Source organism: Pteropus vampyrus, unplaced genomic scaffold (assembly GCF_000151845.1).
Source record: "Pteropus vampyrus isolate Shadow unplaced genomic scaffold, Pvam_2.0 Scaffold71, whole genome shotgun sequence".
In the NCBI taxonomy this organism is placed as follows: domain Eukaryota; kingdom Metazoa; phylum Chordata; class Mammalia; order Chiroptera; family Pteropodidae; genus Pteropus; species Pteropus vampyrus.
Window position 1 is genome coordinate 5,764,395 of NW_011888852.1, and position 72,089 is coordinate 5,836,483.

Sequence of the window (72,089 nt, forward strand, 5' to 3'; positions counted from 1 at the left end):
AGTGTTTATGTGTGAGTCAGTAACAAATTTTCAGATCATGCATGTACAAATAAAGAACATCCAAATACGAAAAGAACTAAGGCTTTATTGCTTTTTCATAATTAATGTGTATCTTCATAAGCTTTTATATTTTGAGGAGCGATTTGTGTTCTAAGAGATCAAATTTTGCTTTACAATGTATAAGAATAAAAAAATGGAATGAAAGGTGTTATGGCTCACATTTTCTTAACTGGATCAAAGACATTTGTTTAAAAAAAGCAGTGAAGGCAGGTATAAGGAATATTGTGTAAAGAGGCTATTGCTGCTTAGGATGGTAGCAACATCAGTAGCAACATATGAGGAGGCAACTATAGAAACTTCCAGCACATTTCATTTTCTGTTTTGACTTATAGATATAGGTGAAACATTATTGCTGATCATCTTAGTCCAGAAACCTCAAAAGGAAAAAAAATAGATTTTATATTTCAATGTCTAGAAAGGAGACCAATTGATCTTCCATGAGTTATGTGTTCACTCTTAGGAAAAGTCACTGTGGGTAGAAGAATGTGGTAATAAGAATGCACATAACTTTATGAAGACCCATAACTTTCCCAATAAAAAAGCTACTACAATGTACAATACTGTGTAACATTTTGGGGGTTTCTGTGCTAGTCAGCAGAGAAAGTACAAGATAACATATAAGAGTAATCAGGAGAGTCCATGCTTCATAAAGAGTAGGTTTGAGTAAGTAGCATGGAAACTTAACAGCGTGGTACTATTTTAACATGTATGGTTAGGTTAAAATTGGTTCCTGGGTACCAACTGGGATCATCAGTAACCATTTTCAATGCCATGGGAACACCCAGAAACAAAACCAAAAACAAAATCCCAGGAAGCACCAGAACTTATCTGCATTGAGTTTCCAATTCTAGTTCCTAAGGTTATGATCTGCAGCATTTTTTTTTTAATTTAGGAGCTTTTTGAATATATTTACTAGTATTTAAACTAATAGTTGTACTGTTTTGTTCAACATTATGAGGTGGCTTTCTGTTGTTTACAAGTTAATGAATCCTGAAAAATAAACACGTGAATAAAAAACAAATTTGATTTAAAAAGTAATGTGTAATCAATTAGATAATGTGAGAGCTAACATTTAAATTAATTTTTCTATTATCTCTTTGTCATGATTCATAATATTGAGAGAAATAGCATACTGCATTAAATTTAGTATCTTTCTGAAGTCTGTGTCCAAATCTGTGCATAGACCTGACAATTATCATTATGCTTATGAATAAATAACAATTGTAGCATTTCTAAATTATAATTCTATAAGTTTATAAATTTTCAGGAGCTTATATTTGTGATAGGGTACATGTTAGTGAGATTGGCTTCGTAATGGGGCCATTATTTTTGCCAAATGCAATTGTTCACTAATAACACAATATTAAGAGCCATATAATTCCTCAAAACCCTGAAATAGTAAAAGTATATAGTGATTTCAAAGCTGTACTACTGTTAAAATATTCTTCTTTTGAAGGAAAGAAAAAGGGCATCTGGAGTTCCCAGACTGTGTGTTCAACCTAGCATTCATTATGAGCTTTTTACTTTACCAGTACAAGAATGAGCAGGAAGACTCAGGCCAAGTAGCTGAATTCTTGTACATAGAAAGGACTAGTATACTCAGGATTTATTGATAGTTGGCAAATATTAACAGACTTTGAAGGAGAACTTAAATAAAACTTGTAAACTCCTAGACGTTTTCCTGGGACTAATAACAATCAACATATATGTACAGATGAATAACAGCTTGAGAAAATTCGAAGACCACTTTTTTTTCTCTAATGTCTTTTTTATAGAGCTAGTATCTAGAATTGACTATTAAAGATGAAGAAAATTAGACTAATTCACAACTGGAAACACTACAACTTTGATTTAGGAGATATGGTACAGATATACAATGCGATATTACTCAGTCACAAGAAAAGATGAAAAACTGTCATTTGCAACAACATGGATGGATCTTGAGGTTATCATGCTAAGCAAAATGATTTAGATAGAAAAAGTTGAGAACCATATGATTTCACTCATATATGGGTGAAAGCAATAAACGAACTAGATGAACAAAAGCTCATTGACATGGACAACGGCTTAGTGATTACCGGAGGGAAAGGGGTAGCAGGAGGTAGATATGGGTAGAGGGAGTAAAATATATGGTGACAGAAGGAAATTTAACTTTGGATGGTGAACACTCAATGCAATTTACAGATGATATATTATTGAATTGTTTTTCCTGTTGAAAACACTTGAAACCTATATAATTTTATTAACCAAAGTCACCCCAATAAATTTAATTTAAAAACAAAATAATAAAGATAAAATAAAAAAAGTATTCAATAAAATTTTGAATAAATAAATGTATTTATTTCAATCATCATTCATTAAATATAATTTATAGAAAACACACCTGACTTAGAGCCAAAGGAATACTAAAAATTTTTTAAAGTAGTGCTTTCTTTAAAATCTAAAATTTTGTAGGAAAGATGGTAGGAATACATAACTTTATGTTTGTTGAATTATATATGCAAGAGAGATACAGGTTGGTTATAATGTGTGACAAAAGAGCAGTTTCACCAAAGCAGTATGTGAGATCAGAAGAGGATGGGATGTTTAGCGGGGCAAATCAAGATGAGTGCCATGAATGATGTGGAATTTGAGCTGAGCCTTCAACGTGAGGAGGAAAGCATTGTGGTAAATATTGCACTAGGTATGTCGAGGAAGTCAGTAGTAATACAATTAGGTTGGTATAGCCAATATTCATCAAGGTATAGTGCTAGGTTATGTTAATATTGAAGGACATTTTAGACTTTCTTCTATATTTAAAGGAAAGGGTTCAAAGTTGCTGAGCAATGAAGTGATGCTGTCAGAGTTGGGTTTTAGAAATAAAAATGAGTTGATTTTTTCATACATAAAATAAGACACTGCAAGCAGGAAACCCAGTTAGGAAACTTATTATAGTCCAGAAAATAAGTAATAAGGATCCAAAGGATAGTAATGGATCTAAGGCCAGATTCAGGGAAAACTAAAAAAAGAGGTTTAGCAAACTGGAGGACAGAGCTAGAAATTAGTCTCACCACAAAGACAGCCTAAAAGCCTTTATGTGTACCCATGTGTTAATGACACTACCAGAATTTTCAGGCACATTTCTTTGAAGAAATTGTTTCTAAGAAGAGGTAATATTAGGAAGAGAATAGTTGTCAACAGGAAAAATAATTTAAAAAACAAAAACTAGACAAATTAAAAATACATTTTTGTCTTTTAATGTCAGCTATTTTCTAGTTGGATGTCTAAGTGTGTCATGAGGGACCTGAAAATAAAACTTGAATTTTTCATGAAAAAGGCATCATGAAATCATCAATAAAGATATTCATTTTTAATGAATTATTTAGGTAATTAAAAGACAGCTATGTATCTCCTCACATATTTGATGTGTTGAAACTATTGAAGATTACAAAGTAGGTTGATGCTTCAACATAGAAGTTGAACAATTTTAACATGTTAGAGTTGATATTACTAGATAAAAAAATTTAATTAACATTTATAAAGGTTTTGCCTTTTCCCAGCTGCCTTGAGATTGTTTCTTATTAGAAGCCATGCATTAGTACATAATATTGATAGTTATGTTTTACATGAATCCATGCTGCTATACAGAGACCATCAATATTATAGTGAGGTCCCTGGCCTCTAAACATTCATGTGTTAAATAAAAATAAAATTAATATACTTCTGAAAATAAGGTAAGTAAATATGCAAATGTTTGTATTTACATTGTACTATAATTTTCAAAATAGTTTCTTTGAATATAAAGTAGATGAAGTTCAGTAAAACGTCTTTCCCTTCTCTGATCTGCATGTAGTGACATCTGGGGAGGAAAACATCACTGATGCCTGCGAACATCCTTCCACCCACTAGTTAACTTCTGTTGTCAGAATTTAGTTCCTTTTGCCCAAAATATTAATTTTTTACAAGAAGCCTATCATATGATTAAGAAGCTCAGACTTTAAAGACATATTGTATTGATTCATATTCTACTTCTATTCTTGCTAATCTGGGCAAATTGTTTAAACTGGGATCCAGTGTCCTCTTCTCTAAAATAGAGATAAAAATCACACCTACCTTATAGAATTTTCAGGAGGTTGTATGCAAAGTGCTTAACAGGTTTAGTCATATCATAGGTGCCAAATAGATGATCTATTTTTTTTTTAATATTTTTATTACTGTTTAACTTCTGAGTCCCACTGGAACTGTCAGATGGTCTGAGTAGTGATTGCATATAAGTGTGAAAAGGAAAGTCATAGGAAACTGTTTCCCAGTGTGAGTTCACTGAGAAAAACTATATGTTAAATATGACTAAGAGATGAGCAAACAAATGGAGATATTTATTAGAAAAAGGCACAGGATGAGGACATAACAATGAAGGAGGCAATGAGTAGATGATCAGGGAAGCTAGAAGAATGAAACAGAGGATATTTCCAGGGCACTTGATGTTGGGCATTTTGGGAAACTAAGTCCAAGAATTAGAGATAGCTGTTGAATTTCTTTGTTTTCAAATTCATCTCTTGTGAAAGGGCATGTCTATCTTTTTTAAAGAGGTCTGTCAGGATCCTAGTTGAAAGTACAGGACCACTTAGGGAGGTTAAACTTTAAGTTACTACCCCTAATTTATGCTTTTTTGTTATTGTGTTGTCTATGACAGCTCTCGTGAAAGGCAATGGGTGCACATATGTGACTAAGACATAGATATCTTTCTTGATAAGGGGATGTCAGTGTTTTAGATAATGCAAGCTATGGAATATGAAAGAAAAGTAAGAGTATAAAAGTATGATGTCTGGTGTGTGTGGTGTGGGAAGAGAAGGCCAAATATGAAAAAGAAAGCCTTTTGTTAAAAAGAAGACATTGTCTATTAGAGGGCTATGTGAAGAGAACATATTTTAGGTCTAATGGGAGGGAAAAAAGTGGAGAACAAAAAGCAGGAGTAACTGAAATTATTGTAGACTGGAATCAAAGATGAACAAGTAAGGCAGTGAGGAGGTCTATGCAAGTCTGAAAATAATGTTGAGTCTCTGTTATGTGTGAGATTTATATGTTCCTTGCCATTAAAATATAAACTCCATTAGCAATATATTTTCAATAATACATACATGAATATCCATTTAAAATGTTTTCTAATAATTATCGTTGTTAGAAAATTTAGACAATACAGAAAATTATGAAGGGATTACAAAAACACTTGTAAGACTACCCTGTCAATAATTTCAATAATAGTCTTCCAAAATTTTTACACTCATTATAAATAGATTCTATATAAACTCATTCACTAATTCAATATCAAGACTTCATGTGTGAAAAGCTCATTTCTAGACATTAGGGATATAGCTATGAAAGAAAACAGACAAAATTCCACCCTCACAAAGTTTATATTTCAGTGAGGGGAGAGGAACAAACAATAAACATTAAATGTCACTAACAAATAAATTTTTTAGCATACTTGAGGGCAATAATTGCTATGGGAAAAGAAAATGTATGATGTAAAAAAGATTTTAAGTGCCAGGTTAGGGTCAGTTTGCAATTTTAGATAAAGTAGGTAAGGTAGGTCTTATTGAGATTATGTTTCAGTTAGTTCTTGAAGATGAGTAATATTTTATACATTATAAACTTTTGTACTTTGTATTGTGTATATTATGCTATACTGTATAAATAGATTTACACAATACGATCTTAAAATTTTATACAGTACAGATTTTTATGTCTTTAAACAAATTTTTAAAAGTGTCATAATTAAATCTGAACATTCCAGTTATTTAAAAAATAGTTTGTGTGTGTGTGTGTGTGTGTGTGTGTGTGTGGTTGTACAGGATGTTAATGTTAGAGAGAACTGCTGGGTGAAAGGTAAAAAGAAACTCCTTGCATTATTTTTTTTTATATTTATTTCTGTAAATATAAAATTATTTTAAAAATAAGCTTATTAGAAATGTTTTCATTACTGTAAGCAATATGAAAACACTTATTTATACACCTAAATCTTTGTACTTACATACCAGTATGGTCTTAGGAGTTATTAGGTCGGTGTATGTAAAGTTTAAGCTGTTGATATAATTTCCAAAAAGAATATTACAGCAATATTCCATGTACTTCTATTTCCACTAAAATTTAGGTTATTTTTTTCAGTTATGCCCAAATTTAGTATTTTATTTTAAATATCTGCCCTTTTGAGATGGCTGTGTACTGATTTTTTGGCATAATGGGACTGAGAAAATTCTGAGTTTCTTGTTACCACAGAGAATCATGAGCAGGAATATACAACCTTGTTCCCAAGTAGGGGAAATGGAATAGCGTGGCAGCAGTGGCATGAGCCAAATGCCAGAGACAAGGTGAGTATGTCCACAATTTAGGGCATGCTGATACAGACAGCTGATGAGAACTGAACAGACACTAGATCCAACTCCATCTAGATAGCAACTGTCTCCAATTTCCAAGCAGTTCCAAGCAGTTCAATCCTTTCCTTCTATACCCTGAAATTACTGAATATGCCAATTGGAACTAGAGAGACTATGCTGGGTATCTAAGAAGTAAGTGGAAGAAAAACTGCATTTAAATCTAAATGTCTTGGGAGAATTTACTATTGGCCAAGATTAAGTTTTTTTGACATCATATGAAATGTAAGTGGAAATGACTAAGTTGTCATCAATAAGAAAAAAAAATTCTATTTCTAAAGGCTTTAAAATCTCAAACAAACAATACCTCCTTTAGAAATGATGTTCCAAATTTGGACACAGTTCTAAAGGTGCAGATAACTGAGGAAGACTGCTTCCTCAGCCCCCATCACTGGCATATCTAATGTTTGATAATAGTTTCCAAAAAGAAATGAATTATCGTTTCCTATGTCTTTACTGATTACATGCAAATTTTATAGATTTAATCTTACTTTAATTCAAACATTGGAATTCCATTTCTAGTGCTGAAAGCATACGAAAATTCTGAATTATCAGAAATGAATATAAAGCCATTACCTAATACACAAATCTCTTCAAAGCAGGGCTTATGTCTGTGTAAAAGGGACTGATTTTGTATAATATGGGGTCCAACCAAGTAGAAAATTACGAATTCAGCACGTGAGTTGTGTTAAGTACAAAATTGCTGAAAGATTTCCTAATGTGAATTATATCCTAAAGGCTGGCACTTTTCTTATTGTAAAGGCCCAGGTTGATGGGCCATCCTGTTTCTGTCTTAATTCTTCAACTCAGTTCTTGCAGCATGAAACAAACGTAATGCCTGTGTTCAAATAAAACTGTACTTATATAAACAGGTAATATGATGGATTTGACAATAGTTCACCTATCTTTTAGTTTACACTCAAACTAAATTGAACAATTTTTTGCTTTGGTAGAACTCTTATAATTACATTCATTATATTATTTTAGTGTTTAAAGGAATAGATTTGTATTTAAGGGACAATGGATTAGCTGTCCTATTTCTGTGACCTATGTAAAGGCACAATCATAAATACAAAAATAACAATGGACTAATGAAATTACCTAGTAATTCAGGTATAAAAAAGTATTTTTCACTCAAAGAATACTGTAACAAAAGATGTTAATTTTTACTTCAGTCTTTCAGTGCTCTGCAGTAATTTTTTCAATGCAGTTCTCATGTTTGGTAATAAAAACTCGTTAGAGAAAATTGTAATAACGAAACAAAATCCATGGATTTTATTTTCTCTTCATGTTCATATTTCTGAAGATCTAATTACATTGCAGCTAAGGAGGTGAATATAAGAGAGCAGCTTTGAGTCCAAGGAGATGACAACGCAGTTATGTAAGGTTCTGACAGGTTGCTTGATGTCATTGTCTGATGACTTTGTACATTTCTCAGATTTTTCTGTGTTTCCACAGCTTTTTGTGAGACTTCAGGTAAGTTTAGAATATGCATTAGTTCCTTGATTTATTACTAAAAATGAAAATTATATAACAATCTTACATATGGTCTAGTTTTCCAACTTTGTTTTGGAACCCGGGTTGGCTAGAAAATTACCAGTTTTATCTCATCATATTGTATAGAAATATCATCAATAAGTATTTATCATATGTTATATAAGGCTTTACAAAGACTCAGAGAAGTGAAGACAAAGAACTTGCTTATTTATTTATTTATTTATTATTTATTTTTTAATTACAGTTGACATTAAATATTATTTTATATTAGTTTCAGGTGTACTGTGTAGTGGTTAGACATTTATGTATTTTATGAAGTAATTCTTGCTATTGGTCTATTAACCACCTGGCGCCATAGTTATTACAATATTATTAACTATATTCCCTATGCTATACTTTACATTGTCATGACTAAATTGTAACTACCAATTTTTACTTCTAAAGCCTTTCACCATTTTCACCCAACACCCTAACTCCCTCTCATCTGGTAACCATTGGGTTGCTCCCTGTATATATGAATCTATTTATTTGTTTTATTATTTATGTTGTTCTCTAGATTCCACATATGAGATCATATGATATTTTTCTTTCTCTGAGTGACTTACTTCATTTAGCATAATACACTCTAGATCCATCCATGTTCTTGCTAATGATAAGATTTCATTTTTTAATGGCCAAGTAATATTCTGTTGTATCTATGTACCACCTCTTTACCAATTGTATATTAATAGGCATGTAGGTTGCTTTCATATGTTGGCTATTATAAACAGAGCTGCAGTGAACATAGGGGTGTATATATCTTTCCTAATTAGTGTTTTGAATTTTTATAGATAAAAACCCCAAAGTGGGATTGCTGAGTCGTAAGTAGTTCTACTTTTAATTTTTTTGAGGAACTTTCATGCTGTTTTTCATAGTGGCTGCACCAATTTTCCATCCCACCAATAGTGCACAAGTTTCCTTTTTTCCATATTCTCACCAACACTTGTTATTTGTTGATTTATTGATCATAGAATTCTGACAGGTATGAGGTGATATCTCATTACAGTTTTAAATAAAAATTCTCTGATGATTAGTGACCTTGAGCATCTTTTCATATGTCTATTGGTCATTTGTATTTCCTCTTTGAAAACATATCTATTAAGGGCTTTTGATCATTTTTAAATTGAAATGTTTGGGTTTTTTTTGGCATTGAGTTGTATGAGTTCTTATATATTTTAAATATTAATCTCTTAACAGATGCATCATCAGTGAATACCTTCTCTCAGTCAGTTGGTCAGCTTTTCATTTCGTTGATGGTTTCCTTTGCTCTACAAAAACTTTTTAGTTTGATGAGGTCCCATCTGTTTATTTTTTCTTTTGTTTCCTTTGCCTGAGGAAATATATCGGAAAAGAAATTACTGTTAGCAATAGCAGAGAGTTTACTGACTGTGTTTTATTGTAGAAGTTTTATGGTTTGGGGTCTTACATTTAAATATTTAATCTATTTTGAGTCCATTCTTGTATATGGTGTAAGAAGGTGATTCAGTTTTTTTTTGTTTGTTTTGTTTTGCATGTATCTGTCCAATTTTCCCAGCACCATTTATTGAAGAGACTGTCTTTACCCCATTGTATATTCTTGCATCCTTCATCATATATTAAGTGAGTATATAGGTTTGGATTTATTACTGGGCTCTGTATTCTGTTCCATTAATCAATGTGTCAGTTTTTATGCCAGTACCATGCTATTTTGATTACTGTAGCCCCGTAGTATAGTTCGAAATCAGGTGGTGTGATACCTCCAAACTTGTTCTTCTTTCTCGAAATTGCCATGGCTATATGGGTCTTTTTCGGTTCCATATAAATTATAGGATTATTTGTTTTAGCTCTCTGAAAAATGCCATTGACATTTTGATAGAGATTGCATTGAAACTATAGATTGCTTTGGGAAGTATGGCCATTTTAATGATGTTGATTCTTCCTACCCATGAACACAGTATATGCTTCTATTTATTTGTATTTTTTTCAATTTCTTTTTTCAATGTCTCATAATTTCTGAGAACAGGTCTTCTACCTCCTTGGTTAATTTGATTCTCAGGTATTTTATTGTTCTCAAAGCAATTATAAATGGGATTGTTTTCTTAATTCCCATTTCTGAAAGTTCATCATTGTTGTATAAAAATGCCATTGTCTTCTGAATATTAATTTTATATCCTGCTACTTTACTGAATTCATTGATCAGTTCTAACAGTTTTTAGGTGGAATCTTTAGGGTTCTCTATATGTAGTATCATGTTATTGGCAAATAATGAGAGTTTTACATCTTTCTTTCCAATTTGGATAAATTTTATTTCTTTTTCTTGTCTTATTGTTGTAGCTAAGACTTCCAATATAATGTCGAAGAGGAATGGTGATGGTTGACATCCTTTACTGTTCCTGATTTTAAGGAAAATGCTTTAGCCTTTCTCCATTGAGTACGATGTTAGCTGTAGGTTTGTCATATATGCCCTTTATTATATTGAGGTATATTTCCTCTATTCCCACTTTGCTGAGAGTTTTCATCATAAATGAATGCTGGATTTTGTTAAATGCTTTTTCTGCATCTAGTGATATGATCATATGTTTTTTTATTTTTTGATTTGTTAATGTGCTGTATCACATTAATTGATTTGTAGATATTGTACCAACCTTGCAACTCAGGAATAAATTCAGCTTGATCATGGTGTATGATATTTTTAATGTATTGCTGAATTCAGTTTGCTAATATTTTGTTGACTATTTTTGCATCAATGTTCATAAGCAATATCGGCCAATAGTTTTCTTTTTTTGTAATGTTTCTGTCTGGTTTTGGAATTAAGGTAATGTGGCCTCATAAAAGGAGTTAGGGAACCTTCCCTCTTCTTGAATTTTTTAGAATAGTTTGAAAAGAATAGGTATTAATTCTTGGAATGTTCGGTAAGATTCACCTATGAAGCCATCTGGCCCAGGACTTTTGTTTTTGGGGAGGTTATTGATTACTGATTCGATTTCCTTTGTAGTAATCGGTCGGTTCAGATTTTCTGTTTCTTCTTGACTCAGGCTCAGGAAATTGTGTGTTTTGAGAAATGTATCCTTTTCTTCCAGATTGTCCAATTTGTTAGCGTATAACTGTTCTTAGCATTTTCTTATGATCCTTTGTATTTCTGTGAAGTCCGTAGTTATTTCTCTTCTTTTGTTTCTGATTTTATTTATTTGAGTTCTATCTTTTTTCTTTGATGAGTCTGGTTAAGGGTCTGTCAGTTTGGTTTATTCTGTCAAAGAACAAGCTCCTGGTTTAGTTAATCTTTGGTATTGTTTTTCTAGACTCTGTTTCATTTATTTCCACTCTGATCTTTATTATTTCCTTCTATTCTCTTTGGGCTTTGTTTGCTGTTCTTTTTCTAGTTCTTCTAAGTGGAAGGTTAGATTATTTATTTAAGCTTTTTCTTGTTTCTTGAGGTAGCCCTGTATTGCTACGAATTTTCCTCTCAGAACTGCTTTTGTTGTGTCCCATAGATTTTGAGTCATTGTGTTTTCATTTTCATTTGTTTCTAGGTATCTTTTGATTTCTTCCTTGATCTCTTTGATAACCCATTCATTGTTTAGTAGCATATTATTTAGCCTGCATGTGTTTATGTATTTTCTAGTTTTTTTTCTTGTAGTTCATATCTAGTTTCATACCATTGTGGTTGGAGAAAATGCTTGATATGATTTCAATCTTCTTAGATTTATTGAAACTTGTTTTTTGCCTAACACGTGGTCTATTTTGAAAAAAAAAATTCCATATGCACTTGAAAAGAATGTATATTCTGCTGCTCTAGGGTGAAATATTTTTAAAAAGTCAAATAAATCCATCTGGTCTAGTGTGTCTTTTAAGGCCACTGGTTTTATTTTTTTTTCTTTTTTTGATTTTCTGTCTAGAAGATCTGTTCATTGGCATCAATAGGGTTTTAAACTCCCTTAATATGAGTATATTACTGTCCATCTTTCCCTTTATGTTGTTCAATATTTGTTTTATATATTTAGGTGTTTTTATTTTGGGTGCATAGATGATTACTATGGTTATATCCTCTTGATGGATTAATCTCTTTATCATTATGTAATGTCCTTTCTCATTTATTGCTGTCTTTGTTTTAAAGACTATTTTAGTTGATATAAGTATTACTGTCTTAGCTTTTGTTTGTTTGTTTGTTTGTTTCCATTGCATGAAATATTTCTCCATCCCTTTACTTTCAGTCTGTGTGTGTCTTTCAATCTGAAGTGGATCTCTTGTAGATAGCTTATGTTTGGATCTTGTTTTCTTATCCATTCAGCTACTCTATATCTTTTGATTGAAACATTTAATCCATTTACATTTAAAGTAATTATTGACAGGTACATAGCTATTGCCATTTTATTATTTATATTTATGTTCTCCACTCCCCTCTTCCCATCCTTCCTAAAGTATTCTATTTAAAATTTCCTGTAATACTGGTTTGGTGGTTATGAACTCCTTTAGCTTCTTCTCATTTGAGAACCTCTTTTTTCTCACTTTTGATTCTAAATGATAGCCTTGTGAGGTGGAGTGATCTTTGTTATATTTTCTTTCTTTTCATCAGTTGTATGCCAATGCCATCTGGCTGGCAATGTTTCTGTCGAGAAATCAACTGACAGTCTTATGAGAATTCCTTTGTAACTAAATAGTTATCTTTCTTTTTTGCTGTTTCGGAATTTTCTCTTTGTTTTTAACATTTGTCATTTCAATTATGATGTGTATTAGTGGGTGCCTGTTTGGGTTCATCTTATTTAGAACTCTCTGCACTTTCTGGAAATGTATGTCTATTTTTCACTAGGCTAAAGGTTTTCAGTCATTATTTCTTCAAATAGGTTCTTGATCCCTTGCTTTCTCTCTTCTTTTTCTGGTACTCCTGTGATAGAAATGTTGTTACACTTAATATTGTTTCAGAGGTCTCTTAAGCTATCCTTATTTTTAAAAATTCTTTTCCTTTTTGTTTTTCTAATTTGGTGTTTTCTGCTACTTTATATTTCAAATCACTGGTTTAATACTCTGCTTCATTTAATCTGTTTGGATTCCTTCTAGTGTATCTTCATTTAAGTTATAATATTCTTTATTCCTGACTGGTTCTTTTGTATGTTTTTTATATCATTTTTTATGCTTAGTATCTTTTTATTGAAGTTCTAAGATCCTAGATTATCTTTTTAACCAGTGTTTCAAACTTGTCTTTGGTAAGTTGCTTGCTTCTATTTAATTTAGTTCATTTCCTGGAGTGTTCCTCTGTTCTTTCATTTGGGACATATTTCTTTGTTTTCTTTAGCTTTTTGACTGTCTCTATATTCATTTCTATGTATTAGGTAGGACTCCTATGTCTCTTAGTCTTCACTGGTTGACCTTATGTAATATAGTTCTTGTTTTGGAATTATTTTTCCATCACTTATGATGGAATTATTTTTCCACCACTTATGATTTATCTGTGTGCATCCCATCAACATTCTACATCTGTGAGTAGAATTGCCTCTAGGGTGAGAATTGTCTCCACCCACGACATATAGTCTGCTGTGTGTGGGTTGACCTCACAGAGCACAATTTACCCCATCAAGTTCCTGTGCCTTTCGAGAACACCCTTTGGGGGTTTTGCTTGTGGGGCTAATTGGTTAGTTCGTTTTTGGTGGTCTGAAGCTGGCCTTTAAGTTTTTTAGTTCTCAGGATTCCTGGTAGAGGCTCCAACGCAGGCCAAGGTCAGTTGCTGCCTGTGACTGGCCAGGAAGTTGCCTGGTAGGAATTACAAAGCTATGGTAGGTCACTGCCTGTGCTGTACCTGAAAGCGTATGAGAGAAGTCATGCTGAGGACCGAGGCTGGCTATGGCCACCACCAATTTCAGGCCTGGGGCAGCTCAGCAAAAGACTCAGGGCATCCTGAGACCTGATGCCACCTGCCAGCCTTCCACAGGACTCAGCCACTAAAAGAGCCTTGGACAGTAGGTGAGTTAGGTAAGGCAGGCTTCCAGGTAGTCACCAGGGTGAAGTGAGTGGTGTTCACCAAGTTAATGCTGATTCAGATTTGGTACCAGTGTTGAGGCTTGGGCCCCTCCCAAAGTCTCAGAGAACTCCTAAGCCAGCTACCACCCACCTTAGGTTCTCAGACTCTCTAGTATTGCCCAAGAAGTTGATTGCTCACCATTGAAAGTACCCCCAGTGGTGGGCTGGGGCCCCTTGCCCTCAGGGGAAATCTCCACTGCCAAGATATTCCTCTAGATGTTCACCCACCACTCGTGGGTGTGGAGCTAGCTCTTTCACATTTCTGCCACTCCTACCAGTCTCAGTGTGGCCTCTTCTTTATATCTTGAGTTATAGAACTTCTTTTTAGTTAGTCTTAAGATGGTTCTCCAGGTTGATTTTTCTATAACTTAGTTGTAATTTTGATGAGGTCATAGGAGAAGACAAACACAGTATTTATCTACTCTTGTCATCTTGCCAACAACTTTCAATAAGCTTATTTTTAATAAAAATGAATAAGTACTTAAATTTAAAAAATATATTTTCAGTGTTTATAGGTTAAAAGAAATATCTGCTCAGATTAATATAAAAAGAATTTCAATAAATAAAATTTACTACCATTTACCTTTGGACAGTTTCTTACTGGTATATGTATGAGTATGTGTGCATATTGTAAAGCAGTTATACTAGCTCTAAGATATTTTATCTTGAATTATTTTTCCATCATTTATGATATATCTGTGTGCATCCCATCAACATTCCTTTAACATCTGGCTCTTTTTATATTAGCATTTCCCATTGGCTTTTTCTTCTTAAAGCTGCAATTCATGAGTATGAAATTAAGTAATATCCTGAATTAACTGAGGGAGAATCTTGCACTTGCTAGAAAAAGAAAATTGTAGGAACTAGATTTACTCTCCTGACTGAATCAACCAAACAAACACAATATCTAAAGAATGGTTTACAAGACACCGAGCATCAGGCAACAAATAACAGTATGTCTGAAAGACAGTAAACACGTGAGATAAGCTCTATTGTTGTCTCAGTATTCTGTCCTCAGAGATTGTTCAGGCTGCAGTACAAGGAGAGAGAATCCAGGTGGATCCTGGCCAACTTATGGAGGTTGTGAGATTGAGATGAGTGTCAAGAGAGACTAAAAAGGTTGGCGTTCACAGGACAGGATACAGAAAGGAGAGAGCTGCACAGAGAGAGAAAACTCAAGATATCTACAAAGGGCCTCCTGATTTATTCAGCAGAGTACTTGTTAGCACATGCATTTGAGAAAACTAATAGAGACCAGAGAAAGAACCTGAAAAGATTAGAGGAAATGGTACCTCACATTCACACAGGACCTGAAATAGTGCCTGTTCCCACCAGTCAGATTGGAAAACTCATAATTCATTGGACATTGGGAATAGTACTCAGAAGAAACATGCCTAAATAGTAGGGAGTTACTAGTCTTCGACTCAGATTTGACCTGTCCCTGCCTAGGAAATCTTAACTGCAGAACCCCAAAGGATCAAACCATTTCTAATAACTTAACTACATCCTACATCTAGGTTTAAGACTATTCATAGGAATAAAAAATATCCAGAGCACCAAAGAAGGCAAAATTTACAATGTCTGTAAACTAGTGAAAGATTATCAGACATGAAAATAAACAGGAATATATAATGAGTAAAGAGGAGAAAATTCAGTCATTCAACTGATGAAGAACTTGCACAACTCTTAGAATAGCAGAGGATATTGAAATAGCTACCATAAATATATTCCATATGTTCAAAAAGTTATGGAGTGATAAGCAAGATTAAAAAAAGCCAAATAAAGTTTCTAGAGATGAAAATTACAATAACAAAAAATATATAAGGTCAAATTATATATCACAGAAGAAATGGATAGTGAACATGAAGACATGAAAATAGAAACTCTTTAAAATAAAACACAGAGGAGAAAAAGAATAAAACAATGAAAAAAGCAACAATGAGTTGTATGACAACATAATATATGTGTAAATAGAACCTCAGAAAGGAGGAGAAGGAACAAATAGATAATTGATGTCTGAAAAAATTTAAATTTTATTAAACTTCTAAACCCAAAGATCTAAGAAACTATGCATACACATTCCAGGAACAAGAGACACAAGGAAAACCACCCCAACTTACATCATAATCAAATTTTTCAAAATCAGTGATAAAAAAAATCTAAAACCAGTAATAAGGAAGAAAAAAGAACATATTACATACAAAGCAAAGAGGAAACAAGTAAGAAAAAAGTGAAATACACTTTTAGAGTACCTTAAATAAAACCCTGTTAACTTAGAATTACTGCAAAGACATTTTTCAAAAAAAAGGTAAAATATTAATATTTTACAGACAGAAATATTCAGTTTATCATTAGCTGATAGGCACCAAAAGAAATGTTAGGAAAGTAAACAATATACTAGATAGAAATATGGATCTACACAAAGGAACAAAGAGCACCAGAAGCAGTCACTATATGTGTAAATAGATAATATTTTTCTTATTTTAATTTAAAAAGAAAACTGACTTTTTAAACATATTTAAAAATAAAATTCTAAAGTAATTTGAACTGAATGAAAATTAAAATGTATAAAAATTTTCAGATGCCACCGAATGATACTTATTGGGTAAATTTATATATCTAAATATAAAAAACAGTTTTTATATCAATGACTTCACCTTCTACCTCAAGTAACTAGAAGTATATAAAAGATCTGTACTCTGAAAACTATAAGCCATTGATAAAATAAATTTAAGATGACACAAATGAATGCCCATGTATTAGAAAAATTAATATTGTTAAAATGTCTATACTACTCAAATCAATCTACATAATCAATGCATTCTTCATTAAAACACCGACGACATTTTTTTCATAGAACTATAGCAAATAATCCTAATATTTGTATGAAGGCACTACAGATCCTGAATAGACAAAGCAACCTTGAGAAAGAACAAAATTGGAGGTATTTCTCCCTGATTTCAAATTACACTACAAACAAAATAATCAAAATGGTATGGTGCTGGCACAAAAACAGACACATAGACAAATGGAATAGAGAGCCTAGAAACAAACCCACAAATATGTGGTCAAATAATCTAAGTGGTGTTAGGAGAACTGAGCACCTACATACAAAAAAAATAAAAAATAAAATTGAACCACTATCTTACAACATACACAAAAATACATTCAAACTGAATTAAAGGTGTCGATATAAGGTTTGAAACCATAAAACTCCTAGAAGAAAGACAGGCCGTAGTTCTTTGACCTTGGTCTTAGCTATATCTAATATCTGTCTGTCTGTCTGTCTATCACCTATCTATCTATCATCTAAATTTTAACCAGTCTCCTCAGGCAAGGGCAACTAAAGCAAAAACCAATAAATGCAATTACATCAAACTAAACTTTTGCATAGGGAGGGAAACCATTAATAAAACAACTTACTGAACAGGAGAAAATATTTGTGAATCATACATCTTATAAGGGACTAAAATATAAAATACATTAAAAACATATAATTTAATATTAAAAGAGAAACAACTTGATTAAAAAAATGGGCAGAAGACTTGAATAGACTTTTCCTAAAGATGAAAAACAGATGGCCACTAGACATATGAAAAGATGTTCATCATTAATCATCAAGGAATTGCACATCAAAACCACAACCTGACACCTGTCAAAATGGCTATTATCAAAAGACAAAAAAATAACAAGTGTTAGTGAAGATAGGGAGTAAAGAGAATCCTTATACATTGCTGTTGGAAATGAAAAGTGCTGTAGCCACTATGGAAAATAGTATAAAGTTTCTTCAAAAAATTAAAAATAGAACTGCCAGGATTTCATTTCAGGAAATGTATTTGAGGAAAAGAAAAATGCTAATTTGAAAAGATATTTTCATTGCAACATTATTTATAATAGCCAAGATATGGAAGTAACTTAAGTGTCCATCAATAGATGACTGGATAAAGAAGTTGTGGTATATATGTATACAATAGAATGTTATTCGGCCATAAAACAGTGGAATCTTGCTCTTTGCAATAACATAGGTGAACCTACAGAGCATTACACTAAGTGAAATAAGACTAACAAAGACAAATACTATGATTTCACTTCTATGTGCAATCTGAGAAACAAAACAAAACAAATGAACAAACAAAACAAAACAGAAACAGACTCATAAATGCAGAAAACAAACTTGTTTTTACTAGAGTAGGGAAGGGTTGGAAGGGCAGATAAAATGGGGTAAGGGGATTCAGAGGTACAAATTTTAGTTATAAAATAAATAAGTCATGGGGATGTAATGACAGGATAGGGAATACAGTCGATAATGTTATAATGACTTTGTATTGTGACAGATGGCAACTAGACTGATTGTGGGGATCATGTCATAATGTATGTAAATATTGAGTCATGATGTACAACTGAGACTAATAGGGTATTGTATTTTATACAACAGTTTTAAAATGTAAAATTAAATAAGGCAGAAGAGAGACAATAAGAAAGATGAATGGAAATCAATAAAAGAAAAAAGGAACACAATACAGAAAATCGATGAAGCCAAAAGCTTCATTTAAAAAAAAAATCAATAAAATTGATTGATGGCTAGCTAGAATGGTTAGGAGAAAAAGAGGGAAGATACAAATTACCAAAATCAGGCATGAGACAGGTGACATCATTAAAGATGTTTAAGAATAATAATACAATATTTTTACAACATTGTGTCAATAAATTTGAAAATTGTATGAAATGGACAAGTTGCTTATAAGACACAACCAAATTTCACTTAAAAATAATCTGAATAGTCATATATGTATTAAATAAATTGAATTTGTAGTTAAAAGCCTTATTTTAAAGAAAACTCTGTGAATAACTTCACTTGTGAATTGTACAAAATATTTAAGGTGGAAAAATATTAATTCTATACAAAATTTTTCTAAAAACCGAACTCTCCACTCATCCCGTGAGGCCTGCATTACCATAATACTAAACTCAAAAAGATTACAGTAAAAGAAATCTATAGATCAATATCCCTCATAAATATACAGAGAACAATTCTTAATAAAACTTTTGCAAATTGAATATAATATGAATAAGTGGAATTCAACCCAGAAAATAAATGAGGTGAATGTGATGAAAAATTTAACATTCAAAATTAAATCCATGTCATTTACCATATTAAAAAACTAATAAATAAAACCCATAAGATCATTTCAATAGATGCAGTAAAAAACATTTGGTAAAATTCAGCATTTATTCTTGATTTAAAAATTCTCAGCAAATTTGGAAGAGAAGAGAATTCTTTCAACCTGAAAATGGGTTATGAAAAAAGCACTAATGTTAACATCGAGTTAAGCATCATACTGAAGGGTAAAAGACAGAATGAATGTTTTCCTTCTAAGATCATGAAAAAAAATAATGGCCACTCTTGCCACTCTGTTCAACATTATACAGCCATTCAACATCAACCAATAAAACAAGGTGGTAAGAAATTATAATAAGCATTGATAGCAAAGGAAGAAGTAACATGGTCTTTATTTGCAGACAACATGACTGTCAATGTAGAAAGTACGATGTAATTTTCAAAAAACGTTACTAGTAGAACTAGTAAAACACTAATAAGTGAATTTAACAAGGCTGCAGAATACAAGAGCAATACACACACAAAAAAGAATGATCAGCAACTGAAATAAAAACAATGCCATTTATAAAACTATTAAATTATTAAGTATTTATGGAAAATCTACAAATGATGTGTGGGACCTGTAAACTTAAAATGATAAAACATTGGTAAGGTCATTGAGGAAGACATATATAAACTGATAGGTGTACTATGTTCATAGTTTGGGGTTTCAATATTGCAAAGATTTTTAATAACACCAAATTGATCTATAGATTCAACACAATCTTAATTAAAAGTCTAATATATATCTTGGGGCTTCCAGACAAGATGACAGAGTAGTTGGATGCTGTGCTCGCCTCCTCTCGAAACCATATCAAAATAACAATGAAACTACAGAACAACCATCATTGGGAGTTGCCTTAGGTCTAGCTGAACAGAAGGGACATACATACGAGGCCACCTCGAGTTTGGTAGGAGGAGTGGAAATGTGAAATGGGGTGGTCCAACACCCGTGTGTGGTGGTTGAGATTAGGAGGGATGTTTTGGCTACATTGGTCCCCCTGGAGAAGCAAGGGGTCCCAGCTCCACACTGCGTTCCCCAGCATAAGGTTCCAGTGCCAGGAAGAGAAGTCTCCAGAACCTCTGTCTGAAACCAGCAGAGATTGTGGCTGAGACAGAGAGCTGCAGGATGTTCTCAGATGTTCCCCTTAAAGGGCCCGTGTGTGAACTTACTCGGTGACAGACTCACTTGTTTGAGCCCCAGTTCTGGGGCAGCTTCCCAAGGAATGCCAGAGACATATGGGAAGGACCTGAATTATCTGACTTCAGGTGAGGGCTGGAGGGGAGGCTTTCTCTCAGACAGGTGGGTTGGCAGATTCCATTGTTGTTTTTTTTTTTTGAGCCCACCCCACTTGGCATGAAGAAACAGGTGGCTACCATATCTGAGTCTCCTTCAACCTGACTGACTCTGTCATCGTGCCCAGGTGACTTCCTGAGATGCTACCCCACCAATGTGCAGGCTCACCAAGCTACTTCCAGTGGCTTTTCCATACAAATAGCCTATCTTGGCTAAAGCTGTGAATTTTCCAAAAGCTCTCACAGGTTCACAAATCCCAACTAAGCAGCATCTGGCCTTAGTATGCCCCATACCTCTTGCTGAGCAGCCTCAAGCCCAGCAGTAGTGGCAGCCATCTGTGGATCCTGGTTTGGCCTTTGAAGGCATCTATAAGCCCAGAACAAGTGGGAGCCATCTGTAGATTTATTGGTCACTCTTGCCAGGTGGCTCTGGACAGCGCACAGGCTGAGGCTAAACTTGGCCTGCTGCTGGGCCCCTCCCAGGGGACCCTTGGGCAGGCATATCCAGTGGCTGGATTCAGTGGGAGCCAGGGCACCATCCAAGGCTACATCTGAGGAGGACACACCTGAAGGGCAGACTGGGAAGGCACCAGAGCCCAGCTAAAGTGAATCCTGCTTTGTATGGTCAGCTCCTCACCAGCCAATTATCACAATCAATCAACCCAAGGGTCATTCCTTCCCATCGATGTGCAAACAGAAACCAAAGCTCAACTACAACAGGAGGCATATATAACCCGTACAAAGGATACACCTTGAGCACCTGGTTCAGGTGACCAGAAAAGACTGTGCCACTGGACCCCACAGGACACCCACTACATAAAGCCTCTTTACTAACACTGAGTGACTTAGGAACCCTACTTAAGCCATCTATGTTGGTGATAATGTAGTATTTTCTACCATTACCACATTATTTCCACCCCCTCTGAATCATTTTGGGAAGATCACAGCCACACCCCATCCAGTTGAAATTGAAGTCCCAGAATTCTCTACATGACTACTTAGTTGGTAAGACATTTTGTTTCCTGTCAGAGGCTCTAAACGTTAAACATTACACTTACCACTGTCTTACCACTGTCTCAGACTAGAAAGCATTTTGGAAAACGAAGGTTATCAAACACTTCTTTAGTAAGTGCCACTGTCAGAATTTTATATCTCACTTCCTCACCGCAATCACTGCTCAAACAAAGAACTAATACTTTCAGCTAATGATGCTTTAGAAGTGAGCCTGTGACCTGAGGTGGACATCTATGGTCAAGATTAGTATCTTCAGTTTGGCCTTCCTCAGTTTTATAGTCTCCCATGACTAATTTACAATGCAGGACATAATTTTATTACACGATCACCACTCAATTTTTCATCAGTTTGAATTCTATTCCTTAAATACTCATGTTAATTTGTTCACATAAGGATGACACTTGTTGGGATCTGAGTAGATCAAACTGATACCTTTATAATTCTTAGCAAACAATTATTTTTCTTCTCCTTTTCTGTGCAATGAACTCTAATGTTACTTCAGTCTTAGTTTAGAGCATTTCTGTGGCTTCTCCCATGTCTGGCCCAATCTTAGGAAAAATTAATCGATGTACTTGTGCTTGTGTAGTGCCGATTAAATGTCATGGTGCATTGTGGATTATTGATGATTTGTCTCTTTATCCTTCAAGAACAGTAACTGTCTAGTTATTCTTTTGAATCCACGACTTAGTACAGATCTGGGGTTATATTATGTACGCAGTTCATCATGATTCTTTATTCACACAGTAGTTTTAAAAATTCAAGAAACAGTAAATTTATTTTATTCCTTTAATGATTATTGTTATTAAAAGGAGGTATAAAGTCCTGCTCCCAAGTCCAAACCTCTTATTAACTTAAACTTTGAGTTTTCTGAATTACCCAATTTGAAGTAATTCTCTTTAAACCTGAAAAATGGTTTTATTGAAATGTTTGAGATAAAAAATATGTATTGCAAGAAGCATAGACAAACATTTCAAGAGTACAAAATCAGTTTTAGGAATAACATCATTTACCAGTAAACCAACATTGAATTAGAAATATGCAAAACATTTTGATATGTTTTGTTTGTTTTTTAATACTTAACACTCTTTATTTATAACTTAGCTTCCCATGGGGAGGTCACTGGTTGCAGGCATTTTATCTATCCACTCAATTTAGCCAGGCTCAATCTACTCAATGCATTTTATCTATCCAGGCTCAATCTACTCAATGGTATAATAGTTCACCACTCTGAGAATTGAATTGTAATAAATCCAGTGATAAGGATTTTCTTCAATGGATCCCAAAGTTAGCTAGAACTTTTAACATCAAGATGTAAAAGCCTGTAAAGTGTTCTAATTCTCTCAGTTCCTATCCCACAGGAGACTAACTTCAGAATTTCCCTTAAGTTTCTCATTTAAAAATAATTCAATTTGCTTTTATAATTGTTCAATGACTGCTTTTTTTGTGTACTGATGATGGTTCACTTACTGAACCATAATTTTCTTTTAAGATCAGGTTACTGATTTAGGGCTTTATAAACTTTGTAGTCTGGTCTGGATTTTCACTGAGAATGACCTTCTCTTGATCGTCTCCTAGATCCTAATTAAGAAAAAGAGAGAACATATAGATTGTAAATGTGATGAAACTTTAGAGTTTACAAATATGATATTCTATGAATAACTATATCTATAAAAGACCATCTTTTCTAATTGTAATAAAACTTTAGTTGGTGTTTTAATATACTTCATTTATGATGATGAAATCAAGGTTATCCTGGGTTTAAAGGTACATGTAAATAATAATTTAAAGTGATGATTTTAGTTCTTCAGTAAATTTGAATAAACTCTTCAATTAAAAGTTACTTGTACAATTGATTATTTAATTTCAAATATCTGTATCGAATTAGCTTAGAATGTATTTATAAGCTGTGCCACATCTTGTGACTATTAGTATGTAATTATTTTAGAAATTCCAAACTTGTAATTTATTCTAAGTTCTACAAGAGGAATTTGAGATTTTTGAATGTGTCAAAATATAAGGTAACCTAACTGGGAGCTTAGAAAATGCTCATAAGCACAGTTATAAATAATGTTGTAGTGCATGGGTTATATAAACATGCATATAGTCTACATATTATATGAAAATTTTGTACATAAGTATATTAACATTTTCTTTTTGTGTACAGCTTTCCTTTATGCTTCCAACTGTAGTCTCATCTCAAATAATAACATTTTACAGAGTTTAATTCCTCCTAAACCTACTTTTGCTCAGCTCTGATATTCAAGGATTTCTTTTCAATTTAATTTTACTTGAGTCTTCCTCAAGCGTTCAATATATCTAGCAGTTTGCAGGAGTATAATTGCCTTTCCTTTAATATTTGTTATTCTTAGATGTTACTGAGAGTGCAGAACATGAACCATTTATTTTCTGATTCTTGTCATTAAAATAATTTGCTCCCATATTCACAAACTTTTCTCCCTGTCAGAGAGCAAAGTCCAATAAAATATATTAAAGTACTCTCCTTTTCATTGGTTTCTCTTAAAATAACAAAATAAGTGTCATATATGCATATTACTATAGTTAATACATTTACCTTGAACTCTTTTGTTGGCTTGTATCTTCCTCACAGGTATGTCTAAAATTAAATAGTTATAGTTAGAAAAAAACTTTGAAATTATGGCTAACATCAGACAGGAGACCATAGTTAAGTAGAAAAGTATAAATCTTAAAATAAACATCACTTGAACATGTAGATTTTCTTTTGGAGTACTCAATTTCACAAACATGATACTTTTGCATGGGCAACAGACAAAATGAACACTTTTCTCTATATAATATGATGAATGTTCACTATTTGCAAAGCATATTGTTTCATTATGGCATTTAAAGCCCCATATAATGTGCCACTTTTCTATAGAGATTTACATGAGGTTTTTATCCTTTTAGTAAAAAGCATGACTTTATGATTAGAGTATGTTTAATATTATATAAAGTTTAGCAGAAGTATCTTCTCAGAGTTATCAACTTATTCTTATTTGTGATGTATCAGACTTCTGTCCCTGTAAATTCTCGTTGTAAATTAATTCATGATTATCTTAGCGTATATGAGGACAACAAAATACCACTGGCCAAATAGCTCTAGAAACATAATAAGCAATTCAGGAAATGTATGCCAACATGTCCCCCAATTTAATTCCAATCCTATAAGACCGTTAAAAAAATTAACTATTTGAAGATAATAAAAGTTTTCATATTTAAGACTTTCAGATGTCTATCACTATGAAGTTTTTGATTATTATAGTTGTAAAATATTTCTCAATTCCCTTATTTGTCTTTTACTTCATCATAAGACCAAGCTGGTAGACCTAAAGTCATATTTTCACTCTGTTGTTGAGCATTTGCAAAGAGGTTCCTACAGTGACTTCATTTTTCTCCTTACTTTTATTTTTTCTCCAAATTTTGACTTCTTGCTTTTAATATATCATCTATATTAGACAATTAAGTCAAAATTTTTCTAGTGTATATATATATATATATTAGACAATTATATTAGGCAATTACGTCAAAATTTTTCTAGTGTATATATATATTTTTTTTTTCAATTCTCTGAAAATTCATAAAATGTAAGGCATGAAATTGTCACCAACAGTAATTTGGACTGTGTGACACTGAGTAAAAAAGAAACGCTAAAAATTTTTTGAATAATTTTATTTCTGTCTATACGGCATATTTTCAACATGTCTTTCCCCCCCTAGAATATAAGATGTATAACTGTATTAATGTCATAATAAAATACAGAACTGTGGAAAACATTAGATTGGATAGTGAGGGAAGTTTATGTGAGATAGAAAAGTCTGAATTATGAAATATGCTCTAATCGATATACTTTCTTTAACCTCAGATTTATTTGGTAACCCAATATGGCTTATAATATGTAGTTGAGAAAAGGTGGATCCAATCTTTATGTCCATTGTAGATGATGGACATATTAAATTCCAAATAACAATTATTGTATAATTTAATACAAAATCATAAAAGTATTTACAGCATTACTTTTCTAAACAAGCACTTACACTTGGATTTTCTTTCATACACTTGACAACAACCAACTGATGAGCAGCCTAATAAGTAATTTGTTAATTTATTACATTTTGCTATGATAATATCAAAATAAGTGTTCATTATAGCAAACAAACATCTTTAGAAGAAAGAGTGAATAAAGTGCACAAAATCAAATTTCTTCCCAGTGGCTCTTTGCTATCTCAAAACGAATGAGAATTGTATCAGGTCACATTTAGAGAAGCAAAATGAGTAATGATAAAGGAATCACAGAAATGATGCCAACAAAGGCTCCTCTATAGTACGTTTTTTGTGGTATTAAAACATGGAAAATGCTTCAGCTCGATTATTTGTAAGACTTTTCCATTTTCAAGTGGTTATCACTTTGGGAATTTAAAATAGGGTGTAAAATATTACTTTATTGATGAGGTTAATGTTAATTGACTATAATACTGATAATAGCTAAGATCACTGAGAACTTTTTGTGTGCTGGGCTCTTTTCATATAACTCATTTAGACGTAGGTTACATTACTGTCTCCACTTTTCAGAAGAAGGGACCAAGGCAGAAAAGAATCAGCTTACTTAAATTAGTGTGAGGTGAAGGCCAGATTGAGAGTCATTTCAACAACCTGATCTCCTATATGCTACAGAGCCATAAATCTTTACATGTTATATTGTCAAATTTGTCAAAACCTTCCAAAATGACTTTTTTGGTTCCTTTCTCCATAGCTTGATCTTCTTTTTTAATTACTTTAGTAGTTTCAGTAAATGCAGTTTTACCTAAGAATGAAAACTTTATGCATTTTGTGAGAACATTTTTTTTTTAGTTAAGGGCCCTGAAGTATTTCAGTGACAAAACACAATATTGATAGCAAAAGGACCACTTAGCCATATTAATAGTCATGACTTAAATGATTGGGTATATAGTCAATTCATTAAAAATGTACTATATATGTCACAATATGAGCAGTTCAGAAAGAAAACTCCAAGCTTAGAAATAAGACTATAGTTTGGCTATAGATCGATTATCTATATTCTCAATGAAAAAAAAAAAAAAAGCCAGCCCTGCACGATGTAATATTTATTCACACTAGCTTCTTTATAAATTGGTGTCTCTTTAGACCTAGCCAAGAGGATACTTGTAACTCAGGGATGACTCAGTTGTATTATAAGAATGGAAAAAAGAATACTAACATGTCCAAGCAATACCCAGATACTAGTTGATATATTGATTATACTGCTAAAAAAAATCTTTGGAAATGTTTAGATAAAAAATCATGGTGTGGTATTGTGGAAACAGATGTTTTATAGACATTCAGATAAAATATATTGTAAACTAAAGGAATCAGCTTCTGTGATGAACAGATACAAGAGTTAAGGGAAGAGCCCATTAACTAAAAATAGAATAACATATTCTTAACTTGTAGCAGGTATATCTTTTTTTCTTGGCTGAAGCTATTCTTTAGTATTAGTTTATTGTTCATAACAGACTTAGGGCTTATTAAAGAAATAAAACACACTTACCTGAATTTTAAGCTTAAATAAAAACTGTAAATAGGTAAATTACTAATTTATTCATTCTCTTAAAAGCACTAGCATTCTACAAAGCTGCTTACTATGGCAACGACTGAAAAAAAGAATTCAATTTAATCTTTGTAATGTCTTTGCCTCTTCTCTCAAATTCATATGTATATGAATATGTTAAGCATTTGAGGCAAATGAATGAATTCTGTGTTAGATCTCACAGAAAACTTTGGTTCTATTATGGTTTTGGGTGTGTCATATACTCCCTGCAGTCTGAAAGAAAATCTTGTATTTTTCAGACATTTGCCTTTCTTTTGAGGGGAAATTCAATAATTGGTTAAATAAAACTTATTTATTTTTACTATTGCTGAAAATTTTTAATACTATATGAGATTTATATATATTAAACTAAAGAATAAAGAAACAATAATTGTTGAAAATGCACATGGTCCAAGATATTTTACATCTTCATGGACACAATGATACGATTTGTAAAATTTTAAGCAGAAAAGCCATCTGGACCATACTTTGGATAAATACCAAACTTCAGTTGTGTTTCTCAATTCACAGTATATTTTAAGGAGCATATCTGAATTTTCTATGTAATTTAAAATCTTGTTTTTCTAAAACAATATGTCATTTAAATAATTCTGTTGTTAATAAAATGGACTTGAAATTCACTTATTCAAGTAAAAATTATTCAAATTTATTTATAAAATTACTATTTCTTTGAAGAATTACTGTTTAGAGTTTGCATAAAATTTAGAATTCTTTTTTTCTCTTTTGCTCTTAAAAGGTCATTTTAATGCCATAGACAGAGAATGTTCCATACTTTAAAGATTAAGATTAATTTCATATGCAAAATAATTTACATCTCCAGGAATAGATTATCACTTAAACTGTTAGAGGAAACAGATACTCATTCCAAAGAATGTAGTTTTAGGAAAGAAAATTACTAAATGCACTGTTTTTTTTCTAGATATATGCACATAAAGAATCCATAAACATGCCTTTTATTATTGTTGTGGGGGCAGTGAATATATTTTTTAATATAAAAAGTATGTCAATTTAAATTTGTTTAGACCACCAATTTAAAAAGTTTTCCTCTTTCATATACTTAAAATGTCCTTACAATTATCTGTATCAAAGCAAAAAAAGTTATTCATTGCTCCCCAAGCTTTGTACCATAGGACTTTTTAAAGACTGCTTAAACAAGTAATCATTGCTTTATAAATATTAATTAAACTACCATTGAAAAAATCAGTCTATTAGGACAGTACATGATATCATCTTTAAAAAAATCTGAATGCTCAGTCTTTAAAAAGTTGAACTCAGTCACCAGAACCTGTTAACGTGTTAGTTGTTTCCATTTTACTAACCTCCCTGAAGCAGTCTTTTAATTTCTTCATCTTCAAATAAATGACCATCATCACCTTCAATGAATTTGGTAACCTTGGTGACCTCTGAGAGGATACATGTATATAGCAGAAATTGGTTTATGTAACAAAAAGACGGGAGACTTGATGTGTTATATAATGGCATCTGCCCAATAATGAATTCCACACCAACACTTGGGTCTTTCTCAGTTTTTAATGCTGTTTTTTCTTTTGATAAACCAATTTTCTTATAAAGCTGTTGAACAACATATAGCAAATATAAACATAATAATCAATATGACTGTCATTTAAATTTCATTCTATATCTTTGGATTTTTTCCTTGTGTTGGTATAGAACTTAAAGAAAGGACATAGAAGAGAAAACATGAGGCCTCAAATATTATTTAGACTTTGATACAGATAGATTAGATAAAGTTATATTCTTATTTATTTTTTTTAGAATGCTGACCTTCTTGCAATAATTTCTTTAGAGTTTCTTCTGTTTCTCCACCACCAGTAGTAATCCTAGTGTATTTTATTTCAGGACCTAAGGGAAAGGCAATAAAATAGATCTAAAACAAGGGTAGGCAAACTTCCTCTGGAAAGGGCCAGATAGTAAGCATTTTAGACTTTGTGAGTGACATGGCCTGAGTTGCAACTATTCAACTTTGTATCTGTAATAAATAGACACTTGGTGTTGAAATAAAACTTTATTTACATATGTAGGTGGCTCAGGCCATAGTTGCTAACTGCTTGTTTAAACAAATACTTATAGAATACTTATAGAAACAAATACTTACAGAATTCAGAATTTTAGCTAATTTATTGGTGGGAGACTAATACAGAGGTTTACCAAAATTGTTAATCAATTGTTTTATACAAACTTCCATATATTTTGATACATAGATATGTAGACATTAAGATTAATGGAAAAATATAAGGAGGGAATGGTTTTAATTTTAGGAAATAATAGTGTATTATATAATATGTACACACACATAATAAAAACAAATACTTATAGATTTATCTACAAATTTCTAATTCAGAGAAAAGCATAGATTACTTATAATATTATGTCTGCTAAGAAGAAATGAAGTAACTTCAGTAACCACCATAAAAATAGATTAGTTTCTCTAATGATTCTTATAGAAATATTTTAGGATTCACTATAGTTTGATCTTTATAACCTAGGCATAGTTTCATGCACGGAATTAAAAATTACCTGTAATGATTCGTTCTTCCCTTGTCTCTTTTTCAGTTATTTCTACAGGCACTCCATCAATGATTTTGGTGTATTTCTTAATAATTGGCTCTGAAAGTAGGGGAAGAAAAATGAATTTGATTTATCTCCTTATGGTATAAGGAGATAAATCTCCTCCATAAGCTAGACATTGTAATGATATTTCTCAAATCAATACTATTTAGAATGAAATCATAACAACAGAGGTCTAAAAGGTGTTAATTATGTCCTGAATCTTGGGTGAGGGCAAGAACCAGATGTCAAGCTAACTCTCCATGTCATATTTGTTTTCTGATTGTGGAATGAGTAATGAGAATCCAGTAAATTCTACATTATTAGAATAAGAATCCTGTGATGATTCCTCAAAGTGGCTTATCAGTCAGTTTTATACAATGGCCATTTTTCTCCTAAGTCTAATATTTTCATTCATATTGACATTATTGTTATCATATTTCATAATCATCATGGCATATGCAGAAGGAATGACATTTTCATTGAACATAATGACTTAATGGTTAAATTAATTCCAACTAGATCCATTAAAAGGTAAACAATATTTTATTTGACAGGTTAATAAGAACTCATTACTAATAAAAGTATTCCCACAGTTCACATAAAACAGAAGCCCAGAGAAAATATCAGATGTTCAATATATTTAAACCAACACTATTTTAAAATAATCACAGTAATCCTAACCAGGCACTAGGAAATATACATAATGTACCTCCATGGATCACTTCAGTTACTGTTTCACCTTCTGTAGTAAGTCTGAATTTAGGTTCACCTTCAATTTTCACCTTTGTTATTGTGGGTCCTGAGACATTGTTTTAAGAGACAAATTATCATGTTAAATCAGTACTTTAATTTTACCAAGAGGGAATTTATTTTACCATTTTGTGTTTTTCAAACATCAAAGTGGTTTCAGCCTTTATGAAATTAGTTTTAAACATTTCCTATTTTCTTCAAATTAGGCAGTATTTATAAGAACAAATGACTCAGTCTATTGGTGTGTTACTAAAATTACTTTCATTTTTATTAGTATATAAATTTATATATAAATTCATCCATTCATTCATAGCTATAAAATATGATCACACAAAATATATGTGGCTATACTTTGTGAATCAAACAGTATGTACAAATTTGAGTTGTTCTAATAAAAACTAGTCTAGATCTTACTTTACCATACTAAGATTGTCTATTACTCCTTCCTTATCAAAATTTTAATTTAATTTTAATCACTCAGTATCTTATGCTTTTTATCTAATGGGCATATGATTAAATATTTAAAAATTTTAACTTTATGCCTACCTTTAAGATACTGAATTTCAGGTTTTATGAGAAAATAAATTTGAGTACTTACCTTCTATGTAAGAATAATGCAAAAATTTACTAATTAAAAGTTAAACAGTCCTTCAAATGCAAAGTTAAATGAGAGTTGCATTTGACCTACAAAATGATTTTACTCACAGAGAAAATCATTTTGAATGTTAGTAAGCTGATTACTACATTAGTTAATCAAGAATATTTCATAGAGAAGAAAAATAATAATTCAGTACATTTAACTCATACCGTAACACCCTTCAACAGTTGAATGTAACTATATTTGCTTATCTTTGAGAGGATTTATTTGCTTGCCCCAAAATTGTCGCCATACACCATTACCCAGAATGAAATAGTCTAGAATAATTAAAATAATGAAAACAAAAGTATAGTCCTTTCAAATAATAAATACTTTACACCATGATATTTGATCTATGGGCTAGGGGATATAGAGTATCAAAACATAAGGCCAAGTTTTTCAGGTGCAGAAATTTCAAAAGAAAGTATACTTAAGGAGATTAAGAACAGTAAATGTTAATAAATTATCCAAATTGATGATTATTTAAAAGAACCTAAACTGTTATTTCAGAAATATCCTCTATAGTTAAGCTCTATGAAGTAGGGTTTTTTATAATTTTTTTTTTTAAATTTACTTCTAATACCTAGGAGAGTAACCAGCACAAGAAGTTCTCAATGAGTATGTGTTGAATTGAATTTCAGTTGATTTATTCTTAATTCCAAAATCCTGTTAAGTATCTTTTTTATTATTTAAAGAGGAAATGTCTCAAAATTTTTTCTTGGAGTCTAATTTATTTAATGAGAATTCACGAGTCATCAATGAATGAATGAATCTGCTAAAGTACAGTGAGAAGGAAATATCAGCAGCGATCTTAGAGCTGGGAAATTATAAATGGCAGCCAAGATTGGTTTCTTTCACTATGTTACACAGAAGTAAAATTTCTAAATTTTTGAACTAAAGAGTTATTACTGCATTGGTGACATGACCGTATTTTTTATCCTTGTTCTCTTTATAGGAAGAACCCAGGAAGAATTAATGATCCACTGTGTTCCTAACTGAAGAAAGATTATTACAATAAAATCCCACTAACAAAAACTGAGAAGATAAATGGATTGAATAAAGAAGCTTTAAAGAAAAGATAGGAATCTTTGAAAATAAGAACAGCACATGTGAATGATTTCGATATAGAAGCTGTATACTAGTAATTATATAAAATTTTAGAAAATCTATATATACAATGGAATATTACTCAGCCATAAGGAAAGATGAAATGTTGCCATTTGTGACAACATGGATGGATCTTGAGATAATCATGCTAAGTGAAATAAGTCATACAGGAAAAGTTGAAAACTATATGATTTTACTCATATTTGGGATATAAAAATGAAAGTAACAAACAAACATGATAAACAGACACCCTTGGACATGGACAGTTAATTGTGGTTACCAGAGGGAAGGTGGGTGTGGGGGAGTAGATGGAGTAAAAGGTATCAAATATTTGGTGATAGAAGGAAGTCTAAATTTGAGTGGTGAAAACAAAATGAAATGTATGTATGACATATTGTTAAATTGTACACATGAAATGTATTTTATTTTATTAACCAATGTCACCCCAATAATTTTAATTTAAAAAGGTTCTTTTCTATAAAAAATATCTTAAAGGGATATTTCTTATTTTTGCTGATAAAAATAAACTCTAAATAATTTGTAAAAAATTGAGGAAATCTAATTTTTAAAAATTGTACAAAAATTTTAAAATAAAATATATTCCCAAGGTTTATTTGATCGTTTTCATTAAAATATCATTTTTCAACAAAAATTTCTGTGATTTAATTTCTTCTTAAAATACCAAATTTTATTCATCAATATATAAAAGCAAACAAATGACCATAGTATAGTATTTTAAAAAATAAGCACAGATTTCAAATAATACCTCAATTTTAGGTCTCATAATTGAGTAAAAATGTAGATAACTTAAATTAGCTAAGAAATAAACTTTTATATATGTATTTCCAATGTCTAAGTTTTTTAAGTTATGGCTAATTTTTAAAGGAGTAGACAAAAATATTCAAGAATTTTCCAACTCAATTTACAGAATATGAAGAAATACCAAAATCAAAAGTAATTAAAATAATCTCAATTAAGACTAAATTGAGAACAAGATTTATTTTTTTTTTTAGAAAACTGTTTTTATCCTTCTTACAAAACAAAGAAGATAACATGGTCTTTTCTCTATGGCAAGTCAGTATATTAAGATGTTTACTCATGGAAGTAAAAACGTCTTAAGGTCTAATCCTTTGTGATAATTAAAATATTAAAATACATGAAAATAAGGTGGCATCAAGATGTTGAAGTTGGCTAACATAGACAGTAGGGGTAGAGAGAACATTATTTAATGTTCTAGTCTGAAGTATCAGGAGAGATATTTAAACTATGTATATAAAAATATGTATGTTCTCATATATATAAGTTCAAGGCTGGAGTTAAGGATTATAAATTTGACTCACTGTGCCAGCTATATATTCCCTCTTCTCCATCTGGTAATGTAATTTCAAAATATATTATGTGTGGTTGTAATTTTAAAAGCTTTCATCAATTTACAGCTTTCTTTGTGCTTTCTTAAGTTGTTGAGTGAAAAATACTTGAGCTTTTTGGAAGAGCTTTGTATAACAGTACAAAAGGGGTCCATGTGGGGAGATTGAAAATAAACCTACAAAAAGAATATACTCTGGAGTCTGACTGTAGTGAAATAGCTTAGGATTTGTTTAGTGAGTATCTGGGTACTAGTGCTAATGCAATGGCCAATTATGTTCATTTGAAACTATTGCTCTGTCTTAGTACAGAACAAGCAAATGTACTGAAAGTATTAGGAATGCACCATTTACTCTGTTAAATAATTTGCATTCCACATTCTACAATAACATGAGCATGCCATTGGTATAGAAATATTTAGCATGTTAGTTTTAAAAAAGAATGTAGATACATTCATAGAAATCAGTCTGTTATACAGATTTTTTTTTTTTTCACAATAAAAGGAACCATTGATTTTTACCTTCAGTTTTGATAATAGGCTGAAGACTGCCTTCAATGACTTTAATTTTTGGTTCCACAACTTTGGTTATAATTTTAGTTGCTGAAAGTATAGAAAGTGGAACGTAAATAATGTTTATATTAAAAAAGAACCTCAACAAATTTTTTTTTGTCTTTTCTGAGTTCTCAGGTATCTGATATGGTAATATGTTCAGGCAGTCAGATACAGGAAATATTCATAGTGGTATCTTCTCATGTCCAGATGGTGAACTCTGAAGTCCAGTGATAGGAATTGTTCCAGTGAAATATAGACTCACTAAGTGAGAAATTCTATCTAGAAATCTATAATTTTTAACTACACCACTAAAGCTCTTTACCTTCTTTTGTACTTCTTGAAAATATTGGCTGCATAGCAACAGAAGACAAACATAATTAATTTCATGCAATTCATAATATCTCTAATTGCATTGTTGAATTCTTTCTCAATTACCAAAAAAACACTAAAAGAAAAAGACTCAAAACATTTTTCATGCATTTTATAACAGTAATGTAGAAAGGAAAAAATGAAAAATAGATCAGTATACTTAAAAGTAAAAATAAGTTTCAGCCAGCCAGATATGAGAGCTATGCAACAATCATAATATGATCAGTATTTAAATTACAGGCTAAAATATGTTTAGTTTCCAGCATTATTATCATCCTCATTTAAAAAAAAAAAACCTTAAAGATATGTATTTTGAGTGTATATCATCCACCCGACTAAAATAATGATGTCCAAAATTTGTTTAAGATAGCATCCAACTATTTGGTTGGCTTTTGATTGTACAGGATAATTGGAAATGAGCCTCTGGAGCCATACAATCAGAGCTACTGGGTTTTTGTCATTTCAAATTAGAAGCCTTAAAAGATGGTTCCATAGATAATAGGCTGCAATAAAGCTAACTGTTCAATCATAACAGATTATGTTAACACTTTAGAGGGTAGATGTTAGCACAGTTTGGCTTTGTATCACACTCTCACCTCAGGTTTCTGGGATGTTTAGCTGTCATCTTTTTAATTAAGATGAGTTCACAACCTTAATTGTGACTGTTTCAGTCATACCAGATTTTATATCTTGAGATCTCAAATTATAAAGTGCTAAAATATATCAAATCTAAGTACCTAATTATTGATTCCACAGGAAGTCTTACTTTAGAGGAACCTTTCCATGGAAGTCAAAAGCACAGGTCAAATTCATGGGTATTATCAAAATAGATTAACTACTTTTATCTTAAATTTTTAGTTCATGTTAGGGAACTAGAAGTTCAGGATGTTTAGTTGGTGGTTTGGTTTCAATCTTGCTTTTCTGAGGACTTAAACAGTTTTGACAGGTCATAGGCTGAGGATTAAATACTGATTTTATTCCCTGTCACCTCAAATGTTATATATTTGACATACTAAAGGGCATTTCCCGCTTCCCCCTGCCCAAACAATTTAAGTGTATGGTATTTTGGGGAAAAGAATAATGTGTAGCAAGGAAATTAAAGTCAATAAAAGTAACATAAAAATGAAATCTTTGGTTTAATAAGTCTCTACTTCTATTTGAAGTATGCTTCTAAATCACAGCGTATTTATTTGAGGAGTTAAAAAAATTGACATCAGAATATAAATCTCAGAGCTGTTTCAAGAGCTCTGAGTTGGTAGGTGAGATTCATTAGACTTGCATAATTTCATTAAGTGTAATTTATTGAGTGAGGATCCAGTTTCAGTAGAGGATAATAAAGGAACTACAATATGTTGTCATTGTAAGCAAAATATTGTATTGACATATATAGAAAATGGTGGACGTATTATGGATAAAGTAAAAAAAGTAAAGAAACAGTGTAGATATACGTCTTTAGTGGTGAAAGATGACAAACATTTCTGATAAATAGTACTCATAATGATTCTTTGTCTTAATATATCTTTAACATTATTGTATACTTCCATACTAAATTTTATACCACGTTGAATTATGACTATTCCAATTAAATCTTTAAAACAGTGCTGAGCTGGCCTGACACTGAATTCATATACATTATTATTAAATAATTGAACTCAGAAAGAGCAGCAGACATTTTGTTTTGCTCCTTACATTGTCTTTACTCTTTTCCATATCTAGTGTAAGTTGTAAGGAAATTTTAAAAAATTAAATAACAGGATATTCATGGTATAAAATAGAATAATTTTCTAGCCAGGATAAAGTTAAAATAATGAAAGTTAAAATAATGTTTTAGCTACTGATAAATTTTTGCATGCTTAATTGTAGAGTCAAAACAAAATGAATATAATTTCTGCTTTGAAAGCTATAAGAAATAAAGAAAAAGGACAAAGGAAAGAAAGTCACATTGAAAGAGAAATACCACAAGTTATATTTATGAGAATGAAATATTTTTTACCATTGTAAAGTAATAGAGTTTTAATTTTGATAATCTGGTAGAGTCCGGAATAAAAGGACCTTGGAATCTAAAACTTTTGGTTTTATCACCTGGCAAATTTATTTCTTTGTCCAATTTTGGAGGGAGAGAGAATTTTGTAACCACCAACTCATACACACTGTCATAGGGTTCTTTGGCACACTGTCTCCCATCCTGCCCTGAGATGGCTAAGGGCTTGAGAGTAGCCTTATTTCAAGTGGGATGAAATTTGCCATTGTTTAGAATTTTAATACCAGACTATCAACAATCTTTATTTTAAAAAATAAAAAAATATATATTATTTTAATTTTAGTGACAAATCTTCATTTAGTACTTACTGTAGACAGTCATGGGGATTTCTTTGAAGGTACTACCACGAACAAACTGAAAATAATTTTTATAATTAGAAACATAAAACTTAGTTGTATTAAGAAAATCATGGCAACACTTTAATTCTTACTAAAGTAATTAATGTGAAGCTACAATTACACTTGACAGAATTGAAGTCTTCATATGAAACATCTAATTTCCTGCTTTGGTGCAAATGGCATAAAAAACTACTGGGTTTGTTACTCAGTCCCAAAATTTATAGAATAGTTAAAGTTAAGAGGATTTATAAAATAGTATTTCATATAGTTTCTGACACTTTGATACTATAAGGATAAAAAAAAAAGCAAAATATTCCTTTGCCTTTAACTACTGTGAGTAGTGACAACTTTTTAAAGTAAATGCTTTACATATTTTTTACATTCAGTAGCAAAGATATTTGATGATAGAAAGATTATAGTTTTTTCTGCATGTCTTATCTGAACTATAAAACTATTTGAATAAAGGGTCATATCTGATTCAAGTCAATATTTCCCATAACACTTAATACACTGCGTGGCTCTACATAGGTTTTAATAGATATTCATTGAATAAAACCATAATAAATTATGTCATTTCTTTTTAGGTGGGCCAGTGGTACATAATCAATGGATAGCAATTCAAGCTTAGTGTACGTCTACTCATTATTGTATACATTTCTAGTCTCTTATATTCAACACATTAGAAATAAATTCAATAATGTTCTGACCTTAATTTGGATGTATTTGATCAGTTTGTTAAGTATGTCCAGCAGCTGATCATTTCCAATAGGTGTGTCTATGAAGACGAATATTAAATGAATATTGGCAAGTATGTGTGAAATAAAAATATAGATTTCTAATATGATTTCACTTATATGCAGAACCCAAGGAACAAAAAGAACAAACTAATCAAAAACAGACTCACAAATATAGAGGACAATTTGGTGACAGCCAGAAGGGAGGAGGGTTGGGGAGTTGGAAGAATGGGGTCAAAGGTTAAAGAAGTACAGATTAGTAGTTGATAGATGGTCACAGGGATGGGGAGCATGAGATAGGGAATGCAGTTAGCATTAATGTAATGGTTATGTGGAGAGCCAGAGGTGAGAAGGGGCAATTGGGGGGATTATACAATTGTCTAACTAATGTAGTGTATATTTGACACTAGTAAAATAAAATAATATATATACATATTTCTATTAAAGATTTAGTCCATTAATGAATTCAATAATTACCAACCTGCTGGATAGAGGAGTTTATCCACAACATGAATGACACCATTTGTTGTCATAATGTCAGATTCTTTTGATTTCAATTCATTCACCAGAAGTGTATCATTTACCTTTCAAAACAGGGGACGATGTCAATGAGAAATTTGATAATAAATCAACATTAAGATAATTAAATGATAGATTAACACGATCATCACTTTATTCTAGAGAACTTACTCCTTTCAGATAGATTTTGCTTCCTTGTGTGGTCTTCAGAATGTTAGTAACACCAGGTTCGAATCCCTTTCCAATGAAAACTCCTGGTGTTAGGTGATAAAGGATGATGTTTTGAAGAGCATTTTTGTCCCCTAGGGGGAAAATATATATATTTATTTAATAACATATCATCTTTTGTTGACACTTTGATGCTATGAAGACTAAATAGAAAAATATTTTTTTATCTTTAACTATTATTTCCACAGTGTAATTTCTCATAATGTCACTGTTCACTTAAGTTGATATCAATGCTATGTCAAATATACAGTCATTTCAATCAGTTCAATCAAAATATTATCCAACTAACTGGGAGGAAAAAAAAAACAAATTATTTTTGAAACCATTCCCTTCTTTGTCACCTAATTGTGTCACCTTAATAGAAATAATGAACATCTAACCCAACATGACAGTATGCAGTTAATTAAGAAAATTAATGAGTGACTCTCCACATACTCCAGGTGAAATTAAAGAAAACTAAAGCTAGACAAGAATATGAAAGAGGAGACATTTTTGAGGCTGTTGTCTGGGCAAGAACACTTGAAGAGGAAATGAGATCCTGAAATCAAAGGACAAATATCTGGTATTCATGTTTACTTACGAATCAGAATTTCCTTTTCTTCATTAGTCATTCCTTTAAAGGCATCATTAGTTGGAACAAATAAAGTCCAATCCCCAGGTTGTGTCAGGAGCTCTTTCAAATCTGCAGCTTCTAGAAGGCTGAGGAAGATGCTAAGCAGGAAGAGCATGTGTTTATTTTGTTAGATTTATTTTTTAATTAAATTTATTTGGATGACATTGGTTAATAAAATTATATAGGTTTCAAGCGTACAATTCAATAACACATAATCTGTATATTGCATTGGGTGTCTACCTTCTAAAGTCAAATCTCCTTCTGTCACCATATATTTGAACCTCTTTGCCCATATCTACCTCCTTTCCTCCCCACTTTCCCTCTGGTACCCACTAAGCTTTGTCTGTGTCTATGAGTTTTTGTTTCTTGTTTGTTGCTTTCAGTTTTACATCCCACATATGAGTGAAACCATATGATTCTCAACTTTTAAATTTAGATTTAAGTCTGGTATGCTCTCCCACAATGTATGGAATAGAATAAAATACATGTATTGCAAAAAGCATGAGAAAATTGTTCATACATTTTCATGTTTCCAATGCAATTTACCTGTTAAGAAAGTTTTATCATGGGGAAATTATTTAAATGTACATATGACTTTTAAATTTCCTAAGCCTTGTTTTTATTCTATGAAACAAGACAATGTCACAATTTATAACAAATAAAAAGCATTTTTTTTATTTTATATTTTACTAAAGTCTTTGCTAGTATATATTATCATTTAAAAAATTTAATTATAAAAATAAGGAGTAGTTCAGTTTATGAAATTGTTTTTCAACTACCAAGTTATATTACAGTGCATCGAGGAGCGAAATAAAGTTAAGAACATATTTCAGTTTTGAAAACATTTGCATAGACTTCTTATTCTAAATTCTATTCTTAGCAATACTGAATACTAAATGCATTTTGGAATACTAACTATGAAACAAACATATGATAATAGCTCTCATTCTTTTGTGAAGGTGAAACTAATAAGCTTACCTGAAGCGTTTATCTTGTTTTAATTTTTCATGAAGGGATTTCTCTGCTGGCTTGATGATCTCTTGGAATATGTGAATTGCACCATTTCTTCCTTGCTTGCTTCCTCTCACCATGCATGAATTTTCAATGCAGACAGCCTAGCAAAGAAAAAAAGATACAGCGGTCCATTTCCTTACTTGAAATTTTCAATGTGGAAAGAGTCAAATAAGTAAATGTCTAAATTGATGCTTCTAAGAGGTCACCTGACCTCTATGGCCAAAGGAAGCAGCTTCTCTTCTCTGTTTTTAAGATTTTGCACCATCTGACATCACACTTCTTATTCAATCATGTTTTCTACCACTAGTTATACCACCCTGTGTGTCAGGCAGGTAGTTTTGTCAGTAAATAACAAAAGTTCCATAGAATTCCACTTCAACATTTTCCATCATTCTTCTCTATGTTCTAACCATTTTCCTAACCCTCTTAGGAAACTTTAATCCTTTCACTCTTTAGCTTCCTCTTTCACCATAAAGTTTCATGACTTCTGTGTCTCTTGTGATCTTCAGAAATATTTATTATATTTTCTTGACTGTAAGATCAATTATAAGTGAAATTATTGATTTAGTTATAGTGTTTTTGAACAAATATGTATAATTTAAAGTGCAGACCATTTTCTGAATCCTTTAAAATGTGTGTCTTGAAATCGTGTACCTGTAATGAGCAGTTATTGGGTATTACATTCAATTATAGGTAATGTTTGACTTTTTGTGAAATATATTAACTACAGCTGCATGTGCTGCCTGGGCTGAAACTGAACAGCACCACTAGTTACACTGCAATTTTGATAAGCAATATTTTCTAGAAATTTTTCCTCAGATAAAGTACATTAGAACCATTTTATAGAGTTCAGAAATTATTATGCATCTATAAAAATTTATTTTGAAAGTTATTTAAATAGGTTCAGTGGCTGAATTGTAATCTTACAGTAAAACATCATCCTACATATTTAATCCTATATAAAAATTACCATGTAAACTTAAAGGACTATAGATCAATATATAAATAGCCAACAGATATATGAAAAGTTGCTCAACATTACTAATCGTCAGGCAAATTCAAATCAAAGCCACAGTGAGATACCATCTCACACCAGTCGGAATGGCTATTATCAAAAAGTCAACAAACTGCAAGTGTTGGTGAGGATGTGGAAAAAAGGAAACCCTCATGCACTGTTGATGGGACTGCAAAGTGCTGTAGCCACTATGGAAAACAGTATGGAGATTTCTCAAAAAAATTAAAAATAGATTAACCATACAACCCAGAAGTTCCACTACTAGGTATTTATCAGAAGAAAATGAAAATGCTAATTTGAAAAGATATATCTATATCTATATCTATATCTATATCTATCTATCTATCTATCTATCTATCTATCTATCTATCTATCTCTCTCTCTCTCTCTCTCTGTCTCTCTCTCTCTCTGTCTCTCTCTCTGTCTCTCTCTCTCTCTCTATATATATCTCCTTAGTTCATTGCAGCATTATTTATAATAACCAAAATATGGAAGGTGTCCATCAATAGGTAAGTAGATAAAGAAGATGTAGTGTATATATACAATAAAATAATATTCAGCAATAAAATAATGAAATCTTGCTATTTTTGACAACCTGGATAGTGTTAGAGAGTATTATACTAAGTAAAATAAGTCAGAAAGAGAAAGATAAATGCCATATGGTTTTAATTACATGTGGATTATAAAGCAAAAACAGAACACATAAAACAAAACAAAAACAGACTAATAGAAACAGGAATCTAACTGATGGTTTCCAGATATAGGTGGGGTTGGGAGATGAGTGAAAAATGTGAAGAGGAATATAATCAATAATATTGTGATAAGTTTGCATGGTGACAGATGATTACTAGATCTAGTGTGGTGTTCACATTGTAAAGTATATAAATATTGAATCACTATGTTATATAACTGAAACTAATTTGTATACAAACTATCCTTGAATTTTTAGAAAGCTTATTTTATAGGAGTTTTAGCAGCTTCTGGAATTGAAATAATTAATGCTTTAGAACATAAAGTTATTTATAATAACTTTATAATGCAAATTTTCTGCTGTCACCAAATTTCCTGACTTATCAATATATCATACTTTTTGTGTAATTTCTCAGTCTTTTCATACATGTTGCTCAGCTACCTGATCTTCTTATGCATATTTATCATTAAAATCACATAATAATTCTGAGAAATAATTGTTGTAACAACACTTTCACAAATGCATGTCATTTGACACTTAGGCCAATGTGGATATTTTCTATTTTTCTGATTCACTTACTGTACGATACACGAAGACTCTGAGCTGTTTGCCTCCAATGGTTTCGAGTTTTTGTCCATTGTAAAGCTCGTTAAGGCCAACTTTTACTTTCAGTATGTGATTCTGCAGAATTAATTTAAGAAGGCGCTGATCCATGCTCAGAGTATCATCTATAAATAAATTTTTAAAGAAAAAGATGATTTTATGTAGAAAGCATTTAAGTTTCTCCTGGTAAGAGAATACTATGAAAATAAATAATTCAATACTATTGATATTATGGATTCAACACTCATATATGACTCAACTAAGTGTTGAAGGCAATGAATTCTATGCATCAATAGAAACTCTATGAGCTATTTCATCAATTGACTATAACATGATTCCAAGCAGTCCAAACTATGGGTTTCATTTCTGTGAGGGCTACATAGTTTTACGTGGTCTACGGTTAAAGTTCAACTCTAATGCTGGTCAAAACGTTTTCTGAGAATTTGATATCCGTTAGTCACATGAAAGACTACCAATGAATCATTTGTAAATTTATCTTTATTACTGAGAAAAATCAAATCACACAACCTCTTAAAGGTGGGTTAACATATGGACATTGTTAGTTCAAAGAAGAAAAACATTTCTAGGAATTTGAATTTTTTATTAATAATTTCTATATCACAATTTAGTATTTGAAAATATGCAAAAAAGGTAATGCTTATTTGTTTATTTAATTATTAAATTAAGCTAATGTTTTAAATATGTCTGCGAAATCACTTTTCTGGAAAAAGTAGCAGATAGCATTAATCTAAACACTGTAAACACTGTCCTTGAAGAACAGTTACTAGGTAAAATACTTATAATAATAGTTTACATCTTAATATGGAAGTATATATTTCCTTGTTTTTATTAATTTATAATCTAACATCTTGTCAAATTCTAAAATGCAAAATATATCTATTTATTCCTAAATATTTTTGTGTTAGTGTTAAATAAAGAAATCAAATTTATTTTTCTTAGGAATCGTAATGTGTGTTGGAAATATGGTTATATTTAGAGAATAAGTGAATATCCCTTACCACAAACTTTCACTCCCTACAAGCTATTATCTATTATAATGAAATGTTTTGTAATAAAGGACATTTTAATAGAGACTACATAGTGCTAATATCTTGTGTGTAGCCAATGCAGAAACTAATCAAAATCTTGTAAAATGTCTGTTGTTTCTTATTGCAGACAATCATGGTGAAGTAAAAGGGTGTGTTTGGTTGGGGGAAGGGAGGGCAAGAATGACAGTGTCCAGTACGTACCAGAAAATGCATTATTCACAGGTGCCAGCAAAGTATATTCTCCATCTGGTCTCAGAGAAGATGCCAAACCTAACTGGGCCATGAGGTCTGTGAAAGTGGTTTGCTGATTTCCAGCCAGCTCAATAACTTGTTTGGCTGTAAAATAAACCATTGCCATCCCCCAAATGTCATCATTGTTATTATCATCATCATGAAATTAGTAAATCAATTCTTGGCTGTTTTCTATAAGCTGTTTGCTGACAATGTGATAAGACATCCTGCTTTTCCCTAATAAGAATTCCAGCTTCTCTTTTTGGGGGTTGATAACCACAAAACATTTCAGAAGGAAAATATCTTTCTGTCTTCTTAGTTTCTGTTTTCTTTAATTTTCTATTGCTCACCTCTTGACTCTAATCTGAGCACTATAGCTCTTTCATTTATATGAAGCTGATTATTTGGTTATATATTTCTTTATATTTTCCAGAAAACTGGTTGTGTGAGAACTTTTATAAACAGTATACCTAGAAAACCAAGGTATCATGTATGAAATGCCAATGATGACACGAGCACAAACTTATCACTCACCTCCCTATTTACTTTGTGTTTGTGCTTCACATACCCTTCCTTATATTACACACTCATTTTTCATGGACTTACTCTTGAGGCATCATAACTGATAAAAAAAAAAGTAGAAGAAAATGAAACTGTTGCTTACCAGAATCAGGAATCAGGACTTGATCAATCAAATGGATAACACCATTGTTTGTAACAATATCTTTTTTGTTCACCATTTTGATTCCATTTACTGTTATGCTATCACCATCACATCCTATCTCAACTGTGTTTCCCTCCAGAGTCTCAAAGACTGCTCCTCCCATAATAGCTTCAGAACACTGCAGAGTGTTTAAAATGTGATACTTCATGAGAGCTAGAAGACAAAATAAAGAGAGCGAGCATTCATATCAAGGGAAAAAAGCATTTTACCCTTAAAGCCATGTTTCACTGTGGAACTAATTACTCCTAACAAATATAATACATAAGTAAGACCTAAGGATTTACCGAAAGTTATTAAATTCTAAGTTCTTGGTTTATTTATTTATTTTTTATTTTTATTATTATTTTTTAATCAACTATATTGCAGAAAAGGGTCGGTTAAGTAGGGAGTAAGAAGGGAAGATCAGTTGTATGAAATGATTTGTGTAGTACTAGAAAAATGTTAGATCAAATTCCCACTAACATAAAAAAGTAATTTCTGATGTGAAAGTAAAAAAGAATTGTTCCACTCAGAATGCCTATAAAGATATTTCTAGTACTATCTTTCCAAAACACCCAAGCAGTATGTTGCATTAGACACTGTTAATAGAATAGCTGTACATAATTCATAAAGAGGTTAATAAAGGCTGAATAACAAATCAATTTTTAAAGACAACATCTAGAATATAGCCACAATATAGATAATTTCTTGAAGAACATCTGCAGGGATATAAGATAATCAAATTATATCTATGTCTGTATCTTCAAAATTTCTATCTTAAATTGGTTCAATATGTTTTGGGATAGTTTGAGTAAATGAAACGTATTAGTTACCATGTAAAATCTACTTTAAAAACTCTGTGTATCAATAAGTAATGGCCCAAGAGAACCATGCAATTTTTCTCAACTTAGTATATCTTTTAGCATAAATTTAGAATTAAGAGCATTTCATAATATGTATATGATATTAAAATTTGTTGATCTAATATTTCATTTTAACATTTGCTAATCCTTTTTAATGTTGCTATTTATTTACTTGAAAGCAGTACAAAAATGTGATCTTTAGGAAATTCTTATTTTAATTACTTTAATTAATTATTAAATTAATTACTTAATTGCTCTGCATACTCTTTGAAAGAGTATTAATTAAATAATTAATTTGATTGATTATTAATTAATTTAATTAAATTAATTATTAAATTAGTTATTTAATTACTTTGCATACTCTTTCAAAGACTTTGGTATTTAAGATTTTTATAGTCCACCTCAGAAAAGCTTTTCTTTCTCTTTGTTTATCAAAGCTGATAATATTAGCATGACAATCTTGTTTTTTGTTTTTGTTTTGTTTTGTTTTGCTTTAGTTCATTTTCTTCTTGTATTCTGGGAAGATTCTCAGAGAGAAAGATGTTTTTGTACCTTCAGAAGCTACTTTGTCTCCCATGATCCTTTCTAGGACACCCCGTGGAAGTTTCTCAAAAGCCTCATTGGTGGGAGCAAAGAGTGTGAAGTGACCATCTCTTCCAAGGGCTTCCAATATATCAGAGGTGATGGCAGCTGCCTGAAACAAAAATGTGCTTTTCAGAGGCTTGCACATTGCAAATTGAAAAGAAAATTATAACACACTTTACTTAGTCTGACACGAAGGAGCCCATTTTATAGAAAATTATTAAAGTTTGCTCTTGTTAGATCTTTAAGACATTACTTTTTGAGACACCAATTGTAGTTTTTCCAACTCTCCTCAAACTATGTTTATAAGAATGAAAATTTTGCCATTGTTTGTATGACTGTAGCAATATCCAGCAGTACCTATAATAACTGTGATGGACACATTCTAAATACACTAAATAGACTGCAGTCACATAGTTAACCATTCTTTATCTATATTGTCCACATAAATATTACTATTTCATATGAGATGATTTCTTTTGTCTGAAATGAAAAGTCTCATTTTAAGAAATATATTTGTTATATTTCTGCCAGATTTAACAGCATTTTTTATTGTTTTTAGATTTCGGCAGGAAAAGTGAGGGGATTTCAATGATCCAACGTGATCTACTGTTACTTCTTGTACTTACCCTGAAAGATGAGAGATCATCTTCTGCTTCAATGAAGTCTTGGATTGAGGTACCAATTTGTGTAAGGACACGGTCAATGACGTGTACAACACCATTTGTTGCAATCTGGTTCCCATGAATGATTCGAGCACAGTTAACAGTGACAACCTATAATTATTTGAGAAAACCAAACTGCAAGAATCAGAGCTATCCACTGACCACTGACACAGCAAGCCTACTGACTATTTTTCATTTATGCTAGTAAAAGTATCAGTGAAGAAATCAAAATTCTGAATTTAAATACTGAGAATGAAGAGTTACATATTGTTATGTCTAAAACTTGAGTAGAGAACTTGAGTAGAGAACTCAAGTTCAGTTACATTTAACATATCATAAAACAAAAGGCAAAACATTTTTTAATTTGAATTATTACTTTTATTCTTTTCTTTTTTTGAGGTAGTAATCAACTATTTCTAATATAGATCAGTGAATTACATAGAGGTCTAAATAGTCTGAAAATAATTTCTGAGAGAGAAAAACAAATAATTGCTGCATTAATATAATTGGTTCTGTTCTAGTAATTTTCTAAATATTGCTTCATCAGTGACCTTTCTTGTCCCTGAAAATTTGACTGTTGAAAGAGCCCTATGAACTTGTAAGCTTTGTGCAAAGACTCCTATCTACACAAAAATCTAAATCGATATAGTAACCAGAAGGTGAATACAGGAATACTTATTCTCCAATTATTTTTTGATAAACTCTCTGATACATTCTTATTTATTATTCTTTTCGATATTATATTTTTAATTTTTTTCTGTATTATATTTTTAAACACATCAAGTACTTTATTAGAACATCTAAGTCTACTGTCAATAAACTGTCAATTTAATTTCTTCCTCATAATCACCCTTGAGTATAAGTCAGTCACTTAATCAGAAATTTGCATGCCTTAAATGTGGAGAAAGTCATGATATGGCACTTATATTCACTAACTTTTATTATTTCTGTGAATATTATATAAAAAGTACAGAAAAAAATTAAGGGCACTATTACTCAGAAGTGTACTGTTTATTAATGAAACTTACCCCATTAGGATAATGGTTAATGAAAAGCCCCAAATTGTTATACATTGAAGGAACAATCATGCCATTTTTTAAGTCTTTGGTTAACATTCTCTTATTAACCATATGGCTATGTAAAGCATTCAATAATTCAACATTTACATTGCTCTCCAAGCCTCTACGAATATCCTAGAAAAAATTAAAATGACAGAAGTTTATTTTATTGTTCATTATTAATATTCTTACAATTATACTGTTTCTCATCTCTTGTTATTACATTGTTTAGCTCGGCAAACCAAATTGGCATAAATAACTTAAATTACATTGTATCAATTGATTAAGGAATTTTGTAAGTTCAGGTACTCAGTTAAGGATCCTGAATTTTTGGGTACTTTTACAAAAATAAGTATTTTAAATGAATATATTGAGAAAGAGACAATCTCAATATAAAAGCTTAGGAGGATATGAAATTTTTAAAAATTATTTTGAGTGATAAACAAAACAGAAAGTACTATATTTGTATGTACATTTTCATTTAATCAAGGATTTTGTTTATTCAAAAACAAATTTAAGAATTCAACCATTCCGTACTTTTTTATTTACCCAATAGCATATATTATATCATACTATACACAGTGCTATGGAAAATACAATGGTCAGTTGAAGTTTCTCCCTTTAAGGTACTTATATAAAGGCATGTAAAAATAAACAGTAAGATAAAGGCCAGAAGGAGTAAAAATGTTTTCAGGGGTTAAATGAGGAAAGCCAGCTATTCAAGGTTTGGAGATAGGTTTTGAAGGGTAGATAGGATAGAAATGGTGTAATGATCATTCTAAGTCCAGTTGCTGACAAAGGATGAATATTAGGAGAACATAAGTTGTCCAATGTGGTTAGTACATACTTTCATGTCTCTCAGATAATATTTAAAAAACAATATATAAAAGTATCTAGGCAATAACAGGTAAGACTTTAATGCCCGAGTAAAGCATAAATGAAACTGGCAGTGGGAAACTATTAAAAATTTTGTGGCACTGATATATAACATTTAGACTGGGCTTTAAGAAGTTTAATACAGAGGTAATGCACGGCAGAAATGAGGGTATTAGGAGGGTAAAACATGGCATATGGGGGATTAAGAGTTAGTTTGTAAGAACCGGAGAGAGAGGAGTTAAGGATGACTCACAATTTTCAAATCTGAAGACTGAGGTTACTATTGCCAATTACGGGGAAAAGGCAGCTGAAAAGCAATTATGGGGAGAAAGAGGGTGGCATAAATTTTAGATACCTTTTCAATTAATGGTATATCCAAGTAGAAATATTAAGATGGATATTAATAGTCTCTTGGGGTTCCAAGGAAAGCAAGTACAAGAAAGATTTCATGATTATATGCACTAAAGTGATAGCTGAAGAGCAAAGTCTCTTCCTGCAGACTTTAATAAGACACATTCTTAAGGTAAGGAAGAAGAGTCAACAAAAGAAACCAGAAAAGTGGTTAGAGATGTGGTCAAAGGTAACCAGATGAAAGAGAGAGAGAGTTCTATAATGAGAACAGTTAACCACACAATTAATGTAGTAAGATAATATTTAGAAGAATCTACCTAAGTTTTACTAAATATTATTCAACTTTAGTAGTGATTATCAGTGCATCTTCATATCAAGTACAAAATAGGAATATATTTCTATACTTGCTTTACAGACTTGGAAATTGAGTCATAATGTAGTACTATGCACGAAAAGTCTGAAAAATCAAATGCATTATTTACAACACTTCATTTAAATATCCACACATGTATTTATACATCTGTCAATCCCTGAATGTCCATATGTGTTTACATATAATTAAAATACTAATACACTTTATAATAAATTTTAAATTCCACTAGGCTTCTTAAGTTAACATTTTATTAGATATGTTATCTAAAATTACACATATTTTCTCACGATCAAAAATGAAGTTACTTCATTTATGCACATATTACAATAATTTACTCTTTACCCTCAATAACTTATCCTTTCATGTATTTTCACATATGTATAATAGAAAGATATAAAATTTCTATTATTTTTCAACTTAATAAGGTAATTAAAATAAAATAATAATAACATTAAAAAATAATTATATTAAAAAATAATTAATTACAGAATCCAAGTTGTCCCAAGCTTCATTACTTGGTGCGAAGTAAGTGAATGATCCCTTTCCTTCTATCTCTTCCCTCAGTTTTGAGACATCGGAATAGTGCTGTGTTGTGGTGGCTCCCACAATGCCCAGAGTACCATAAACATGGTCAATAGGCATAACTGAAATAATAAAGTAATGAATAAATATTTAAGATTTTATTTCAAGAATATTATTTCACACTCATTTACACATTACACTAATTCCCCAATACAAAGAACTGATAATTTTAACAATAAAATTATGAGTCATCGACTTTATAAGAAAATTGCATTTTGATGCTAAGTAATGAAATACTATTGAAAACTTGTTTCATATATCCTTTGTGTTGAGGGAAAATAAATTTTAAATTGTCATCCTTGTTCAACATTTAGTCTATTTGGGTGTCAATCTTTCTATGTCAATAATAGCTCAATTGTAATTATCAGTAAATATCTCTGGTTATTTCACAGCAAAGGTAGTATTTTCTTTCACATTGGCTTAAAGTTCCTAAATAATATGATATTGTTAGATATAGGGATATAATTTTTATAGATGTCGGTCTCTTAAAAGAAATAGATAGACCTCCTTCTCTTCATTATGACCTCAGGAAGGAAATAGATCAAAGTATCTAACACTTCCAGAACAGTTTTCCTGAACTTCAGAAGAAAAACTAATACATGAATGTCAATCTGAAGTTTGGTTCAGGCACTTATATTTTATAATCCTATCTTATTTGAAAATTAGTCTGATTTGGACAATATCATAGAAGAAATGTTTATTACATTTGTGAATATAACAGGAATAAGTAATATAATTAATATTTTAAATTACAAAATCAGGATTGAGAAAGAACCCAACAAGATAGGGAAAATGAATCAAAATTAACAGGTTAAATGTAACAGGGTTCTATGTAAGTTCCATGCTTAAGTTTACTATAATAATATTAATTGACTACAAATTCAGTATGAGCTAATGATATGACTTTGTAACCAATGACATTAACCAAAATGGAGGTATTTGTCTTAATATTCTCTCAGCTGCTTAGACCCACATGAATTGTAAACACCAGTCTGGGATCACAATCAGAAAAAAAGATGACTGAACTAGAAGATTTTTATGGATTGGTGTCCATGACAGTGAGGGCTCCAAAGTCTATGTAACTTCATAGGAAGTGAGGATGACTAGCCCAGAGAAGAGATGATTCTGTTGGGGAAGAGAGAGTAGCTGGAGGAAGGGTGTGATGATCGGTGTTAAATATCAGAATTGCTGTCATTTCAAAGAGGAAATAGATGAACTATTTTTTCTCTAGTTTGCAGAGTTATAGGAAACCAACTTCCAATATGAAGAACATTGTAAAATCAGAGCTGTTCAATTAGAAAAGATGATGCCTTGCCCAGTAATCAGCTACATGTTTCTAGTCAAATTCAAAGAAAGGGATTTTTGTAGAGGGAATTTTTGTTCATGAAGGAAAGCTGAACTAATTTAAATTTATGACTGAGTTTCTGTTGTATTGTTCAGCATTCAGTGCGTGAGAAGTATATTTTAATACTTTATCACCATGATAAATTCATAATTAACATGAATGAGAGTATATGTAGGCCTTATTATGATGTTAAACACACACATACACACACAAATGGCTCCTCTAAAAGCTACCTCAAACTTTTTCCTCACACAAGTTCCTCATTTTATTCAATAATTGAAATTTTACCTGCTGGGCAGCCTTTCATTCCTTCCATTCTCATATAACCAGGGCAACATTCATATAACACAGTCCTGTATGTTGGGAGAAAATTAATATTAAAATGGAGAACTACATAAAATACATTTTGACACAAATTTAATAAAGCATATCACCTATTGCCATGAATTTTTAAGAATCTAGAAATCGTTTCTTTTTTCTGACACCGAGGTATTTATATTGATTTGATTTTTAACTATAGCCTTACGGCATTGTGGAAAATTCTAAGATCTTGAGACAGAACAATAGAGTTTGGTTCCCAGTTCCACTATTTGGCAGATGTGTGACCTTGAGCAAGTTATTTTACAAAGCTATAATGCCTACTCATAGGGTGGTTGTGAATCTCAAAATTCGATTTGAAAATCATTTTGTAAATTATAAATAGCTAAAAACGTTTATTAGCATAAAGTTATTAAAAACTAGGAACATCAGGAAATGAATTTTGCCATTCTGATCAATAAAAGCTATCTCATTGCTAACTAAAAGAATGCCATTTTTGTTTTCAATTGCCAATAAAGTTTTCATTTGGTCATATTAAAGAAAACTTTTAAAATCTTTTATTTTGTAAAGTTTGAAAAGACTAAATTTAAATGTTTGCTTGAAGTTACGAGAATAAAATGTTCAAAAGATGCTACTCCATTCAAAGTTAACAAAGTATGTTAAATTATATATAGGCAATAATTAATTAAGGTAACAGACCAGAAAATTTAAGCAAATAAAGATATATCCAAAATAGCTCTCCAATTTACTGTATTTTGTGAGAAAATAATAACCTGAAGTCATCTATATAATTTCTTCCATTTTTTCACTTTACTAACTATATACCTGATCTTCATTTTTCTAGACTTTTTAAAGATCTATTATAGATAGTATTTTTAATTAAAATTTTACAGAAGGCTTTGTTTCCTCTCAGTAGAAATATGAAGATGAATGTCAATTGGAAATAAAGAGAATAGTACAAGTAAGAGGAAATACAGATCATTTTGTCATGTCACTTAAGGTACCTACTTATGGACTAAGTTTCTTGTAATATAGTAATTAAACATATATTAGCTCATCCAGATATTTCTTTCCAGCTTTTAATCTAGTTTTGATAATTATGCTACAGAAGTTTAAGTGAATTAATTTCAATATATTTATGAGAAAGATCACAAGTTATAAGCATAAAAAACTTTTTCTTGGTATGATAAAAATTGCAAAAGGTTAATTTTCAAAAAGTAGAATTTTTAGTGATATAAGAAATGGTCTTATAGAGTTAACCAAAAGTAAATAAGCTTTTTGAATTGAAACCAGCTCCATTAATTGTTTGTCTATGATTTGTGCTCCTGTTTATGATCTTGGATTCCTATTTCTCTTTTTTCTCAATGCAAATTTTAAAAGTATAATGTAATGTTGTTTTTGAATATACATTTATATGTAGTAAAATATGACAACATGAATGAGAAAAAATTCTGACATGAAATACTGGCTTAAGTATAGTTGATAGATGACAGACAAAATTATGTAAGAATGCTAATTTCAAATTGTTCTCTAATTTGAAAATAATTTCAAAAATAGGATTTTTTTAAAACATATTCAAACATAGGAGACCCCAAAACAACTTTATTTACATAGGTCTCCATATAAACAGTTGAATATTTGATGTCAAGGGATTAAGAATTACTTACACATTCACTTTGTCATATACTGCAAACAATAAGAAAATGAGACATATTTTATAGTTCATGACTGAAAAAGTTTACTTGAAATAAAAACGTAAGTAAAAGAGGAAAACAAAAATGTAACAGAAATTTCTATAACCCAGAGATCAGTCTTAATGTAGAGAATTAATATACTAGATGGGATAGAATTTCAAAAACATCAACAGCAATTTCAGCTAATAGTTAAGCAATATGGTTATCTGAGTTGATATTTTAAAAACAGATAAAGTAGTTTTTCAGGAGAATATTTATGCTACACAAAACTCAAAAGTTCCCATATGGTCGGTAGAACAAACAAGAGTAAAAAATTACTACATACATCTATGAAAGTGGGAAATTTGTCTTCATTTTTTGAGTAGTATTTAAAATCTCATGGAAATACCAGCTGAAAATGTCACTGACACTCTTTAAAAGGAAGTCTATAAAATTCTATATTACTTGACCAATACATATTTTGAGAAATACCTTAAATCTACGAAATTTTGATTTTCATTAGACCTGCCCAGTTGTTCTCCTTATATCTCCAAGCAACTGTTCAATCAGAAGACAAACATTTCTCTCAACTAAGACATAAAGTCTTAAAGATATCATTGGAAATTTTAGCCACTGAAAGTAGATGGTAAATTAGGCATTCTTTCTGTCAATATTGATTTCTTTGGTTATTTGAAACTAGCAACTACTATTTACATTTATTCCAGGGCATAGATGTAAATGTGTCTGTGAAAACTGAAGTTGTTCAGGGGAAATAAGCCAATATAATTAAACAAAAGAGACATTGTTATATTTTTGGCTTCAAAATGGAAAAGCTTTTTTTAATGAGAAGCAAGAAAAAGTCTTGGCCTATGCTTTGGACAAGCCTTGGCATCTCTAATATATTTGGATGGATAAGTAAGATTATATCACGCTTCTTAACTTCCAGGAAGGATGTAATAAAGATTTCCACTAAATATTTCTCTTATGTAGTTAGCATGCATTCCAATTATGCCTCTTGGTAACCATGAATAGAAAGAACAAAGAGAAGAATTTAGTCTTGGAGTTCCCAGCCGGGGCCTGGCCTGCATCATTGCAGCCACTGACTTGTAATTGTAATTGTAAATGCATGAATGACTCACAAGTCTAGCACATGTCTGCACACAAATAGTACTAATGCCCATGTCAAAAATGAACATCATTGAAACTCTATTAAGCCAATAAGTGGAAACGGGCAGCAATGTCCTGTGATGTCCTAGATTTGGTTACCATAGGGAGGTACAGTCCACCTAAAGTTATATGCCTTGAATACCTACTTATTTGGAAATAAATATAATCCTATGGATTTTATAGCTATCTTCTCATAACTCCTTTTCCCATCGACATATGTAACTTGTTTAAAATAGTTAAAATTTAAGTTAAAATTTGATATTGTGAGTTAGTTGTTTAGTGATTTCACATTTGTCTATTCAATTTACATTCAGACACTCTGTAAGTATTAAGTCAACATTTCACAGGTAAAGAAAATGAAGACTGCAAGAGGTTAAATAACTCCACATTTATTATTTGTACCAATATTAAGAATAAGTTTCTAACAATCTTCCAATCCTTCTATACTATTTAGGGTAACTGACATTTAATAATGATGTGATAAGCAGGTCCTCCTTGTGGTACACTAGCTCTCAAGATGTCCCTCACTGTGCCTGGGGTCTAAATAGGAAGCAAGGAGGAACCATTTCCACTGTTTTCCTGATTGGGGAGAACACATTTAATCTTTTTGATTTAGTAACTTATTCTGTGACTCAGGTCTTTCATTTTAAAATGAAAACTTGGACCACATGAATAGTTCTCATCATGCCCAGAATTATATTTTTTCTACTAATATTTATTGACAGATTAAACCAATAAGCATATATATCAAGTAATAAAAATGATTTTCAATTTTAAGTTAATCAGTGAAATACATAAGTTAAAAAGTGATTGTCATTTTGGTTATTGAAATAGTAAACATAGTGGTAGGCTTTATCACCTTTGTGGACACCTGGGCATCTGGCAGTTTGTAATGGATTACTGGTTTAAACGAAGAGATGAAATATAAGTCCTTTCCAATTTTAAACTTTGATGACAACTCTGAGGTAAATTCAAGTACTTTAGATAATGTCCAAACAACTGTAGGCGCACATTAATTTGTGCCTCAAAAACCCTGCAATTTCAGATCATTTTGTTCCTTTGGCCTATTTTTTTTTTTTTTTATGAAATGAGGAAACTGAGGCATTGAGGTTAATTGACTTGCCTAAGAGAAAAGAGGCTAAACCAGGAATAGAAATGACAGTCTCCTTCACACTGACTCTTTACTAGATCACATTACCATGACATTTGCCTTCTTTGGACCTCCATGATACATAGGTTCGGGAATGAGAGTTCCACTAGTATATGCAGAAATGCAGGGATAATTTCTTTATTCAAGGATGTGATACATTTTTTTAAAGCTCAAATTTGGAGAGTATTTTTAAGGAAAATGGAGTGTAAGCCCTAAGAAACGCATAGATATCATGTGTTGCCTTTGGAATGGGCATATTAAGAAAAAGCTGAGACTTACGTTTTCTTTCCACAGATGGCACCTTGATACCAGTTCCTACAAGTACTCAAGTATTTCTTTTTGGTGCCTAAAATCTGTTGAAGGGCACACACATTTGGGCTGAAAGATAAACAAAATGAGTCACTGTCTCAATGAACGACTAGTTTTTTGTACCTAAAAGTCAAGTGGTTAAAAAAAAAACAAAAACAGTTAACATGTGGATTTGATTTTCAAGAATGTGATTCTAGTCTTGCAAAAATCTGATTCTTGATACAAACCTACTTAACATCAAACAAACTAAAGTCTATGGAAAAGAAAGAGAGAAGAAATTATGCATTCGTGAGAGTAAATTGTCAGTGTTCCAAAAATTAACCTAATAGAAATATAAAAGCAGCATTAAGTTTACCATAATTTTGTTTTAATGTCTCATCACTTTTAATAGTAAATAATCCATTGGCCCTTTTTAAACCAAATATGCTCATTTTGGGTGTGGAGAGCCTTTAGAGCTCTTAGAACAATGAGGAATCAGAGATCAAAAGTTTTACTATATCTACAGACATTATACTCTAATAGTGGATGTAAGTCATCACGGAAATAAATGAGTGCTAAAATTAAATGGCATGGCTGCAGAAAGAAATAATATTTTTTTTCAAATGGAAGTAATAAATCAGAACATCCTCTGCCAGAATTTTAAATTTTTTTTTTCCTCTCTCTCTCTAAAGAGATGGAATTCTTATTTGCACCATAGGACAAAGATTTGAGCATTATGAAAATTCCTCTAAGACTTAAGAAGTGCCAAAATACATTTTTTAAAAACTATAAATGATTAGTTAAGAGACTAAATTATGACCAATATCTTTAAAAAGTGCTAAATTATAGCTAAATTTAACCTAGGAAATATAAATTGTTTTTGCAATTTTACAGAATGTAAATTTAAAACCTTTCTTAAATGTTCCAAAAATTTCAGAGAACTGGTTACATTACCCATTATTTAATTTTTATATAAATTGCAACTTAAAATAAAAATTTCCTAACATGATGCGAGACATTTCAAAGCTGTTTACATGAGAGCTTTTAACCATAGATTCTTCAGTTTTGTAAATCTCATTCTGCATTTTCAAAATGAAATAAAAACACAAGTAAACTGAATTATAAAGAAATGTCCTGTTAAATGTTATTAATTAGATTAAAATTATATACCATTCATAAAAAGGCAATTATACACGTTATTTTGACAATAATTTTTAAAGTTTAAGACACATATAAATCACAAAACACTCACTTTTTCTTTTTCCTTATTACTCTGTAATAAGTAGAAAAAACTTTATGTATACTTGTACATACAGAAAGCTAAGGCAGAGGGAAAAAAGATTTATAACCACTGACTTACCCCTGATCTCGGCCCCTGATACGGCTATGAGCCAAAATCTTGTCGTAATGACCGCTGGCATTTGCAGGGTTAACAACAACCAGCAAGAGTAGAGAAAATATGGGTAAGAAAGGAACCATCTTTAGTCTCTCTGTTGCAGTTAGTCCACGAAGAGAACTGGCAGTGGGCTTTGGAGAGCTCAGAGTTTATATACATGTCAGAGTTGTGGGAGGGAGCACTGTATCAACCTTGGGAATCTGAACTGTGCAAAAAACATCAGCAACTTCAAGTTGCTAGCTAAAATCTGTTCTTGTTAGGTTTACTGAGCTCATTGAGCATCTTTTTTTTTCTCATTCTGAAGAAGATATTTATTTTTATATTATTTATATTTCTCTTTATTTTTAATAACTTGCTCATTGCGTGTTGATATTTGTTTTATTCTTTAGTAATTTAGAGGGTTTTTAATGGAAAATGATTTTGTTTGGGTTTGAAGGAATTTCCTGCAATCTGTCCCTTTTAGAGTACATGTCCCTGTCTGTGCTCAATGAAATCATTATTTGATCTCATCACATCTTATTGCATTCAGTTAACTTCAGAAGTGAACAGTTATTTTTTACTCAGAAAACAAAGGTAGATGTAAGTTTGATAATCACAAAGGAGTAATGGCTGATAATTAGAAACAAATGTCGAATGGATTTAAAACTTGCACAGAGTGTGAAGTAAAAATTCTAACTTGCTAACAAAACATGTAGAAGAGATTACATTTCCCTTGTAATCCTACTTAACTGAGATGATTCCTCTCATTTCACTTCTCTCTTTAAATATCAAGGAATAGATACAGTTAATATAAATTTACTTCTGGCAAGTTTCTCTAACTCTCGAAATTAAGCAGAAAAGTAAAACATTTGTGTTTTATTGTTTTTTCATTACATCCTTCACATATTGTAAATCTCTAGGCAGCACGTGTATTGAGAACTACTAGACAAAAGCATCCCCGATTGGAAACAAACATTACCAATCTAACTATAATAGAATAATTAAATACATATTAAGGCACAGGGTATTTGTAAAATTTTTCTTTTGATTTTATCAAGAATAACTAAAATCTTTTAATGTTACATTGCACAATTACTAGCCAAAGAAATATGCATTCTCACCACTTCATATATAATATGTCAAATCTTTGAAACATTTTGGATAAAAGAAATGTGAATTCTAGAAGTCACTAGTAAACTGAAATGATAGCTGCAATGAGTCCCTTTGAATGAACAAGTTACACACCATCTTGAAGCAAAAGTGCTATTCAAATACTCCTTGTGCCAAATGCTCCCACGGTCATGGCACATTGGTGTTGTTTTCTTGCTGCTTCTATAAAGATATTTTATACTGAATCTTCATGTTGTCACATTGGAAGTGCTTTTAGGAGATGCTGAATTAGGTCAGGAGAGTTATTTTAAGTTTGCTATAGGATTTTGTCTTAGGACAACAAATAATTATGCAACTTGCTGCTAATATATTAAGAAAGTATTCAATGAAACAATAAATTTTGAAATATGATTCAGAGGGCTCTTTTCAATGTGAAAATCTTAGTAGTAAGATATAGAAAATGAAAGAGTAATTCAAAAGGAGAGCTGAAGAGATGGCATAAAAAGGTAAATTATACTCTTTCCTGACCCCTTGTGGGAAGAAGAGAATTAGCCTATCATTTATATTTCTCTGAAGGGAATTATTCTAACTTAATCTGTATGTCACTGGCATGCTTTATATAATAGATTTCTATTATTACTCTTATGTTGTGCAAAGAGTATGTGGTCAGTAATTGGTCATTGAGCAGAATGGAAAGACTTTTATGAAAATAAGTTCTACTTAATATCAGCAAATTAGCTGCTAGAACATTATTGATAACATAGTTGTATAAAAGTCTTCAATTCTAGACTGGTTAGACATTAAAATGTAGATTAATTCTTTTCTTTCTTTATTAAATTTATTGAGGTGACATTGCTTAATAAAATTATGTAGGTTTCAAGTGTATAATTCAATAATACATCGTCTGTATATCGCATTGTGTATTCACCATCCAAAGTGAAATCTCCTTTCGTCACCATATGTTTGAGCCCCTTTACTCTTATCTACCTCTCTCTACCCGCCCCCATTTCCCTTTGGTAACCACCAAACTTGTCTGTTGAGTTTTTGCTTGTTTGTCTTGTTTGTTTGTTGCTTTCAGTTTTATATGCTATATATGAGTGAAATTATATGGTTTTCAACTTTTTCTGGTTGGTTGTTTTCATGTACTGCAATGAACATCAGGGAACACATATCTTTATGAATAAATGTTTGCAAATCTTAAGGGTAGATGTTCAGAAGGATTTGGGGTCAAATATAATTTAATGGGACTATAGATGACTTATTTTCTTAAGACTCACAGTAAAATTTATAATGCAGAAAAAATAAATTGAACTTAAAATACAGAAATCTCTCTAATATCACCACTAAAAGTAGTAATTTACTATTTCCTGGGATGCTCACTACTATTAATGCAGCCCTCTTCATTTTAGATAGCTGTAACTGTTTACAAGTTTTTCTATAGTGAAGCTGAAATTTGCTCAAATCCAATGTAGTTTGACTGGAGAGGAAAGAATGGGGTATAGAGAGAAAGAGATATGGAATTAAATAATTATGTCCCAAGAATAAAAGGACTACTTAAATACCTAAAGTCCAGAATGATAACAGGTAAACTTGATCAAGTGTATGGAGGAGAAGAAAGAATCAATAATTTCCTGCCATGTTATCTACTTTCTTCATAGTGCCTGCAATAAATTGAAAGTATATTAATTCTTTTCAAAATCGATTTTGACCTAGTTGTTTCTTGTGACTACACTTTTATCAATTGCAATCAATGTCTTCCATTTATCTCAATTCCTTCAGTGGTCTAAATGGACAAAGAATTGCATGGGATGAGTAGTGAAAATGGAAATGTATTCGTATTTCAAAAGAGGATCGCTGTCTTATGACAGGAGATATAGTTTTCCTTTCTGTAAAAAGCATGATAGATTTTCATAATGCTAAAAAGAAAGTTCTTAAATCTTTCCTTCTAGAGTTTCAAATACTAGAGTCTTAAATCTATTCATACTGAGCATCTTATTTGGAACTTGTATAAATCCCATGGAAGCCAACAAATACTGGCCCTCAACAAACATTTATACACAAGATGAGTAATAACATCAAAAAAGATCTTAAAAACGAGGGCCAGATTGTGCATATTAACTACATGTAAATTTAGAGGTTAGAGAACATTCCAAGAGAAGGAAAATTTTAGAGTAACTATAATAACATTACACCATTTCAACTTAAAAAGCTAAGCCAAGCCCAAAAATGTGATATAGTGGGAGAAATTCCAACCAACTGCTTTAACCAGAATTAAGTCCTGTTTCATAGCTGACAGTCGGGGTAGGGTGAGAGAAGGAATGGAAAGTTGCAGAGAGTGAGAAGAAATGGTTGTCTAAGTTGTAGAGAAAAGATTAAAAAATCTTGAGAGAAATACAATTCTCTCCTTTTAAAGCACTCAAGCACATAGGACCCTTATTCTTCTGCTTCATGAAAAGATCCTGGCCCTGGTTTGGCTATACAATTTAATTAGCAGTTTGGAGAAAGATTAAAATCTTGGCAATTAAATCTGACTTTCAGGGTTGCAAAATCTGACCCGGAAATGTAAGTCATTCATAAAAAAGAAACCATTTATTATGCAATCAAAGAAAAATAATGTATCTAAAAAACAGAGGCATTTCTAGCTACCAAGTTGCTAATTTACTGGCCATTCCCAAATAATCCTTCTTTGTAGAAAGTCTTATAGTCTTTGAAGACTGTGAAGTCATTGTAATATCATGCTTACTGTCGCTAGCATGTAACCAACATTAAACTTGCCCGAAACTCTCTAGAATTGAACATGACCTATGGATTCAATAAACTTGGATACTCAAGCCAAGAGTAGATTTTTAGGACAGAATTTCCTTGGTTTTAAATGATGCAGAGTGGTTATTTGCCCAAAGTTTATAAACATCTGCTTTTTAATACATGGTCTGTGGGATCTTGACATTCCTTCCCTAAGCATCACTTTCCTTTCTTATTGGCCAATTTGTAAAATATGAGAAGGCCTTAAAGTTAATGCCACACATTCTTGCAGGCAGCACTCTTCAGTCTTCAAGCACCTTGGCCAGTGAGGGTCTCAGACTTCTTTGGTACATGGGTTTGCAGCTCCGAAGTTCTGACAAAGACCCAGTGATCTGATTTTTTTTACATGAGGGAAAATGTTTTCTTAAAATTATTAGATTATGTTGAACTAAGTCAAAAGTAGAAGGAATTTAATTCAAGCAAATGTTAAATTTTATGATTTTTTTCCCTTATAAGAAAACATTCATATAGTCAAAATGAAATTAAATATCAATGGCCAATTTAAAGAGGGCAACATATAGGCTCAGGTATTTGTGGCCAACACATTGTAGAACATACAAGAAGTAGGACCTCCTGATCCCTCCTCCTAATATATTTCCAATGGATTTCCTCCTATAGTCCCATAGATCTTACAGGCATTTTCTGGCCTAACATACCTAAGATAATGAAATCACATTCAGAGAAAGAGATAACTAAATTGACCCTAACGTAAACATTAAGTGATATCTCTCTAATGTTAATTTAGATGCAGAACAGAAAGCTTTCTTTGATAACTGTATGTAGTAAACCATCAAGTGACAAATCTCACCGTCATACTAAGGAATCAGTGTAACTATTTGTCCCTGGTTGAGCTGAGTACTTTTGAAATCTTAAAACTGGGTGGGTATCAGCAACTTTCCTTATTAGCAGCATTTACTTGTATTTCTCTGGAGACATCTAGTGGAGAAAGTAGAGTATACATTTCTAGAAACATATCAATTACATGTTGATTAAAATAATAATTAATATGGAATTGATATAAAAATCGATCATTTTACATGAATTTCAAAATGTCAAACAACTAAAGATTAATAATTGTCTTTTTATAAAAAAATATTTTTTAAAATTACAGTTGGCATATATTATATTAGTTTAAGGTGTACAACATAGTGATCAGATATTTATATACTTACAAAGTGATCACCCTGATAAATGTAGTACTCATCTGATGCTATACATAGTTATATAGTTATTACAATATTATTGACTATATTCTTTATGCTATTCTTTATATCCCAATGACTATTTTGTAACTGACAATTTATACCTCTTAATCCCTGCCCCTTTTTTATTCATCCCCTCAACGCCCCTCCCATCTGGCAACCATCAAAGTGTGTGTATCTATGAGTTTGTTTTGTTTTGTTTGTTTCTCTGTTCTGTTCTTTAGATTCTACATTTTGTGAAATCGGATGTCATTTGTCTTTCTCTGTCTGACTTAGGCCACACAGCATAATACTCTCTATCATCCATGTTGTTGTGGATGGCAAGATATTATTCTTTTGTATTACTAATATTCCATTATATATATGTATCACATCTTTATTCATTCATTCATCGATGGACACCCAGGTTGCCTCTATATCTTGACTATTGTAAAAAATGCTCCAATAAACGTGTGCGTGCACATGTCCTTTAAATTAGTGTTTTGGATTTCTTCAGTTAAATTATTGGGTCTTCTTTTCTGGTGCTGTAGCCTTTCTTTTAGAGTCTATTTTGTCTTGTGTAAGTATTGTTACCCAGGGTTTTTCGTTTGGTTGTTTTCATTTTAAGAAACATATTTTTCCATCTTTTACTTTCAGTCTGTATGTGTCTTTTGATCTGAAGTGAGTCTCTTGTAGGCAGCACATGTAAGCATCTTGTTTTGTTTTCTTATACATTCAGCCATCTTTTCTTTTGATTAGAGCATTTAATTCACTTACATTTAAAGTAATTATTGATAGATATGTAATTATTGCCATTTTATTATTGAAATTTTTTATTCATAGTTTTGATCTTTTTTCTTTTTAATATTTTATTGTTTTTATTATTTTTAATTTTTTGTTTTACAATTACAGTTGACATACAATATTATATTAGTTTCAGGTGTACAACATAGTCTAACTTGCAAAATGATCACCCAGATAAGTTTAGTACTCATCTGGCACTGTACATAATTATTATAATATATTTGAGTATATTCCCTATGCTGTACTTTATATCCCCATGACTATTTTGTAACTGACAATTTGTATTTCCTAATCCCTTCATGTTTTTCAACCTGTTCCCCACTGCCCCTTCCACCTGGCAACCATCAGTTTGTTCTCTGTATCTATAAGTTTGTTTCTATTTAGTTTGTTCATTGATTTTGTTCTTTAGATGCCACGTATAACTAAAATAATATGGTATTTGTCTTAGTCTGACATGTTTCACTCAGCTTAATACTCTCTAGATGCATTCAAGTTGTTGCAAATGGTAAGATTGCATCCTTTTTTATAGCTGAGTAATAGTCATTGTATCCATGTACCATTTCTTCTTTATTCGGTCATCTAGCCATGGGTACTTAGGTTGCTTCCGTATCTTGGCTATTGCAAATAATGCGACCCTTAATGTAGGGGTGCATATACCTTTTCGATTTAGTGTTTTGGATGTTCTTGAATATATACACAGAAATGGAATTTTTAATCATATGGTAGTTCTATTTTTAATTTTCTGAGGAAATTCACAATCTCAACAACAGTGTCCAAGAGTTCCCTTTTCTCCATATCCCTGACAACGCTTGTTGTTTGTTGATTTATTTATCCTAGCCACACTGACATGTGTGAGGTGTTTCATGTCTACAGTACATTGGTTAAACATTTATATAGTTTACGAAATAATCCCCCTGATTACTCTATCTTCCCTCTGGCTCTACACATAGACATACATTACTGTTCACTGCATTCCCTAAGCTGTGCTTCTCATTCCCATGACCATCTATCAACTGCTAATTTTTACTTCTTTAACACTTCACCACTTTCAGAACTCTCCTTCCCACTCCCCTTTGGTTGTGGGTCTTCTACCCATTTTTTAATTGGATTGTTTTTGTTGTTACTGCTGTTGAGTTGCATGAGTTCTTTATGATTTTGGATATTAATTCCTTATCTGATGTATCATAAGCAAATATCTTCTTGTATTCAGCAGGCTGTCTTTGCATTTGTTGATGATCCCCTTTGCTGTGCAAATACTTTTCAGTTTCATATAGTCCCATTTGTTTATTTTTTCTTTTGTTTATCTTGCCCAAGGAGCTTTTTCTGAAAATAAATTACTAGTAGCAATATCAGAGGGATTACTGTCTGTTTTCTTCTAGAAGTTTTATGGTTTTGAGTCTTACATTTAAATCTTTAATCCATATAGGGTCTATTCTTGTATATGGTATAAAAAGGTAGTCAGTTTTATTTTTTTTTTACATGTATCTGTTCAATTTCCCCAGCACCTTTTATTGAAGAGACTGTCTTTAACACATTGTATATTCTTGCCTCCTTTGTCATATATTATATGAGCATATAGACATGGATTTATTTCTGGGCTCTCTAGTCTGTTCCATTGATTAATGTATCTGTTTTTAAGCAAGCTGTTTTGATTACTGTAGCTTTGTAGTATAGTTTGATATCAGGTAGTGTGATACCTCCAACTTTGTTCTTCTTTCTCAAGATTACCGTGGCTATAAAGGTCTTTTATGGTTCTATATAAATTTTAGGATTATTTATCCTAGCTCTCTGAAAACTGCCATTGATACTTTGATAGGAATTGCATTGACTCTATAGATTACTTTGGATAGTATGACCATTTTAATGATGTCGATTCTTCCTACTCATGAGCACGGTATTTGCTTCTATTTATTTGTATCTTCCTCAATTTCTTTCTTCAATGACTAATAATTTTCCGAGAACCAGTCTTTTATCTCTTTGGTTAATTTGACTCCTAGGTGTTTTATTGTTTTTAATGCAATTGTAAATGGGATTGTTTTCTTAATTTCTCTTTCTGAAAGTTCATCATTGGTGTATAAAAATGCCATTGATTTCTAAATATAAATTTTGTATACTGCTACTTTACTGAATTTATCGATCAGTTCTAACAGGTTTTTCTTTTTTTTTTTTTTGGTGGAACCTTTAGGATTCTCTCTTTATATAGTATCATGCGACCCACAAATAGTAAGAGTTTTGCTTCTTCCTTTCAAATTTGGAAACCTTTTATTTCTCTTTCCTGTCTGATTGCTGTGGCTAGGACTTCCAATATAATGTTGAACAGAAGTGGGAAAGTGGGCATACTTGTCTTTTCCTGAACTTAAGAAAAAAGTGTTTAGCCTTTCCCCATTAAGTATGATGTTGTCTATAGGTTTGTCATATATGGCCTTTAATTCATTAAGGCATGAACCCTCTATTCCCATTTTGCTGAGAGTTTTTTATCATAAATGGATGTTGGGTTTTGCCGAACACTTTTTCTGCATCTATCGACATGATCATATGATTTTTATCTTTCGATTTGTTTATGTGGCATATCTCATTCATTGACTTGCAGATATTGTACCGACCTTGCATCCTAGGAATAAATCCAACTTGATATTCAACTTGATCATAGTGTATGACATTTTTAACGTATTGCTGAGTTTGGTTTGCTAATATTTTGTCAAGGAATTTTGCATCAATGTGATAACAAATATCTTTGTCTATTTTTGAAATCAAGATAATGGTGGCCTCATAAAGGGAATTAGGAAGCCTTCCCTCTTCTTGAATTTCTTGAAATAGTTCGAGAAGAATAGGTGTTAATTCTTCTTTGAACGTTTGGTGAAAATTGCCTATGAAGCCATTGGGTCCAGGACTTTGGTTTTGGGGGGAGTTTTTTAATTACTGATTTGATTTTGTTGGTGATATTTCATTGGTTCAGATATTCTGTTTCTTCTTGACTCGGTCTTGGGAGATCATATGTTTCTAGGAATGTATTAGTTTCTTCCAGACTGTCCAATTTGTTGGCATATAATTGCTCGTGGCATTTTCTTACGATCCTTTGAATTTTTGTAGAGTCTGTAGTTATTTCTCTTCTTTCATTTCTGATTTTATTTATTTGAGTCTTCTCTTTTTTTTCCTTGATGAGTCTGGTTAAGGGTTTATTAATTTTTATTTTTATCCTTTCAAAGAACCAACTCTTGATTCATTAATCTTTTGTATACTTTTCCTAGACTCTATTTCATTTATTTTTGCTCTGATCTTTATTATTTCCATTTTTTCTATTCACTTTGGGCTTTGTTTGCTGTTATTTTTGTAGTTCTTTTAAGTGTCGTGTTAGACTGTTTCTTTCAGCTTTTTGTTTCTTTGTCTCTTGAGGGAGCCCTGTATTGCTAGGAATTTCCTTCTCAGGACTGCTTTCGCCATGTCCCATAGATTTTGGGTCATTGTGTTTTCATTTTCGTTTGTCTCTAGGTATCTTTTGATTTCTTCCTTGATCTCATTGTTACCTATTCATTGTTTAGTAGCATGTTATTTAGCCTCCATGTGTTAGTTTCATACCAGTGTGGTCAAAGAAGATGCTTGATATGATTTCAATCTTCTTAAATTTACTGAGACTTGTTTCGTGGCCTAACATGTGGTCTATCCCGGAAAATGTTCCATGTGCACTTGAGAAGAATGTATATTTTGCTGCTTTGGGGTGAAATGCTCTGAAAATATCAATTAAATCCATCTAGTCTAGTGTGCCTTTTAGGCCCATTGTTTTCTTGTTGATTTCTGTCTGGAAGACCTGTCCATTGGTGTCATTGGGGTGTTAAAATCCACTACTATGAGTGTATTACTGTTGTTCTCTCCTTTTATGTCATACGATAATGGCTTTATGTATGTAAGTGCTCCTGTGTTGGATGTGTATGTGTTTAGTCAGGGTTATGCCTTCTCAATGTATTGATCCCTTCATCGTTATGTAATGCCTCCTTTGTCTCTTATTATAGCCTTTGTTTTAAAGTCTATTTCATCTGGTATAAGTATTGCTACCCCAGCTTTTGTTTCATTTCCATTTGAATGAAATATCTTTTTCCATTCCCCTTCCTTTCAGTCTGTGAGCATCATTTGATCTGTAGTGAGACCCTTGCACAGCATATGCATGGGTCTTGTTTTCTTTTCCATTGAGCTACCCTATGTCTTTTGATTGGAGCATTTAATCCATTTACATTTAAAGTGATTTTTGATAGATATGTAGTTATTGCCATTTTATTATTCGTATATCTTTTTCTCCTCCTCCTTTTCTGTTTACAGAAGTCCTTTTAACATTTCTTGTAATACTGGCTTGTTGGTGATGAATTCCTTAAGCTTTTTCCTGTCTGGAGGCTTTTTATCTCACCTTCTATTTTAACCAAAAGCCTTGTTGAGTAGAGTTTTCGTAGTTGTAGATTCTTGTTTTTCATAACTTTGAATATTTCTTGTCGGTTCCTTCTGGCCTCAAAGTTTCCATTGAAAACTCAGCAGATATTCTTATGAGGGTAACCTTGTAAGTAACTAGTTGCCTTTCTCTTGCTGCTTTTAATATTTTCCTTTGTCTTTGAACTTTGGCATTTTAATTATGATGTGTCTTGGTGTGGATATGTTTGAATTTTTCTTGTTTGAGACTCTTTGTGCATCCTGGACCTATATGTCTAATTCCTTTGCCAGCTAAGGCAATTTTTCTGTCATTATTTCTTCAAATAGATTCTCAAACCCTTCCTCTCTCTTTTCCTTCTAGTACTCCTATGACACAGATATTGTTACGCTTCATATTGTCTCAGAGGTCTTTTAAACTGTTATCATTTTTTTCATTCTTTTTTCTTTCTGCTGTCCTGATTGGGTGTTTTCTGCTATTTTTTCTTCCAGTTTGCTGATTCAGTCTTCTGTTTTGTCTAAACTACTGTTGAATCCTTCTAGTGTATTCTTCCTTTCAGTTATTGTATTCTTCATTTGTCTGGTCTTTTTTATGGTTTCCACATTTTTTTATGCTTACTATCTCTGTTGAGATTCTCATTGAGGTCATTCGTTCTCCTCCTAAGTTCATTGAGCATCCTTATAACCATTATATCGAACACTGTCTCTGGTAGGTTGCTTGCCTTTATTTCATTTAGCTTATTTTTAAGAGTTTTCTCCTGTTGTTTTATGGAATGTTTGTTTTCTCATTGTATTAGCCTCTCCATGTTTGTTTCTATGTGTTAGGAAGATTTGTTTGGTCTTTCAGCCTTGGCCATATGGCCTTATGTGGAAGATATCCTGTGTGGCCCAGTGGCACACTCTCCCTAATCGCCTTCACCGAGGGCTCTGGACATGATGTTTGTGTGGGTTGTGTGTGATCTATTGTAGCTAAACCTTTATTGGTGTTAGAACCTCAGCAGATGGGATTAACACTTAGGCTGACTAACTATGGGAATGGGCTATGCCCACAGGGTATGAGTTGCTATGTGAGGGCTGAGCCCAGTGAGTAGGATTTACTCTAGAAGGCGTGTGCACTTGTTGAGACTATCCTTTGTGTGTGCTGTTTATGGGGCTAATCAGGAGTTGCTCTATTGTAGTCTAGTGCCAGCCTCTGGGTGCATTGGTGTGGCCACTTGGGAGGGACACCCCAGTAGACCAACATCAGCTGCTACTTTTGATTGCTTGGGGTGAGAGCTACAAAGTGATCCACAGATGGTTGCTGCCTATGCCGGATCTATAGGTAAGTGGAAGAGACGATGCTGCAGGCCTTTAGTACCGGACTTTGTGTAATTTAGCAGAAGGACTAGTGCTCCTTAAGGCTGGAGCTGCTTGTCAGTTGCCCGTAAGACTCCACAAGTTGAAATACCTCTGGGAGATATGTGTATTGGGTGGTACAGGGATCCAGGGAGTCACCTGTATATATTAAGCAGATTTTGGCTTGCCACTGCAGTGTCAGTTTATGTGCCAGTGTTGTATCTGTGGCTTCCCGTACAAGTCTCAGATTGCATAAAGGACAGCTGCTGCCCACCTTGGGCTTGCAAATACCTGAGATCTGTTCAATACTTACTGAAGCTCACGGCCATGTGTTTGTGGTCTGCCACTGAAAGCTTCTTCTGGATGCACAGGCTTTGCATGGCCTGCATGAACTGAGTGCTTTTATTTGCTATTGAATTTGTGTCCCAAGGAAAGCACACAATGGGACTGGGTTGCCTTGGAACGGGCTTGCTACAGGTCATTTGTGGGTTAGTTGGGGTGGCATTTCAGTGAGGCATGGGGCTGTCAATCCGATACAGCATTAGCTTTGCTGCCAGCTCTGGGCCTGCGAACTCCCACAAAAGTCAAATATCACTGCAAGACCTATAGCCATCTGAGATGGGCCCACAAACTTGCGATCTGCCCAAATAATATTGTATCTCATGTCAGCAATTGATTTCCCCAAAATGCACTCACTGTACTAGCCAAGGTCTGTTGACTATGCAAAATGCACAAACCCGGAAAGAGGTAGGGAGGGGGAGGTTGCCTGTCCTCTGGCTTTGGGCACTTTGTGGATTGGGTGAGGCAGGATCTTAAGGAAACAAGGGCCGTCAGGTGAATATCTCCTTAGTTTTGCTGAAACTTCTGTGCCGGTGCGTTCTCGCTATAGTCACAAATCACAGTGAGATCATCTGCCATCTGGAGCAGTCCTACTGACTCCTCCAAGCTTCCCAAGTGGTATTGCAGCTTCTGCAGGCAGCAGTGGCCCACAACTGATTTCACCTAAATGTGTGCACTGCTCTAGCCAAAGTTTGTTGTCTGTGTGGAATGCGAGGCCTGGGAAAGGGGCAGGGTAGGGGTGCTTGTCTGTCAATGGGCCACTTCGGGCAATTTGTGGGTTGGGCGGGGCAGGGTCTCAGGAAGACGATGGCAATCAGGCCAATACAACCTCAATCTTCCTGCAACTTCTGTGTCCGCCTGTGTGTTCCCACAAATGTCGTGCCCCTCAGATCCACACAATCTGCCCAAGCTCGTGTTTGGCAGCAATGCTATGCCTGAAACTGTCCCTGAAATGAGCTTACAGCACTGGCTGAGGTGTGCTGCCTGCATGGAATGTTCAGCTCCGGAGAGAGGTGGGGTGGGGCAGCCTCTTGGCAACAAGTGATCCCAGACAATCTGTGGCTTGGGTAGGGTGGACTGATCTCCTCAGGCCAGTGCAGCTTCAGAATTGACTGTGTAGGGGCAGGGAGCTGGGGAGGGATCTGCATGGACAAGCTGGCACAGGTCTGTAGATGGTCCATAGGGAGGCCCCAACTAAGGCACAATGGTGGCTGTTTGTCCAGCCCTGTTCTGGCACCAGGTAATGTAATCTTTCAACATATGAATCTTTCCTGAGCCTCCATTTCCACACTGGTGCCCCAAGTGAGTGTCTGTGCATGAGAGAGCCTGTGTGTGGGCCCTTTAACAGGGTGTCTGGGATTTCAGTCTCCTTCTCTCTCACCCAGATGGCCAGAATCCCCTCCGATATTTACAATCAGATCTTTTGGGAACTCATCTTCCTTGGTCTGGGACCCTAAATTGGGAGCTCTCATATGGGGCTAGGACTCCTCTATCTTTCAGGGGGCCTCTGCAATCTCGCTCTCCTTCCCTGTGCTCCACTGTACCCTGCTGGTGTGGGTCCACTGCAACTTGTGACTTTGTCCCTCCTACTAGTTTTGATGTAGCTCCTTCTTTATATTATCACATGTACGTATTATGATCAGCTGGACTTCACGTGATCCTTCACGTTGATTATTTTTTTATAATTTGGTTGAAATTTTTAATGCGGACCTGTGAGGAGGCGAACACTGCTTTTGCCTATTCTGTCATTTTGACCTCATCTCTTCTTTTTCTTAAAAAAGTCTCTTTAACATTTTCTGTAATACTGGCTAGGTGGTGATAAACTCCTTTAGCTCTTGTCAGGGAAACTATTTGTCCTTCAATTCTAAATGATAGCTTTGCATCTCGGTTGCATGTCCTTGTTTTTAATTACTTTAAATATTTCTTGCCAATCCCTTCTGTCCTGCAAAGTTTCTGTTGAGAAATTAGCTAACAATCTAATGGGAGCTCTTTTGCAGATAACTAACTGCTTTCCTCTTGCTGCTTTTAAGATTCCCTCTTTGTCTTTAATCTTTGGCATTTTAATTATGGCATGTCTTGAGATGATGTCAGAAGCATGGCAGTGTGAGAGATCTCTCTTTACTTATCCCCTTGAAACTATAAAGAGTTGATCACCTACATCTCAACAAATAACAACCAACCTGCACACAAGCATGTCTGAGTTCTGTGCATCAGAGCCTCAGAAGGTGAGCATTGCAGGCACATGACAGCGGGGCAGAGAGAGACAGAGCCAGGCACTGTGGAAAGCAGCCTGGAGCTCAAATGAGGGGGAGAAAACAACAATACTCTTTGAAGACTTGAACAGTTCTGCCTGAGGGATAAGCATTTTCCATGCTGCAGAACCCAGGGAGCAGGAAAGAGAGCAGGGCCGAGACCAAGCACTGAAGGACAACAGTGATGTCTTAGCAACCATCTTTTCTAGGCAGAGAGCTGAGTTACAGTGCTGGGCTACCATCCCCCACCATCCCAGAGCACGCCCTTCTAACTACTCCCCATAACTTCCCTGTGCAAGCACAGAACCACAGGGGATATGATGCAAACAGAACCAAAACATACACAGCAGACAGTCCCATAGATAGGGGAGGAGATACTGAAAGGGGTGATTCTACATGAAACAAAAAGAAAGAAATACGGTACTATGGATAAGATAATGAACAGGCAGACAGAAGCAGCAAAGTGCAATCCTTATTAAGAGCAGGGTATTATAAGCTTAAATGTTACATAATGGGTAAAGCAAAAAAGAAAAAAATACTAAAAAGAGAAGATACAGCGACTGCAACTCAGAAATACAATTTCAGCGTAAATAGTGATAATTTCAGACAACAAAAACAGAGAAGTGGCGGGAGTAAAGATTCACATCTGCAAAGGGTAATGGAAATAAGGCACATGAAGAAGAAAATGAACTACTGTATATATGCAGTATGCTTTTACATAAAATTAATGTGAACCGCACACAAAAAAATCCAGAACAGGGACACGTAACATAAAACAAGAAGAAACACAGAAAAGAAAAATAACATAAAATACCACCAAATTAAAATAATAAGAACAGGAAGATAAGAAGGGTCTTTGGAAACATGGCAGAGTGAGAGATGTCCCCAGATATCTCCCCTTGAAACAACAATAAACTGAACATCTAAAACTCAACAAAAAATACCGAAATTGAAAACCAGCATGTCTGAGC

The 72,089-nt window shown here is 32.4% G+C and overlaps 1 protein-coding gene across 2 annotated transcripts; it reads right to left on the reverse strand.

Moving 5' to 3' along the window:
- Nucleotides 1–22,936: 22,936 nt before the first annotated feature.
- Nucleotides 22,937–56,994, reverse strand: POSTN (periostin). 2 transcript variants are annotated; one of them, XM_011361846.2, is made up of 21 exons: nucleotides 56,871–56,994; nucleotides 55,502–55,600; nucleotides 51,203–51,267; nucleotides 49,474–49,631; nucleotides 47,358–47,522; nucleotides 46,294–46,440; nucleotides 45,635–45,776; nucleotides 44,181–44,393; nucleotides 43,487–43,621; nucleotides 42,213–42,361; nucleotides 39,892–40,028; nucleotides 38,881–39,011; nucleotides 38,244–38,374; nucleotides 38,035–38,137; nucleotides 37,527–37,594; nucleotides 36,790–36,835; nucleotides 30,369–30,458; nucleotides 29,627–29,716; nucleotides 28,874–28,951; nucleotides 24,038–24,079; nucleotides 22,937–23,043 (listed from the first exon to the last, which is right to left on the reverse strand). In XM_011361846.2, exons 1-21 carry the CDS (start codon nucleotides 56,987–56,989, stop codon nucleotides 23,006–23,008), a joined length of 2,346 nt encoding a protein of 781 aa, XP_011360148.1. In that variant the 5' UTR covers nucleotides 56,990–56,994; the 3' UTR covers nucleotides 22,937–23,005. The 2 variants fall into 2 exon arrangements, with proteins under 2 accessions (XP_011360148.1, XP_011360150.1); XM_011361848.2 differs by lacking the exon at nucleotides 30,369–30,458.
- Between the last annotated feature and the right edge of the window lie 15,095 nt (nucleotides 56,995–72,089).

Bases quoted from the DNA above. Each gene is read 5' to 3' on its own strand.
- POSTN (XM_011361846.2), bottom strand. From the start codon at position 56,989: ATGGTTCCTTTCTTACCCATATTTTCTCTACTCTTGCTGGTTGTTGTT. The intron at 51,268-55,501 runs GTAAGTCTCAGC...CCCAACATACAG, and splicing joins GCCATCTGTGGAAAGAAAAC to GACTGTGTTATATGAATGTT. The intron at 46,441-47,357 runs GTAAGTTTCATT...AAATAATTATAG, and splicing joins TTAACCATTATCCTAATGGG to GTTGTCACTGTTAACTGTGC.